This window comes from Parambassis ranga, chromosome 12, assembly GCF_900634625.1.
Source record: "Parambassis ranga chromosome 12, fParRan2.1, whole genome shotgun sequence".
NCBI lineage: Eukaryota > Metazoa > Chordata > Actinopteri > Ambassidae > Parambassis > Parambassis ranga.
The window spans coordinates 8,039,283-8,100,230 of NC_041032.1; the positions used below are offsets into that span (position 1 = coordinate 8,039,283).

Here is a 60,948-nt window from a genome sequence, read left to right on the forward strand (position 1 = left end):
AATAAGATTTCTTAAGCACATGTATACATTTAGTGAAACAGATCATCGCTATGGCACCCAACAATCAACCTGCATAATGGTCTGATGAATAAGCTGCATTCCCGTTGTGGAGACTGCAGACACTGACACACTGACAGTCTAACAGCAAATAGCATAGACCCTGATTTTAATTTTAACACAATGCATCATTGAATTTTAATGTGAGTTTTGTTTTTCCTTTTGTTGGAAAGCTCACTGTGTGTTGTTCTGGAGAGAAAGTCACTGAGGGTTATGGCAAACAAAGGAGAGTATCAACCCTTTTGATGAGAGTGTATGTCATGCTGTCACCACCGCTACAGAAACTCAGATCAAGTCTGACAGCCAGAGGCCTGCCTTGCACAACAGGCTTAACACTTGTGTCTGTGTGTGTGTGTCTTTGTCTTTATTGGTTATTAGTGTGAGGTTTTGGGTGGGGGCAACAGTATAGTCTCACCTTACTATCACCTGTCATTGACAACAGATGTTCACACGTTATTTACCCATCAACCACATTGTGGTGTTTGTGTGTGTCCTTGTTTGACTCCTTTTACATAATTTAAATTAAGGAAATGTGGGGACAGTGCAGCGAGAGTATCTAAGAGGGGAAATAATTGGTTTACTGATCAGTTACTTATCTGAGGCCGGATATAAAGCATACATGTTCTTTAAAGCAAATCCATCTCTTTCATATAATACTAGTATTGTGGAGGTGTCATGTCATCATCTGTTCATTGAGTGTGATCCTAATTTGACAGCTATTGTCCTCACCTTTCATGCAAAGGGAAAGGACATCCAGAAGGACGCCATTGTTCAAAAAACAGCTTCTTTTTTCTCCCATCGACTGCGGTAATGAAGGTACACAGCGTGGGCTGAGGAAATTTCTACCTTGTAGTTCACCACAGTGCTGCATTTAAAACACCCATCTCATCCATCACCCTCCAACAATAGAGATGTCCTCCACTCACAAGACAGCTGCTCAGCCACAGCTGCACAGAAAAGTGTGAGTGTGTGTGCATCTGTATGGTTTGGCCAAAGGTAAAAGAAGCAAGCACGCTTGTTTTAACCACAGCTCCTTACCAAATTTACCCACTTATAGATATAAGGGCATCCACGAAAATGGACCCGACCAATGACATCATCATCACTGTCAAAATAGCAGTCCATTTAAGGTTATGATTCCATGGATCCTGCCAATAGTCTCCTCTGTGGTGATGGTGACTGCAGCCATCTTTCAGGCTGTCATGTCCGAATTCAGCATGACTTTTTCACCAAGCCCTAAGAAGGAGCACCTTCCACTTGTCTCATCATGTCTCCTCATGGACCTCCTTGTGTGCCCCTGACACAAGGTTAGTCGTTGACTGCAGTCAGTTCAGGTCAATGTCCATTTTCTCAAACAAAAGTACCATAGAAGTTATTGTTTACAAACGTTGTGCTTAATCCCTCAAAGAGTTGAACTGAGTGACTGAATTTATTTGTGTGATAGACTTGAATCTTAAATTCTTATTCAGGTTGTTTTCCTCCTTCTATGTTTCACCAAATAATGCTAACGAAGACTTCAACAGTATTGCGCTCCATCGAATGGCAGCCATTTATAGATATTTAAACAGATTGATTACCTCTTTGTTGATGGTGACAAGTCATCTCCTCAATAATACACAGAGGAAACTTTTTAATTAGGAAAGAAATTAGAACCATGGTTTGCATAATCATCAGTGCTAACAAGCAGCGAGAAAATGAAAGAAGAGGGAAGCTACATGGATTAATCTCCTCATGTAGAAATTACAAAGGGTGGCTAGGAGTGTGATAGTCAGATTAGCATTTATTGAAATTCTTCCTGGCAACCCTGGTTGTCTGACCACAGGCAGGGCAGTCTGTGTTCATCCATGTGTGTGAGTCCACCTTGCTCTTATGTCCATCTCACGCTGGCACCACCATCTGCTGCCCATCGAAGTTCTCTGCTACCCAGCAAGTCTCCTCACACACACATGTACCAGCGCTCTCCCCACGTCCTAGCTTGTGGTCAGACAGCCAGGTGGCATCACACCAAATGACCAACGGTTGATACACACACGCTGTGACCTACACCCTGTGGTCCACCAACAGAAAGTCCCTCTCAATCCTTCTGCTTCTCCCTCTGAATCGATGGGCACGTAGGCCTGATTAACGCACAGAACTGGAGTCTGTCTGTCCTTCCGTCTGTTTCTCTCTATGCCATTTGGCCCACTTCTTTGTCTTGGATTGAGAACATAGGAGCTCATCCTCACGACTACCAACAATGCATGTGTGTGTGTTGTTGAAGACAACTCTAAAAAAGAACCCCTTCGAGGGGTGTCAGATGGCAGGCGTTTGTGTTGGTGTGTGGAGGGGGGGATGGAGAGATGAAGGGGGCGGATGAAGGAAGGGATAGAAGGAAACAGGAGGAGGGGAAGATTGCTCTGTTCTCTGCTCTTCAGCTTTTGTTCTCCTAGATAATAACTCTCCACCCCCTGACTCCAAAAAACCAAGGGAACCCCTCCAGTCTGGAAACATGAGTAGCATTCAGCAACTAGTTACACCAACCTACATAAAGGTGTTTTCTGTGGCTTTAGAGTTGTATGATTTACATACAACTTTGCAAGATTACTGGAGCTGCAAATGTGCTAGATTCTTCATAGTCAATTATAAATGCCCTTAGTTGCCCTAAAAAAAACCAACATGCTTTTAATTCAGGCCAAAACTGAGTAGGGGGAAAACATAGAGCCATATCACTGCCAACAGCCTGGAGGCCAGTCGAGTGTTTTGGTCTGATCTGCCAGGGTTGGTACGAAAAAATGAGAGAAGAGAAGAGAAGAGAAGAGAAGAGAAGAGAAGAGAAGAGAAGAGAAGAGAAGAGAAGAGAAGAGAAGAGAAGAGAAGAGAAGAGAAGAGATTGTGACAGGTGTACTGTTTCTTTAAAAATGACACTAAACACCAATGTAGAAGTGAAAAAGACATTAAACGTTACAGTGAAAACAGTTTTCTGTTTGCTGTGACCTGGTTGAGTATAGAGCAGCATCTGCAACCCACATGAAATCTAAAAATACTCCTGCACCATTGACTGCTACTATGCTGTGGCCTCAGTAGGTAGATGAATAACTGTGTGTGTGTGTGTTAAAACGGAGGATGAGGGGTTTGGGCTACATTCTGACGTTTGCCACTGCCTCGTTTACCAGCCTCAAGCTCAAATATGCTATTTAAAACATAATTTCAAATATGTGGTGTGTTGTGTACTTTGTGTGTGTGTGTGTGGGTGTGATAGAGAGACTTAAAGTGGAGAGGCACAAATTACTGGAAATCCAATACTATTAGGCTTCCTCCTGTATTATAAAATAAGTACATACTACTGCTTTACATTGTTCACTTCTAAGTACTTCTAAGTACTATACTTTTGAGGTACTTGAGTATTTCCATTTTCTCCTACTTTATCCTTCAACCAGTACATTTCAGCTGAAAATAAATTTATCTGACAGGCCTAGTACAAACTTTTAAAACACAATTTTGAAGATGTTTTTGTTTTTGTTTCTTTGTTGTCTTTTGACATTTTGATACTTTTATTTGAGTAATCTATCTGAATGGGCAGCTTCCACTATGTGATATATCATTCAGAGTAAGGAGCTCCTTCTGTCAGTGACAGATGCGTAACAGATGTTAATATTGTTTCAGACTGACATCCACAGCATCCACAGAGCCAGTTTTAAATGGCTGTTGGTCTTGTGGCTGAGATCTGGGTTATTCAGGACACTTAACCCCCCCCCCCCCCCCCCCAAAAAAAGAGGTTAATATTATAAGATAGCATTCTGACTCCCTCTGTCTCCTCTCCTGCACCTGCCTCTCTCTCTGCGCCGCTGTCAGGTTCACAGTACAGGTGCGAGCGAGCAGAAGCTCGAGTCGCTCCGCCAATTAGGAACACCGAGCGTGGCCACGTGAACAAATCCCGTTGTCTAAATTCCCGTTCGGCGGCGAGCAGCTCGGAGTGAGCGGCAGCCCTGAAAGCCAGGCACAGTCGGGAGTAATAACGGCAGGCTGGGCGGGAGCAGTGTGCAGGTAAATTGCTTTTTTCTCCTCCCCTGTTTCCACTTTTCCTGCTTCCACCCCCCCTCAGCAGCTCCGCTGCGCGCACGGCGCGTCGGATGCGGAGCTCCGGGACAGGACGTCTTGGATCGAATTAGTCGTCGCTTACAGGCGACTCTCTGCTCTCCTCGGACAGGACAAACAGCATCATCGGCCGGTTGCTCTGCACCGTCTGCGCATTGAAACTCAGACCCCCTCCCTCTCTCTCTCTCCAGCCTCCTCCTCCTTCTCGCAGGCACATGAGGCTATTGATAGTTGACAGAAGCCTCGTAATCCCCGGCTGATCTGGCTGACCTGCCACAGCCATTTTCGAAACAAGAATGTTGATTGAACTTTTATTTTGCTCGGAGATTTTATTTTAATTGGTCACGCCCGCATAGATTGACGCTGTGCACGAGGTGGGGGGGGGGGGGGGGGGGGGGGTGCGTGAAAGGCTTTTGGTGCTGCATGCAGCCAGGCAGGCAGAGGCAAGCTTTTATTGCTGAATTATTTATAAGACTGTCTGGGAGAGAGTAATGCTCCTCTTGGACGAAGAGAGGTGAAGATCTAAGCTGCTCATACGCTCTTTCTAGATGGGATTTTGCACTTTCTTCTTGTTAGAGTGCGGAGAAATCAGTTAATTAGCAGAGTATTTGCGACTAATAAACAGCCTGTACTCATGTTTGTAGTTCGGCTGTGTACTGGGCTGAGTCTTGTTTTTATTTCTGTACATTTAGATTAGAGAAATAAACAATCTGGGAACTTATTATGAAGATTCTTTTCGAACAGCCTGACTGCTGAATTTAATGATCGGACTAGCTGATTAATCTGACATATAGCCCACAGAATGTCAATCGATGCTGAATCCATGCATGTCAATTTAATTTGATTATCTGCACTGTACAGCCTCAGAAACAGGCAGGTGGCTTCTGTGTCTGGTCTGCAGTCCTAATGTTTATCGTCCACGGATCAGCAGTTGTTTATGCCACCTTATGTCTTCCTCTAAAATCCATTTCCAGTAAATTTATGCAGCACTTCTACCTTGTTTTTACAGCCCTACTCCACCGGAATGAGGCGACTCCATTTGCGCATGCGCACTCCCCCCATTCATCTCTAGGGATTTCTCTCTCTCTCTCTCTCTCTCTCCTGTCTCGTGTGAGACCAGCAGGCGGCTCTGGGCTCGCACTTCTCCGCCGCCCCGGTTGTATCTGACTTCTCCTCGTTGCGGCTGGACGCTGACAGCTCGGCTCCGTCTCCGTCTCTCTCATTTGTCGGATTGAGTTTTTTTTGTGGTCTCTTGTTTGGATTTCTATCTCTTGCTGGACTTCCAGCCGCTAATTACCAGCACCGTAAGTTGGTTTTAAGATTTGTTGTTTTTTTTCTTCCTGGCTGTGTTTTCCTGTGTTTTTTATGGAGGCTTTCGCACGCATGTGATCAGCGTCTCATCCGGACAGAGACACATCCAGAAGTACGGCAGTGTTAAGAGTATTTGTCAGTGATTGTTTAGTTTAGTAAATGTAGCCAACAAACTCTCTTTTTCTGTTGTGCTTTTGCTTCCGAGGCAACAATGCAAAGAGGAACTACACTTTCCTAATATGTTGTGACAGTGTTGTCAGTTAGTGTATTCAGACTATATTATGTTGTCAAACTATATTATGAACAGAAAATTACAGAGAAGAATGCAGAGGTGGCGGTTTGACTGTTGCTCATCTCTTATAGCAGGTGTCTGATAGCACACTTCCGCACTGTAGTGGGCCTGCTATGAGAAATATCTTATTTTTTTACCCCTAATATTTTAACTCTTTGCTTTTCCTGTTGTATATAGCCGATTGTTTATTTACTTTAAGCAACTTTCTTTTTTTAATTTTCTTTATACCTTCATGGATTCTGTTTTGAGGAAGTAAAACCTGAAAGTTGTTGAAGCGTGTTTCATCATCGAGGTTTGCAGTTTCCTCTGTTTCTCTTTCTTACACACACACACCCACACACACACACACACACATATAATGCACCTCTGTTTTTGATGTGTTGTTGCGTGTGTGTGCATACGCATGCGTGTCATGGAGAGAATGGCAGAGAGGAAGAAATGCTGAACTGTTCCCTCTTCTTGCTGAACCAGCTTGTTGGCATACCTAAACCTAGCAAACCAGCACCTTATTTCTTATGACAACTGGAGCAGATTAGGATCAGTGCGTCAGCGTACAAAGGTCCTCACACCTATACTGCCTGTACAGTGTCATGCAAAACTTTACAAACAGCTCCTCTTGCTGCACTAATCCCAAGTTTGTAGCAGTTCTTGTGTTACGTGCGTTGTTGGTTTTTGTCTTAAATTAACATGCTAATCATCCGTGCTTCAGTGGTTCCTCCTCTGTTTATCAGCTCTTTGTGCCTGGTGGTCTCCAGGCTTGACTAATGGTCTGTTGCCTTTAGGGCATTTGTGTTTGCTCCACCCTGCTCCACCCTGTCTCTAATACACTCAGCCACACCTGCCTTGGTGAGGTGGAAATGTGGGGTGTCTTTGTGTTTAATGTGCAGCTTTTGCTTTACTCAGCTGATTTATTGTGTGAAAACACTGACTTCTTCAGTCGTGTCTTGTTCCTGCTGCATAATGCTCGTCTTGTGGCGTGTATACAGTGGACTTTGTGAAGGCGTTGGAAAGAGTCAGCGAGAGATGGGGAGATGTGTGTGTGTTTTGTATTCTTACTTCTTCATGTAGTTATGTGTCTTTTCTGCAATGGAGTGTGATAGATAAATACCCAGTGGCAGCATCACAGAGTGAACCGACTACCAGGCATAGGTCAGGATGAGGTGGTCTGTGTTTGTGTGTGCATACTTTACCTGTGTACGTGTAAGTGTGTATGCTCAAGGCCCCATGAGCACTTTCAGCACAGACTCTTTCTCGTAAGCACTGACTTGGCAGTGAACTCTCTATCGGTATCGACGAGATAAAAGGATGAGGAGGCAGGGAGTGAGCTGCTGGTGCTCAGATCACAGTGTAAAATCTGCCTTCACATCCTTGTGTCTTGTCTCTTTCTCTTCTTTGTTCTGGGAAATCTTTAATATTTTAGCTCCTCATTGTTTAGTGTGTGTCTCAACTCATGATTGGTTCAATTTGTCAAAGGACATATTTAATTGCATATATCTAAAAAATGAATCAATCCCATCCTCTTTTTACTACATAAATGACAGAGCGGTCAGTGTTTTAACTTCTTTGAAATGTGCAGTGTGTGTGGTACTTGTCGCCATGGTAGCCAAAAAAAAAATGGCAGCGAACCTCCTTCCACCCACACAATCCTATATGTCATATTGGGAATCATTGGCTCATGTGTTGATATGTGTTAAGGGTGTCGATCTTTCTACCACCCCGTATTCCGCCTTTCCTTATATCAAACAGGTGATTGAAACACACACAGTGGATTTGGATTGCTTCATTGAAATTTTGAACTAGATTTGATTTTCACTAATGGAACTTTACGTGGGCCCAGATACCCAGATTAAGGACACATAGAGAACTGGCAATGCTGCAGTAGGTGCAGTAGGAGCTTGCACAGTGCAGACAAACACAGACACAGCAGAGTGACAGTTTAATATCAGCCACAAACCACAAAATTCTATCTTTGTCAGGTGCTAATGTTGTAAGAATTTGTTTGTCAAGTTTTACTTTACAGCCGCCCTCCCTGTAGCTCTCTGATTGCATGAAGAAAAAAATAACTTCTGAACATGAAAATGTTTTTCATGAATGGTTTTCAGACTTCTCTTCATCTGTGTGCAGGCTGTGTCTGTTTTATGTATGCCTGAGACTGGTGTCATGCTCTCTCAGCTGCTTTGAGCTCTGGTTTGTCTTATGTCAGGTTCACAGTTTATATTGTTGTGTCAAGAGCAGAAGAAACACAGTAATGTCACGGGACGTCTCCTTCTCCTGCCTCTGCAGCATCTGTGTTCTGCAGCTCAGTGCCTATCACTGAAGCAGGAGTCTGCCCACCAGTTTAAGATTCAAGCATACAACAGCACATTTAGAGTGTCATCTGGCAAGGAAATGAAGCACTAATCCAATTGGCTGGAGCTTTAGTAAAAGCTTGCCTAATTGGCTGATATGGAAACTGGCTGCCAAGGATCCAGTAAGCACAACAGGGAGTTGGGGAGAGTCCCAGTGGTGTCGTGGTGCAGGAGAGACTAAAGGGCAGATAGCAGTGTTCTACTGTTTTGAATATTCCTCCACATACAAAGGATCCGTCTGCACCCTGCTGACTCAGATCCAACCATATCTTATTTTCAGCTGTATTGTTTGACATGTGCACATGCAAATACACCCCCCCCTCGCAGTTCATCAGCAGGAACAAGAACGGCTTTTGTCATGTTTGCGGAAACATCTTACCAACTGGCAAAGGAACAGAGCCATCAGCACACGAATGTTGACTGTGTGTGTGTTGCAAGAAAAAAAAGACGCGTCTTTGTAAAGCTATTCCTGTTTCCTTTCACCTCAGTGTGGAATCCAGGAATAGGTCAGAGTGACAGGGATGAGAGAGAGAGAGAGAGAGAGGGAAAGAGACATACACAATGAGAGACAGTTACAGAGAGCACAGGAGATGGCCATGTAAGGTTTCCTGCACCACAGCTTGCACCACTCCAAACAAACACTAAACCTGAAATAAGCTATTCAGGGGAAGGTTTTTTAAGGTGCTTGAACTTTGGATTCTACATAGAGATGCCTGAGAAATTAAGTTTTGATTGCCTTAGCTGTAAACAGACATAAGTTCATTTCTACCATGGATCCTAATAGTACTCAGCCGGCCTTTCATCAGTGCCTGAGAACAGCTGAATTACAAAATGAATGCAGTGACAGTTAACAGAAAACTTTGTACATTTTATTTCTGAGATTTGGTTCAATATTCCTTTAATTAGAGAGGGCAGTGAAGTATAAATCATATGCAGCAGTGTGTGCTCATCTTTGCTCTGTACAGAGAATTGAAAATCAAATATTGACATTTTTTATTACAAGGGAAAAGGCTCCAGATGGCACTGATCACTTAGAGTTTCTCTGAATCCCTGTTCTACAAATTGAGACAAATGCCAAATAAATTTCTTTAAATTATTATTATATTGACAGTGCCGGCAAATCATTAATCCCAGTTTTATTTCAATCAATGCAAATTTAAAATGGGATAAATGACAGGCAATTTCCCACTGTGCAGAAAATTTGTTTATCCACGTAACATTTATGTTGCATTGTTTTTTAGTGAAGAGTAACCCCAGACTTTCCAACTTTCCAGCCTCCTTCATACTGTAACAGGCTGACAGGCCTACATGGTGTGAGACAAGAAACTCATTTGACTGAGGGTTCTCTTCGGCTCATCGACTTTCAGGGGTCAGCCATAGTTCAAATGCACTCTGCTGGTGCCCTCCTCCTTCTCACTTTTGCTATTTGAGACATCTTTTTACTCATTATATATCAAATAATCATCTATATTAACAAGACAAGACAGTAGGCAGGAGATAAAAAGGACAGATGTAACAGCATTATTATTATTTAGAATATCGCAGCCCATATTACAGAACGCGTGTATACATCTGTTTGTCTATTTAGGAGTGAAGAGATTGGGCAACGAGAAAGTCTTCAGTTTGACAGTTTGATGTATGGAGGCCCACCTGCTGTATCACTCACTGTCTGCTCACACACATGCACACACTGACAGCAACATGCAACACCTACACTGTACACATGTTGATAACCCACTTACACAGACAGAAAACCATCTCTCTCTCTCTGTCTTTTCTCACAGCTTTCCTCACTCTCAGATTTGTGCATGCACACACATACACACACATACATACACACAGCCCTCCCCTATCCCTCCCCTCTTCTCATGTCCCAGCTCCGCTTACTGTGTCAAAAAGAGCTTAGATCAGGGAAACCATAGCTTTAGACTTCCAGGAAGATCGAGCTATTTATTCAAACCATGCAGCACCATGTTTGGACTGTGACTGGAAAGTTGCCAGTTTAAATCCCAGTAGGGCCAACAAATTTGGTTTAGCCAGTGCAGTGTTAAATTGCCGCAGAGCAAGGCATTGTGCAGTGGAAGCTGTTTCCCAGTCAACTAATGTGTACATCTGAGTAGTGATCTTCAGTATCTAGAGTCTTATAATTTATTTGGTTTATGATATTTTAAAAACCTGCATGGCCCAACGATTTTCTCTTCTTTTGCTGAAGAAACTTTTTTGTCTGGCCCATTTATTTTCATGCACCTGTCTATTGACTATGACTTAAAAACAACAGCTAATTGTACAATCTTCAACATTTTTTCAAAAAGAAATAGTTCACTATTGACTGTTCTGCATGCAATGCATGGTGCGTTAGATCTCATAAGGAAACTTACGGCTCAATTTGAAAACAAACAGTGTGTGTGCATACGTATTTGTGCCTGCGAGCAATATACTCTCTCTACTACAGTGACCCACTGACCGGTGTTAGCAGATTAATTGCTGCTTTCATGTTAAGCTGTGGCGTATCACCCCATAATTGGTAATGGAGATTATCAGTGGGATGTGGTGTGGTGCATGTGAGAGTTCTATATCTGACTTGGATGTTTATCTAATAAAGCAGGATTTATGGGATTCTAGCCCCTCTCCTGCAGCTCACGCAGACACGCACACAAGGATCACTATTAAAATGCACATCTGCTTGTTATTGACAAACTAATATTACATATTTCATCAAGTAACACACTCTACCCTCAGAGTTATAAAAATGTGACTGTTCAATAGACCAGAATCAAACATATATTCTTAACTATAACATAGTTGTGTGTCGAGCCTCAAAACTACCAAGCTGTATCCAACCATGTTTGTTGTGCTTGCTGCAAAGATGAGGATAAAAAAGCAGAGGACACAACAGAGCAGCACACCCGTCCAGACACACACACACACACTCGTGAGCAGACACTTGCCGTGAAGTGAAGCTTCCCCCCCATATTTCTCCTGAGATCTTTTTCATCGTTTCACTCCAGCACACACATCACTGTCAGCCTGAGTTGCGTGTACACACAGCCACCATTCAGTCAGCTGCCTTCGTGCATGTGTGAAGGGGAAAAAAATAGAAACAGGGATGTGTATATGTGCACAAAAAATCTATATGCATTTGCTTGAATCAATAAGCCATCACGCTGCCTGTTTGTTGTATCTGTCTGAAGTGTGTTTGGTGCCAAATAATAATTTATCATCATTTTGGGGCCTATAGCAGACAGCTTGTTCTCATTTTGTGCAGGCAGAAGATGAAAAACAGAGTGCAGTCCCTCTGTTGGACGGCCATTGTCATCAGTTCATATCTATAGTCATATTACAAGCCGATGATACTTATAACTCACGAATGATGTTGCTGCAGTTCAGAAGAACTCATTCATTAGGCCTCTTGAATGTGAAATATAGTGTGTTGAAAAGCAGATAAGCATGTATGCATCATGCTGCAGTCACACCAACCGCTCACAGTACTTATAGCATGTGAGTGTGGGCATGACATCTTGGTTATCAGGTGGGCACCTTCCTTCACAAATGACTCACTGGGTTAGAGACATCTCAAGAAGGCTGCTGAACAGTGTTTGCCAGCTCCCCTGCACCACCCATTTCTGTTCCCAATCTCAGAAGACCCAGTCACACTGCATAGATATCATGCCACGATCTCAGTAAAATGAGCTTCTTTTGGCAGGAAAATGCAAACCCTGAGAGCCAAAGGCTCGCTCACCTCCTGTTACCTGCTCAGCCTGTGGAACAAGGGCCCAGGCTCCACTAAGAGGACCTAACTGTGCCTCAGCTCATAAGTGATAAAAAAAAACAAGTAAATGTAAAAATAAATCCAAAAACAGCAGCCGTCACTGGGCTTTTATAGCTGATATGATTTGGTGCTGAATGAGCTGTAAGTGGGAATGATAACAACCCAAAGACCATGATAGTTCTTTAATCAAAGAAAATTAGCATTTTATATTTTTTCAGACTTTCTGATGCTGACATTTGTGGAAAAATGTCATGCAATATACTGCACTGAGTAAACAACAACCTAGTATTTATATTTATAATATAATGTTTTTTTTAGAATTACTTACTAGATGTTTCTCTCCATGGTGCTGAAAATATTTAATTCAGAAGCATTGTTTTGCTTTTGGCTAGCTTCTCTTTCACAAGTTAATATGTACTTGAGAAACTTGGTCAGTCAGTTACAGTATGTAACTTCAAATGTGTCTGCTATGTATTTTCAATACAGCTGTTAGGTGTCCTTAACATCATTGAGCTATATCACTTAATTGGATTTAATCAAGCAATCCCACAGCACAACTTCCATTGAAATAAGGAAGGGCAGGAAATTAAGTTCTGGTTTACTATAAATAGGAGACAGTGTTAGGTGTTGCAGGTGGGGGCTGTAGTTAATTGGGACTCCACACTTGGTTTTATTTCCGCTAGAATGCACAGCTATCTGCTACAGGCTGTTTAATGACGACAAAAAGATGCAAATCAGAAAACAGAAGTGGCAAACACGTTTCAGGGCACATCAGGGGAAAAGCAAAGTGTGGAATTGGGTTGTCTGAACAACTTCCTTTCACCGGCATTCAGAGCTGTGTGCCTATCAGACTGCTGAAAACGTCTCCTTTGAGATCTGTCTGTTTGATGCCAGAAGGCAAGGCATGCTACTGCTAAATGTAACAGCACCAAACAACCAGCAAAACCTGAGAGCCAAGTGGTTTTCTAAATGAAATTAAATGTACATGAGAAAGAGATCAGCTCTGACACACTGACATAGGCGTCTATATTCAGCCTGTCTCAGTCGGAAAGGCTTGAGTTGGGGATTGCGTACGGTCTTAATTTGTGTTAGCAGATAAAAGTTGACCCAATATATTTACAGATTTACAGCCCAGCACAATGTGAGAACACAGAGAGCACAGGGGAACCAGCCTCTTCAGCTGTAGCAGGGAGGAGGGGTGGGGTGCGGGGGGTGCTGCTCTTTATGGAGAGGGTGGATAATTATTCTTATTCAAATGCATCCCTCTTTAAATCCTGATCTTTGGCAGAAAGTGATCAAGCAAGGGAGACAAATCATAGGTTTTCATTAACATTTGTATCCATTACGTTATTACTGCAGTAATGCTGTATTTTTACAGTAAAATACATTTTGGCACTCAGGCCCTTATTATTCGATTTGTATTCCTGCCTTCAGAAGATGTGTTGAAAGGTGTGATCCTTTTGCATCATTTGCTTTTGCTAGACATGGCACACAGAGAGGCAGCAAAGCATGTTGTTAGAAACACATTTTACAAGTATCAGTTTTCATCATCAATGCTAAGCAGGTTCCTCTTTCTGGTAAGGTTAACTACATTAGTTCCTCATTAATGGACCTTACAGTTGACTATATTTAAGGACTATCTCAGTGGCAGTTACATTTTTCACACCTGTGTAGCTCTAGTCTGAATCTATTTGTGAATATTGTATAGATCTTTATTTACATATACAGAGTTGGGGTTTTCCAGTAAGTCGTGTTACATTCACTGAACAAGGTAGGGCACTTTTATTTGTTAACTTCGTTAGACTTTGTCAGTCATCAACTCTTCTTTATTGTTTTAATGCATATGAACTTTAAACAATGCACTCCACACACACCATCTCTTCAAGCAGCAAAATCAATACATGGATGTAGTCATGTCAGTACGTATGGTCCTGTTGTTGCTATAGAGCAGAGCTGGGCAAAAGTTTCCATAAGGGCCACATTGACTTACATAAAAAAGGCAAAGGGCTGTCTTTTTTTAAGTAGCCCTCAGTAGTTCTTGATGTCAGAGATTGAATGTAGCTACACTGTAGTCCAGTGTTTCTCCAGCTAAAAGCTTCCACATGACGAGGAGCTTTGCTGTTCCCTTGTTCATTTTATTTTAAAGCCTGCAGTGTATCTCTGCACCATTATAAGGCATATAAACTGCTGCTCCTCTCTGTAACATGCCAGCACCCTGCACCGCCCATGTCAGCATCCCATTTGCAGACCAGCGCACAAACACATGAGATTGGTCCACATACAGCAGTTGGTTTAGATGTAAAGACGTAGGAGGACTGTTGCAGCATATTACATATACCGTAGTCAGCTTAAGCTATTTCTGTTGGCCTAGTCAGCCAGCCAACATTTGGCCCTGCCCATTTTGTACCAGCGCTGCAGGTTAATCCATTCAGGTCTTAAGTTGTTAATGACTTTAAACTCTGGACAGGCCCATTTAAAAATGTTCATATAAAATGTATAGATTTACAGTGAAGAACAGCTAAGAAGGAAAGCAGAAACACTGCATAAAGACTGAAAGAGGTAATAAAGGTTAGAGGAGTCATTGTGTAATAAGTTGACCTTCACCAAGAACATATCTGCATACTCATTTGTCACACTACTGCCCAAAAAAGAGCATCCATATATTATTTTGTCTTGTAGATATATCACTCGGGCTAACACACATACTACTAGGGCAGCATGTACAGTTTTCTAATAAATAATCTGCAAAATAGTAATTATCCTGACAGCATTCTTTATCAATAAAGGTTTAATTACTGTGCAGAATTGCTGACCATGGTTTTATGGGATACTTATACAGTGGCAGTGTTGGTTGGGGCAAACCCAGAACCACAGCAGACCATGAAATATTTGGGGCAGATTACATGTCATAGATTAAAAACTACAAAGGGGGAATCTATGAAAAGCATCATGTTGATGTAGAGTCTGTCTGCAATAGCTTAAATATTGAAAATCACATGAAATAGTTGGTTTTTATCCAGTTATGTAAACAAATAATCTTTAATCCTCCGATCTTTAACCCACTCTGGATGGATAAACGTTTAGAAGCAGTAAAATGTGGGATGCTTGGCTGCAGTTAGAGAGAAAAGAACAGCTTTGGGAAAAGACAGGTATACAGATTGATCCATTTCCAGCACCATTAGGAGGCAGCAAAGCCTTAAAGTGGTTAAATTAAATACAGTAATATACAGTTACTAACAATTAAGGATAGAAATTTCATAATTGTGATATATAATCCAGAAATGTGTCCTCTCTGTAAGTTATTTACACTCCAATACCATGAATACATATTAGTAAATTAACCCCTAACTAACTAACATGGTGGAGCAATCAAGTGAGACTGTGCCACTGATAATGATACACTTAAATTAATGCATTCCTCTTAATCCTACAAAGGGAATCGGTCAGTTTTACCATTATTATCAGGTACATTGCTTAACTTCTGGTAATTAGATGGTGTACTGTTAATAGATGAACTTTAGTTTTATTACAGTTTTTGCCATGTAGTAGGTGGCAATGAAAACAACAATGATGGCTCGAGAGATAGTTCATGAAGGCAGAATATGAAAGAAAAGTTACTGCTGTGTTTATTAGCAGAGGAAGGAAGGAATGAGGGTGTAAACAAAGGAAGCAGATGATAGGGGGGGTTGAGGGAGATGAAAAGATGTTGAAGGGGTGAGGTAGGGAGGACAGTCTATTCGAAAGATGGATGGATGGACAGATGGATGTGCATGAAGACGGCCCTCATCTCATGCACAGCCTAAGGTGAAGAGAGGGTGACTTCTGCTTCAGACTGATACCACAGGCTGAATCGATGTGATACCTCTTCCTCTCTCTCTCTCTCTCTCTCTCTCTCCTGTCTTTGTCTCTCTGTGGGAATTCTCTGACCCAGTTAGCTTCTCCACCAAGCAGCAGCAGAGTTATTTTTACATATTACCAGGAGACAATACTTTGTCCTCTGATCGTCCTCCCCTCATCCGTATGCTTCCCTCCGCTCACCCATCTTAGCTGTTGCCATCCCTTCCTCTCCTCTCATCCTCTTCCTCTGCTCCTCTTTTCTATATTTGGCTCTGTTGGCTTTGATCATTCGTCCTCCTTTAGGGATCAATCAACTACACACTGTGTAGGATTCTGCCTTGATTGTTCAATATTGTCACAATAGGTTGACAATTAAGCACACACAAAAGCAAATCATAAATCGAGGCTGGGTTCTGGAATATATTTAACCATGGGACTCATTTGATTTGTCCAAATATAGTGTTAATATAAAAACTGTTGTATGTGACAGCCTCTCTCTTTCCCTTGACCTATAGTTACTTTGTCAGCTGGCTAACTCCATTATTTCAACAATCAGAAATGGATAAAAATAATTAGCAATCAGTCCTGTCCTCTAAAGAAAGTGGTTAATCAGATAGATGCCTGAAATAAGAACAAAATGTGCTGTAAAGAGGGCACATTTGCACATTGCTATAGCGATAATTATCACTTGCCGGAAGAAGACAAATGCATAATGATCACATACTGTAAATAGTACCGCGTGAGTTAGATGAGTTAAATTAAATGACTACAGAGTTTCATTCATAGTCGCTGAATCCTTTCCATATTTAATTATGCTTTTCTGACCCCAAACATCACCCGTTCCTCTCCCTGTTCCTCTCCTCTCCTCCATCCTCTGAGAGTAAAGGGACAGAAAGTGTGTAGACAGGTCATCTGTTCGCTTCCTAATGATGATGGATGGCAGGACTGCAGAGAGCTAGAACAGAGAGAGAGAGAGAGAGAGAAAAGTGGAGCGATGCAGGGAGATAAAGAAATAGCAGAGTAAGAGAGGACTGTGTTTATATTTGTGTGCTGGCGGGCAGATGGTGGGAGTTTTACTGATATGTTGATCCTCAAGTGTTTATATCATTCTTGTCATCTTACCTGATAGCAAACAAACATACACATACACACACACACACACCTGCAAGGTGACATCTGGTGTAGTTCACACATCTGAAGACACACACACTCACACATACACAGTTCCATCTCTGTCAGTTGTGACTTTTATGGCCTGTTTAGAAGCAGTAGAAGGTGCATGCAGTCTCTGGGGTGCTCTCTCTCTCTATCTGTCTCTCTCTTACATACACACAGTGATTTTCTCACAGCTTCCTCTGAATCCCGATATCTTCATAGTGAAGTCGCTTTGCAAAAATGTTTGCATCATCTCAACTCTACTGTCTGCATTTTTGTCATAAACAATATCTCTGGGTAGATTATCAGCAAACAAACACCCTCTAACTTAACCAATACAGATGACAATGACAACATTTCACACAAATTTCAGCGGAATAAAACAATTAGATTTCATATCCAAGAGGTCAAAGGTCAGCTTCTCTGTGGCTTTATAACATTCTTCAAAACGTATTGCATATAAATAAAGTTTATGTCATATCATCACATATTATTTTATCCACTTTTGATAACATCTGAATGTCATTTATATACCTAATAGCCCGTTGGATTAAAACAGCATCTGTTGGGCAAGTTTCCTGGCTGACTACATGAGGGCTAAATGCTGCCTATTTGACGATTTGAACCTAATGTGCATGAAACAAAAGCTGTATGTTCCTCTCAGTCGGCTCTAAGACTGTGTGTCACATTGTCTTATGAAGTCTGACAACAATCTTACATGTACAAATAAAGTTGCAAACTTTGCCCCTACATAAGGCCTCATTTTGCTGCTCTTTCAGTACTGAATGAGAAAACACAGCACCGTTATTTTCTCATAGACCTGGTTCTCCCAGCATAGCTCACCTCTCAGCTATCTCGCACCTTCTCATCTCAGACGTCCAATAGGAGTGTGAATGTCAGATAGAATGTCGAATAGGAAGTGTTAAGACCTCATCTGGTGGGGTTACCACACAGTGCGCACACACACGCACACACTGACACAGTGGTAAAGTCTCACCCTTTCCAAAGTACAGACAAGGAGGCAGACTGTAGCTATGGCAACCCAGAGAGAAGGGAAATGATTGGATAAGGCTTGGATTTGTTAGGAGCTACTGTATGAAGCCTAGGGCGAGTGTTAGTCACTCTTTCACATTTAGTGTTTGTGTGGTTGTGTGTATTGATGCAAGGACTCAGGGCTCTGCCTGTTGTCAGATTGATATGATGTGCACATCATTTTCTCATGGTGGTCCATAAACCTGGAAAAAGACTGAATCACATCCATTGGTTGCAAAACGCTTGCGTGGCAAAGAGAATGAAGTGAAACACGTCGCAGGGGAGATGCAGCTGCAGAGTGGCTGTGACATCAAATAGACCATATAATAGCCCAATGTCTCACTGAAGAGTAGGCGTATGTTCATTTATTTAGGTTTTTAGAGCACTGCTCTCAGTTTTGATCGTCAATATCCTGTCATTTCTTTGATGCTACCTTTAATTGCAGTTTCCGTATAGCTATACCTCCTACACTGCATTAGTGTAAAAGGCACTTTGTACCACCTGTAGGGTCAGATGCGTTTGTGTGTTGTGCTCGGTAATGATTAGACTTTGGCTAATATGTGAGAAGTTTTCATTTTCAATGAGGAAGAGGAACTTTTTTCTGTTCCTCATGCTGCATGTCCACCAGAAAAACCAAAGTCCAACCCTCGCCCTGGAACTTGTGGGCTGTGTTGTGTTCTAGCTGGTACTTATATAGGGTTGTCACTTCTGAGTAAGTGGCTGAAACTGTCACCTAAAGCACAGTATTGATTGGGTCCTTTTATGAAAAAGCTCAAAAGGTAACAAAGACATCAAGTCTCACAAGGACCCAGGGAGGTTCAGAAGCTTTTGGCATTCGACACCACCAGTACTACACCTTTATTATCTCATCTTGGGATTGTAGTTGAACAGCAAGTGGCTAAAATGGCGGAGTAGCATGGTAGTTGAAACAAGCAAACAAAAAGAAAACACTTTTAAAATGCCTGCTGATGGGGTGTGGTAAAGGTTCAGGAATGTTCAGCATGCAGTTTTCAGCATTGATTGTTGGACCTGCAAGTGTAAAACATTTTATTTTGTATTCAGAGCTGCAGAGTAAAAACTGATCAAAGGACAATATATTTAAGCATCTGGAGGTCTGCAGTATCTGCGAGTGCTATCTGCATTGCTTCGCTTGACAATTGCTGCATAGCTGTAACAGGATTTAGAACACTGTCTGTTAACCTAAGGATATTTTAGTAAAGCGAAAAAGTTGCTGCGCCTGAATTTTGCTCAGTGCAGATCCCTTTATCTATTTTTTACTTCTTTTTGCAGAACAATAGAAAGAGAAACCCTTTGATCAATAGTGGAAAGATACAATGCTGAAAAAGCATTACATTGTCTTTCTTTCTAAATAGAAGTCATTCCTTTTCTAATTGGGCTCTGGGCCTATAGAGAATTTGGGGGTTTTAGTCCAAACCCAACATAAATGCTGAGTGTGCACTTTTGTTTGTGTGTGTCTAACAGCGGTAGCTCTAATACAAATGTGTACAGTGTAATCATTTAAGCTCTGCGTTTTTGTACAGGAAGCAGAATAAGGAAGAGATTTAGTTTTAAATTGAAATTTTCAGATTCAGTTGAACTGGTCATAAGATCACTTTATAATGGCTGCATCTGTATGAGCTTAAATTGATTTTATTGTTGAGTGAAGGAGGAAGCGATTTGACCCACAAGAAGGAAGAACAGGGAAACTCCCTGGCACCTTTCACTCAGTCTCCACATCCCATTTTGAAAGTCCTTTCCACTTCACTCCCCCTCATGCTGTTCTTTCACTGTACGTCCAGCTGGTAGCAGCATCTTCATTTCTCACCCTGCATCATGCACATTGCTGGATTCTGCTCCCTGCTGTGGCTCCAGAAGGGATGCAACCGCTCTGCCCTTCTCATAATCCTTCTCTCCCCTTCTCGTCCACGTACTCATCACATTGTCTTTGGAATGGCTTCACCCTCTAGTTGTTTCCTGATTAGAGCCAAGGCTGAAACAGTGGAGATCCATCGTCCAGTCGGTCTCATACTGAGGAAATATAGAATCGGAGAACCAATTCCAGGGCCTCCCTCTGTGTGTGTCTAACTGTGATGTTTTGAATTGTCTGGTTATTTTCACCTTCTGCTGACAATTACACTGACAACAACACACATACACACACAGTGATCTCTGAGGAACTTCATTAATTCAGAAAATTGCTGTTGAGGGTTTTTTGAATGCATGCAAATTGGATGCGTGTATGCGAGAGCATCTAATGTAATGAAAATGATTTATAACGGAGATTATCTGGATTAGGATTACATGTAATATTTTTAAATTGTGAAAGAGGTTAGGAATACTCTATCACATCATAATTACTACTAAAGTGTATGAATATTTAAAAAAGGATTGTCATTTTCATTTTATTCCACAAATTAAGTAGCGAAACCCATTCAGTATAAAATGGAATGGTCTATTGTGTATTGTGTTTTTATAAAAGCACACAGTGTTTCACAGTGGGATCAAATAATGTGCTTCCAGTGACATGTCCTCACATCTCAGTGATTACAATGTCACTTATTAATATTTTAATCTGTGATGCCAAAGCTAAATAAGTTAAATAATGTATAAGGATTAGACAGGTGTTTTACTTAACCTTAAATATTCTGCTGGGATTTGTCACCATGGTAGCTGAGGAAATAAATGGTCTAGCAGCTTAAAGCAGACTGTTAGGTTTGACTTCAAGTGACCTCTACCTGTAGCTACCTGAAGTCCTGTAGACCTCCATGTTAAAATGCCCAATTTTACTGCAAAATCAAGCAGCCTAATACAATAAACTGGCTTTTATGGGTGAGCTCACAGATCGGTAACTGCCTGCAACCGCTCCACTTGTGCTTCACCTCTTTGACCAATTATGGATTAGCTGGCAGTTAGACAGGCTCAGGCGCAGTAGTTGTCTGACACAGGGCAAGAACAATATTGTGCATAAATGACGATACAGTACATGTTTTAGGAATCATTTTCAATCACCTGCCATGTGTGTGTGAAGGCATGTTTCACAGGACAGCTGGGAAGTCATAAACAGTAGTACAGCTTTTAACGATGTTTAAACAAGTGATTTGTGCAGCAGTGCAGTAAAACTGCCTATCTAATTACTGTCTATCTGATGGCTACATCGCTACAGGCACACTGTGCAAACTGATCAAACAGACCCTTTGAGGTGGGGGCATGGTGGAGGCACCTAACCTCACCAGCAGCTGGAGAGGTCCTTCTGTATCTGTGTTCATGATACTCAGCCCTGTTTACATGAGCGAGGGAGGGCATTGCACACGCTGACCTTGGTCGATACACAGATGGTATATACGTGTGTGTATCCATGACATTCTGTAATGAATGTGTTTTTAGTTGCACGTGACCACACAGTGACAGTCTCTAGCTATGACAGTCTGCTACTAACAAGCCAAATGTACTCCTGCTTGACATTTATGTACTGGATCACGTTCCTGTAGCACCTACTGTAGCATTAAATGATGTCTTTGCTTATGCTTCATTGCTCCGTTGCTTCTCAGCTTGACACCTTCAGTACATTCTCATTCTCACTATCACTAATGGTTGACAAATGAGATATGAAGGATTGGCAAATTGAATAATGCTGTCAACGGAAGGTTTGCTTTGCCTTCTCATGAGCACTATATTGAGGACAAGTGTCAGTTATCTGAGATTATTATCTGACAGTACAGTGTCTTCATTAACCCCTGCAGAAGGGAGAGAAAGGTAAAACTACCCTGTGTTGTTTTTTTCCATTTCAACACTGCTGTGCCTGTTAGAGGTGTGACAAAGGATTTATAAGCTTTCTTCAAAAACTAAAGCTCTGTCTAAGGCTGTTTGTGTGTCCGCCCAAGCCAAAAGTCAAAAGTGACTGAATGTCGCCTGAACCAGTTTGTCTTGCAGGACCATGTCATCTACCAGACCAACCAACACCCTCTTCAGTTATGCTCGATTATCCAAGGTGTGACTGTTTCTCCAATCAACACACAGCAAACAGTGTGTTTTTTTTCTGCTCTGTGATTGTGTGTGTGATTTGTGGGAAGGTGTTCCATCGTTGGTTTGTTCTATCTGGTTTGACAGGATCATCATTGCCAGATTTGAGGGTTTTTTTTCTCCACACAGGGAGGAACGTGATTGCATGGAGTCTCAGAGGGTTATGATTTATTGATTGTAATACACTCTATATGGTCTGTTGCCGTTTCACTGAGTTTCACAGACATTAACTCCAGACACAGAGGATAGTTTGATGTTTCCCAGTAGCCAAGCTATCAGGTTGGCCATATTGATTTGCAATAGTAAAGAATTAAACACCAGCATGATGCATCTTTGTGTTACATTGTGTGACAGACATAGAGCAAGCCTCTGTGTTTATCTCCACAACTGTAATTTTACCATCTGCTTTAGCACAGTTAATTATCTAATTCCAAATGTTTGATATGATTATAATAAGCTAAAATCAGTGTCACTGAAACTAAGAGTTCTCTGTTTTCACAGAAATCATCTAAAACGTACAGAAACAAAAGAGAACAGAAACCCAGAAGCAAACACATTGTAAACTCCACATCTCACTATAGTTTTTGTGTCACCCTGCAAATAGAGCAGGACTTTTATTGTGAAATTCTACAGTTTACAGAGTTGTTTTATGTAGATCAATTAGTTTAGCAGTTTATTGCCATACAGGATTAATGGAAGTTTTTAAAAAATGGTTAATGGTTTACTAAAATAACAGATTTAGAAGAATAGTTAACAAATTATTATCAATATGCTCATTTAGAGTAAGCTGTTTGCATGCAAAGCAATGGAGCTGTTGTTGTAATGACAAACATGCAAATGTAACATGGGAGCCAGCTTCCTCCTCTGCATTTTCACAATTCCTGTTTACTTCATTTTCTATACTGTCTTTCAGCTCCTTTTTTCTGTACTCTATTCTTTCATTTGAATTTTTTTCTTTTTCATTTACCTAGCTGTCCCTTCACCCTCCTCTGTCCTCACCATCTGTTAGGTGCCCCCCCCCCCCTTAAATATCTGCAGGAAGAAGGAAATAGTAAAATGACAGTGAGCGTCAGCGTCATTATCTTGTACTTTTCTCTCTTTGCCACTGTGTGCAAAGAGATATATTTAACATTGCAAACACATATTTATTTCCACCATTTTGCTCCTCTTCTTTTTGAGTGACTAAAGTCAAGCCGAACATAATCTCTTAAGTGCTCTCTATTGATCTTAACTATCTTTTGAACTTGTGTCTTCTCAGGTACTGAACCCTGCCTGCTCTGACACCGTGACGACAGACAGACAGACAGACTGGCTGATAGACGCTGAGGAAAAGTGGGCAGATAAACTGATAGTAGGACAGAGGAAGGTGAGTGAACTGAACAAAAAATCGTTCTTATCAATCTATATGTCTTCTGTATCTCGATCTCTGTTTGGCTGCATACTGAGTGTTTACAGAGCAGCCTAATAAGCCAGAAAAAAGAGCTGCCCTGTAGCTGAGAGGTTACTTCACACCCCTGCTGAGTCCAAGACTGAGTGTGTTTCCACTGTGCATGCATGTGTTTAGTCAGTTTGTGTGTTCAGCCTGAGGTAATGTGGCATCAGTCAGGATTATTACTTTTTAGAGGTCAAATATTGAAAAGAAGTCAGTGGTTAACTTGGATAACTAAGAGACCCATGGAAGTGTGTTGAAAATGTGCTGTACAACTTTTCTATCATTTTAAATGATCAGAATAGGACGGAAAAAACAGACATATTAAAAATGCAACATGTGCAGTCCCAGTGCAAAATGGCTTCCAATGAACTTGTGGGCCTGTTATTATTATTATTATTGCTGCACACCCCCATGATGCTTTTAGGTCAGACTCATGTTTTGATCACAGGCGGTCAGAAGCCGTGGTCCTAGTGGTTACCGTGTTTACTCTGTGCTTTGGTGAACTGCCTACTTATGTATGTAAAGTAGCTTTTATGCAATTCACCCAGCAGCCTTCCCCACTATCATCTCAGTGGGAGTATTTTGGGGTCTGCGTGTGTGTGTTTATGTGTAAATAATTGATTGCTGTAGAGATTTTAGTGGATCGCTAGTGAGGCTGAGCTGGCCAGAAAAAAAAATCTGCAGCACTGCGCTGCTTCACATAACAGAACCACAATGTGTCTGCATTAGCTCGATGGGATGTTGTGTTGCGTGGCTTGTCAGTGTTAATGAAGTCAATTTAGTTCATATTAGTGCTGCTGAGAGATTAGTGCCTGAATCACAGAAAATACATGCAGACATTAATTGACAAATTTGAGAGATGGATCATTAAAATCATTTGTAGAGCCATGATAATGAACAGGATCCAACCTTACCTGATGCAATGATATGCTGATTTTGTCTTTGATATTTAATCTGATCAATAGTTTTTTAGACATTTTCATTGATTTCTTGCCTTTTTAGGTTCTTTAAATGATATCAATCAAATCCATTAATAATGATGATATCTGTGCCCTTTCTGTGAATTGCAGTGGCTCACATTCTACATTATGTTAGTGTGCATCAATCAAAACAATCCTTGGGTAGTTAGAAATGTGTGTGCATTCGAAAAAAAGCTAAAATTAGCCGATGTTGCGCACACAGGCAAGGAGCAAGCCTAAAACAGCTGTAAAATGTATTGTCAGCTCAGGTGCTCTGTGTTGTGCTTGATGTGTGATATCTGCACACACAAACAAAGAGGGGGGGGGGGTGACAACTTTATGTGCTGGCGAACTTTTGTGGAACACCCTAACACTTATATATCTATATATATATTATCATTGTGAGGCACTCTTCTCTTCTGGTTACTTTACACTCTGTACACCTTGCTATGGCTTTTCAGCGAGAAAACTTTTCACTTCCACTTTCACAGAAACTTACACCCTCCTCCACAGTAAATGCCCTCCACTCACTCACACACACACAAACTGTGGAGAGACACTACTGTGTTCCCATGTTCATCCTTCTGCTCAGAGCACCCCCCCCCCCCCTTCTGTCTTTTACACGTTTTCCTCTCTACTACCTCCACCACTCACTTTTTCTCACAGCTTTCTCTACTTGTTCTTGTATCTTACTAAGCCTTCTGTCACCAAGTGTCTTGGTTTCGTCCTGTCTTACAGTGCTGCTTTTTCTCCCCGTGTCATTCCTTCTCTCTTTCTTGCCCCTTAGCCGCAGTGTCCTTGAGAAAGCAGTGACTTTGCCGGTGAGCGCAGCAGAGCGCATCTCTCTCTCTCTTCCTCACTCTGTTGCTCACATGCACGCTCATTCATTGACACTCACTTACACACACACACATACACACATTTCGTAGGCCATGGCAACACTGTCACACAGAACCACCCTTACAAGTCTCCTTCCTTTATTTCCCATAAATAATTCATCTTCGGTAACATTGGCGATACTTTATGCAAATATTGACAAACCTTTTTGCAGAGAAAAACCGAGGCAGTCGTTTCCCATGTTGAGCATAATTTTTGCCCACCTATACTGTTTTGGGAAACAGATAGTAAATCATCAACATACTGCTGATGCAAGCAAAAGTCCTGCTGTGGTGCAGCCATCAGATCAGCTCAGAGGAAGGTAAAGGCAGTAATGTCATGCTGATTGGATTTATCAATACTTTTGCTTCATTAATCAGTACAGAGTCCATAATGATGTGCTATGTCATGAGATTCAGGATTTAATGGACAAGTTCAATTACTTTTCCTCAAGTGTTTGTTACCGAAGTTGGACAAATTGCCCTCAGGTGATACCGTGGTTTGTCCACCAGTGAGGAAACGTGATCCCTGTGTGCCCTCCTCCTCATTAAAGGCGCCCTCCACTAATCTTGGATCATGACAGCCCATTGTTACAGTTTTCCGTAGCCCTTGAAATATAGATGGAGTCTGATTGTCTGGTAGTAAGATGAGATGTTATAGTCTCTTGATGCTGTTTGTTCTCATTGGTCTCTGATTTCCTCTAGTGTGTGTATTGGGTCACTGCTTTTTCCTGCCGCCTTACGTGTTTTTCTGTTGGAGATCAAGTGTCCTGTGGTTAGCTAGCTGCAGCGCTATAAATGGCAGATGTATTTGTAATAGCATCTAGAATGTTATGCCCTGATGGGGGTATATGCTGATACAATGTTATCTATACCACAGATGGAGCTGTGTTTTATCTGCTATCATTACATGTAGATCTACTGTCACATTCTCTTCATGATAGCACTCTCTCTCTCTCTCTCTTTTGCTTTGTGTTTGTGTGTGTCTTTTCTTTATGTTTGTCCCACGTTCAGATGAAAATGCTTCCGTAGTCATGGTGACCAATCCCAAAGGGAAAAGTTAAGGCTGAATCTATTTTCTTACTCTCTTTCCCTCCTTTGTCTCATGCCTTGTTGCAATCTAATGCTTTCTCCACACACAGACATGAGCGTCAGACTCTAAATGCAGTAAAGAGACAGTTTGTGAGTCACATGTTGTTTTGGTTCTTTTGGCATGAAGAGCAATTAAGACTCATGTAAACAAAGTTACATGAACTGCATAAGGAGAAAAACAGCTCTGGGCTGAGGATGACACTTTCATACTTGTTAGTGACGATTGTCCATTCATGGCCATTAAATGTCTAGAAAATGTCTAAAGAAAATCCAATCACTATTGGTTTTATTAGCAGGCATGTCCACATGTTATAAGACAAAGACAAATTGTCATGGTTGGATTAGATTTAAAGTCGCTGAAATTTTCCTTTAATTTTAAAATCTTAATCTGTGGTTTTAATGGGAATGTCCTCAGGGAAGACAGCCTAGAAGACAAACTCTAAATTTAAAAATGCAGGAAATAAAATTTGGCTAATTCATAATAATTTGTTTTGAATTATTAATGATCTTGTTCCTGTGGCTAAGTTTGTTTTAGTCTTAATTTTTTAAATAAAATATTTCTATAAATGTCTTTTTTTTTATTCCTTCTTCCTTCCACCTCGCCACCTACATGTTTTACCTTATGACTCCATTATTCTATGCTGCATCACTCCCACTCTTTTGTATCTTCCTGATTATCTTCCTGATCGCCCCTTCCTCATGCATCACATTGCACTTAAATTCCTCTAACCTCCCTTTTCTCACATCCTACCCCCATCAAATCCCACCCTTCCTCTGCTCTCTCCTCCTCTTCCTCCTCCTGCTACTTCCTTTCTCCGTCTCAGTCCCTCCATCTTCTCCCCTGAGTCGGAGAGACAGACAGGAAGGAAGTGTGTAATGAGACGGCCATATCGAGCACACTGCCCAAATTGACCTGGAATGAATGGAGGCACTGATCTGCTCCTGCTAAAGCAGTGTAGATTAAGAAGTAAAGGGGGTAGGGAGAGAAAATGAAGCAGCCTAATGTGTACCACACATTTTATGGGCACTACTATCAGATAGATCTCATACACAAGCATGTTTATTTTCTCAATCTGAACTAAGCACACAACAGATGGCACTATATGTGTGTTTACACTGAGATACCTGTAACGGTTTCTGTTGCCTGCAAGCGTCATTTGAAACCTTGCATGAGCACAGAAAATACATTTTCTTGCACTGTACTTTCCCTGAAATCAATAGTTTCAATAGTAGGCAATAAATTCAGTCATTTCAGCAGAAGGGGAAAGCAATCTGCATTCAAGAGATTTCTCTGCCACAGAGAATGGAGAGAGAGAGAAACAACTGACAAATGGAAAGAGGCAGAATGTTAGAAAACACTCTCCCAATACCCCTGAAGTTTTTTATTTATTTATTTATTTTAGATTAGATTATAAAATTCAGTGAAATTCATTTCTCAAAAATACTTGACGTAATTTGTTTTTTCCCTTTAATCTACTCATCTGCTGCCACCACCGCTGCTTTTATTAATGAAAATAGACAGTGGACACATCACAGACTGCAGCTGTGTGTGTGTGCACACATTTGCTTGCCTGTCTGTGTATTGTGAAAGCCCATTAGAGAATTAGTCCACATCTGGATGACCCTAGCTGTCCTCACGAGTTTATTGCATACAGTATATATTTCATAATTGGGAGGGTTGTAACAACACTGCACAGGGACCAACTTCTAACCTCAATTCTCTACAAATAATTAGATTTTTCTATGACCCATTTTTGGGGCTTTGACCTCCTTCCAGCTGTAAAATTTATTGTCAGCTTAGGTGCTCTGTGCTCCGTATACTCTATTTTATTAACAATGTATGCTTGATGTATTGTATGTTGTATGATACCCACACACTCAAACACAAACAAAGGGATGGGGAGGTGTGACAACTTTATGTGTTGGCAAACATGAGCTTAAGACTGAAGAGAGCTTTCAAGCGGGATTAAGCCGCTAAGTGTCAACGGAACTGACAAGTAGACCAAAGACCACTAACATATTACTTACACTGAAACAATCAGTGTCTGTGTGTGTGTGTGTGTGTGTGTGTGCTGCGGTATGTAAAAGAGGTATGAAGGTGAAGTGTGTGTGTGTGTGTGTGTGTATTTGTGGCAAAGCATAGGAGAAAATCAGCAGCACACACACACAAGGCACATTCACAGTCCTCTCACAGACTACGGACTGTGGAGCCACGGTAGAGCCCTGGCAGGACCATCTGTTACTGCTGAAATCAGCACAGCAGGAGCCTACCAGTGCACACACACACACACACACAGTTACAGCGTGCTTCAGTTCTGGCATAGTGATAGTCTATTTATTCCACACACTGACGTAGGACACTACTCATACGCAGTTGAGTAAGATGATGTGAAAGCATGGCATTCTACTGTACATACTGGATAGATGGATGGATAGATAGATGGTCTGATACACCCTTAGCAGGAAGTGCACACACACACACAGCTTTCTCCATTTTAATAATCGACCGAGGGGAGTTACACTCCCTTGTCAATGTTATCTATTTCCCTCCCAGAAGCAACTTCAGCATTTTCTGTGCATTCTGCCCTCTCATCAATACTCTCTGCTCCGACCTCTCCTGGCCTGCACCTCGGCCCAGTCAAGGCAGAGCTACAGTAACGTCCTACATACGCAGGGCATCTGAACACTATCATTTTTCAAGGGGAACGGTGAGTGCACTTTTTCTGTAGTGTACAATTAGAGGTCACAGGAAAGCTCACAAACCAGGAGTCAACAGAGAATGATCAATACACAGAAATCAATTACTGGGTTTAAAAAAAATGTCCTGCTGGTAATATAGATTAAAATATCGATTTCAATCAATAAACTAAAGTGTAATAATTTAGAGTAACTTTTCCCACATCTTTCTGCAAGGCACCTGCATCAGTCTCTGCATCAGTGCTATAATGTAGATGTAGTGTGTTTGGCTGATGTGTTGATTGCAGGCTCTGTAAAGATATTATTAAAGGTAATAGTCATTGAACTGTCGGACCCTATTATTTAGCATTTGTGGACCTGCGAGAGTGTAGTGATTACATTCTGTGTAGAGTGTAGTGGGCACATAATTATGATTAAAAAAAACCATTACATGTTGTGCATTAAAATATAAGACAAGTATAGCTTAAGAATGGTTTTCTGTTTTAATTATAAAATTGTATTGTATTGTAATTATAGGAGAGACTTTAAAGTAACAATAATCAAACAACAAAACCTGAAGAAACTTTGAATTCACTGACTATTATTTCATTTAAGAATAGTGATCAGATGGATGAATATGAAAACATTTTAAAATTGCCAGTAAGTTGAAAAGTTTGACTTTGGAAACGTTGGAAGTTTGAGATGGAAAATAATTAAGTGAAATACCAACAAGACCTATAACGGTAAGAAAACATAAGCACAGTAAATTGGACCAGAGAGTTGAGATCAGTGGGGAAATCAGCGAGGTAGTCAGTAGGAGAGGTAATTGCTTCTGTGTGTCTGTCCACTCTGATCATATCGATCCTATGGAGGATTGTGTTCACTTACGATCCACTTGTACATTTTTGTTGTGGCTCTAAAACTGTTACAATTATAACGCAATAAACATCGTTTTAGAGTAATAGGTTTCACAAGTTATCTTTAGCATTAACATAGAACATGTGGAACCTCTATGCAATGCTTATCAATTCATCTAAAAACATCAATACATTGCTAAAAATGATTTCTGTAACAATTAAAATTAAAATCTAATTTACATATGTGAAACAAAACCTGCCAGCTTAAAAAACAACTCCGGAAAAGAGAAGATGCAGCTGCTTAAAACCATCCACAGAATAACCAGAGTCCAATCAAAGTGTCAGCAGTGTAAGTTTTCCATTCTGCTGGGCTCTAAATTTCATTTACAGTTGCTCTCAGGTGTGAAGCCATTTCTGATAACATTGCTGGATTAAAAATCAGCAGGGCTTCTCATTTACAGAAATGGATTGAGGGTCATAGTTTTAATTTACTATGTAATGTTTCAATGGGGCCAATACTTGACAGTGTCTCCATGCTGCAGGCAGTAGTTGTGCCTGTTAATTACACTCAGTGTCAAGTGTTCAACATTAGCAGATTTGCTAAGGCATAGACAGAGAAAAACAAAAACAGAAATCTGTCAGCAAGGTGAAAAAAAGACAAGGACAGAGCTCTTGAGAGACGTGGCTTGAAAATAGGTGTAAAGTCTGTGCTCTAGCATCCCTTTCGGCTTCGGAAATGAGGATGACCACGTCCGTTAGGGACATACCTGACACAGTTCCAGGTGTCCTTTGTTCTAAATCCTCTCAGCGTGCGCTGAGCCTGCTGCATCGTCCTGCATTAATGAGACATAATGCAGATAATATCTACGACATGCTATTTCCTTAAGACCATGTCTGCAGAGTAGAGAATACAGTGATACTAAATCTGGACATAAGCATTCACATGATGGCTGCCTCCTCCAGCCCTTTGAAGCCGACTGTGTGCTTCCTCATAAATCAATGCTATGGCAGTATATTACTTTGAACTGTGTCATACTAAATTATAATGATTTTTGTTTAATTATTAGAAGTCAACATGAAAACACACTTATATTTTAGATTTGTCCATGTGGTCATTAGATTCCTTAGCTGGCTTAGCATCACCATGAAACCCAAATCAGAACAGCGAGTCTAATTAAAAGGGTTTCCTTTCAAGTGTCTGTCTCTCTGTGCTTCTTCCCAGCTAACCCAATCCTGCTGCTCCTGGAATTGAGGCTTTCTTCACACCCAAGTTTATTTTTTTTGTCTTCTTCTGTCTTTATTCTAGTGCTGAAAAGCTCCCACATGATGTGGACATTCAGTGTTTGTCTCCATTGTTGGCATACAATAGTGCTTAACATCTGTTTGTCTTGAAATTGTCAGAAATTCCTACAGCTGGCAGGTGGTGTTTACTGAGTGTAAAACTTTGTAAACTTGCTCTAAAAGTCAGAGTGAAACCTTTTCTTTCCTTCTTTCTTTTTACCACACACTTCAACCTTGCTTTATCCACCCCAGATTTCACGCAAATTACTACTTCTATTTTAGTCAGCCTATTTGCACTCTAATCTGTCTCCGATACTCCGGTCTCCTTTGCTGGATATGGGGGCATTAAGGATGTTCCCTTGGCAGCAGAAAACATGAAGGAAAAAAACATCAAGAAATAAGGAAATAGAAAATGAGATGGGGAAATATGGATGGAGATGAGATGTTGGAGATGGAGCAGTAATGTGGGACAGGGACACAATATGCATTATAGAGGGTTTGTAGAGAATCCTTATTTCCATCAAAATTGAGATTTATTTTCAAGATTCATTATTGTCTTGCTGAGCAGCAGGAGCTTCTCTCTGCTGTCTCCACTGCAAACACAATGAAGCTGCTTCTCTATCATGCTGTGTTTTCAGCCCTCCCCTGATGATTCTCCTTCTCCTTTCCCTATAAGACTGCCTGTCTCTGACCTCCTGTTTCCCCATTTGTCTCTGTCTCTTTCTGCTATACTGTCTGTCTCACTCTCAGTTGAGAGACAGTCCGAGCAAACAGGGTAGCACCTGTTTACACAATGCGCGCTTCAGCACAGCCAGGGTGGTTAGAGGGATGAGTGTAGGAGAGTGATTCTGCATCCATTCTGATTATCGTGCACCACCTGGACCTAAGAGTTTCATTTCGCCTGTGTGTGTGTGTTGGTGTCTTGGGCAGCTTGTTTGTCCAACTAATTAACACGCACTTTTTGCAGATGTTTTCCCAGATGCAAACATTATGGCACCAATAACCCTAGAGCCAGCCACACGTGACAGTGATAATATAACACACACTGGCTGCTCACACACTCAAACAGGCGTTCAGCTGTGTAATGAATGTTTAAACATGATGTGTCAGAAACAGCGCTGCTGAGGAGAGCATTCATAAGACCTAAAATAATTCACCTAGGAATAGTTATGGGAGAGAAAAATCAACAGTTCGGCTTTAAAATAACTTAAAAAAAACACAGCTAGAAATATCCTCTCCCCTTATTTATACCTGCAAATATTTAGTTTAGACCTGCTTCTCTGGGTCACATAGACACCTGTACAGATTTAGCGGGAGTCGTTGATTATAGAAAAAAAAAAAACAGACATGCTTTCCATTTAATTTAATTGTATGATGACAAATCAAAAGTAGATTCACTGTTGAAAAAGAATTAAAGTGTGTCATTTTGGCATCCTGCTGGCAATGTGACTCGAGGAGGAAACTTAGAAAGAGAACCAAAGTGTGCTAATTTGATAACACTGTTAAGCAGAAATGGGGAATATGCTGTGAAAATAAGCTTCTCCGCCACTAATTAGCACACTCTCTCTGCCTTTTGTCAATCCGTCGTGTCCCTTCACTCTGTCTCCTCCGCTGCTCATCTTATTTGATGGTTATCAGATGAGAAAGGTGTAAATTGCTGCTCGGAGCGATCTCAGCAAATTCCCCAACCGCGCTATCTCTCCCCTCATCTTTCAGTTCCTTTCTATCCTCCTGTTTCTCATCCTCTGCCTGAATCTTTTCTCAGTATAGAAAACTGCCAGCGCTTGGCGAAGGAAGGATGCAGCACAGGTGTGTGTTTTCCCTTGTGCCTGAACTTGTCTGAGGAATATATTCTATAACTATAGAAGCAGATTGAGGTGATGGTGTCTGTGTGTGTGTGTAATGTGCACATGCTAATGTCCACACTACCAGCGCTAATGAGGCAGGGCTTCTGCCAGTTCCCTCTTTTCCCCTCCCCTTCTCGGGAGAATAACACACAATCACACATTAATGACCCAGCAGCATGGTGTGAATAAGAGAGAAGAAGAAGAAAAATGGGAAATGAATGTTAGTAAGAGGTGTGCAAAATGATATTGAAAGTGGATGCAGACAGGAAGGTAATTATTGGTCAGTGTTAGGAGAACAAAATCGCATGAGGATTTATGAACAGGCAGATACAGTTTGTACAAGAACCATGCAGCCTTGCATGTTAAAACATGGTCTACTTATCCGCCCTCTGTCCCAGTGGGAGATGGAGGGCGTGCATACTGCAAAGGCCACGTTATTCTGAATTTCCAGGGGTTAATTTATGTGTTGATTCTTGTAGCATATTATTTAGCTTCATATTATTTCCAGGCTATAATGTTTACGGCCTTTTTCATTCATGTTCGCTTGATTTTAATTAAAAAAAATGATAGAGAACGTACCATGAGAGAGAAACAAAGGAAGAGGATTGGTGTTGTTGTTCATCACTGAATTGTTCTGATAATGAGGATCGAATGGGGGGCCGGCACAGTGTTATTATGCTGCTTGGCAGGATGTTTGTATCTGTGTCTGTGTTTGTGTGTGCATGCACTATAATCATGTGCATACACAGTCCTAAGTGGCCAAGCCATGCTGGAAGAGAGCTTACACCCCCCTCCAGCAAGCAGCATTGGCTGTAAGGTAACTGGCAAAACACAAGTGCACAGACACAGACGCAGCTGCTGCCAGGTGTGTTGAGAAGGTAATTGTCAGTGTGGCAGGCCATCGTCCAGAGGCTCAGGGACAGGGCAGGAGAGGGAATGAGGAGCAGCCTCTGGTGGAGTTTGTTTGCCTGAGGGGCTCGCTCAATATCTGGTGCTGTTGTTTATCCGATTCCCGCTCGTGCCACTTTGTACTTGTGTGATAGTTCTGCCTCTTTCTGCCCTGCTTGCCCCTGTTCATGGTCATTTCCAGTTCCATCATTTCCCTATTCACTGCCTTCCTCCCACTCTCGCTCCTTCTCTTGTTCTTCCTGGATCCCACTGAGATGCTGCAGCATCACTGCAATTTAATCCCCCAGCAGGTCCAAGAGAAACCAACAATTACATGTGTTCATCACACATACAGCTCTGATACAAACTTACATGTTGTTCTGCAAGGTTGCTGATTGCTAAGGCAAAGACTCTGATGTCAGAAATGGACTTCAAATCAAACCCAAATCCAGTAACAAGGCTCAGGCTCAAGGAAAAACACATTAGTGTTTGGGGTTCAAAGGTCACTGTTGATGTGACAGTGTAGTTCTTGTAAGCTTTATATTATATTTGCTATGGCTGTGGGTCAGAGGTCAGTTCACTTTTTCACTTTTTATTCAGCTGTAATGTGATGCTCAATTATGTGCAATCCAACCTCTTTACTTTTTCATTTTTAATTAAAAAATCTGGTGCCTATATCGATGTTATGTTATATTGAACTTATTGCACTGTACTTTCAGTCAGTATTTGAGTCAGACATGCACAGCTCTGTAAATGTAATTGCTTTTCTTGTTTGAGCGTGGTCAGACATGCCTGTGTAAGTCAGCGGCGATACTGTTGACATTTCATGTTGTGTTCAGGAACAGTATGCGTCTGTCTCTCGGCTTTCTCCGTGCTGATTAAACTGGTTCATGTTTTTTTTTTTACAGCAAAACTACATGTTTAGTTCAAAGCCTGATGAGCTGAGGTTAGAAGCCACAAATAACTCTTTATAAAAGGCATAGTCGTTTATGCCTGGTTGTGTGACTTTCTGTAGAGCCTGTTCATCATTTTTTCAGCATAACTTTATTGTTGTGTTAGTTTTTTGTTCACAGAATGGAAGCCTGGAAAATATAAAGTCAGAAGAACCATTACTGTCAAACACTTTGCTCAAAGGAGCACTCAGCAACACAATGGATTTTCACCAAGCAATAAACAGCTCTGCGTTTTATCCATGAAAATTTGCCACCGTTTCTTCTATAGTGGCTGAAAATGACTCACATTGCATTCACATTTCACATGATGTTGCTTTAAAGGCTCACTGTGATGGCATTAACCTTTAAATTGATTATGCGTATTGTGAGCCCCTTCCATACATGCAGCCCTGAAATTTCACTCAGAGGTGGCACATATAAGGAGTGTGTGCGTCAGTCAGATCAGACTGACAGATTACTTAGACAGATCAGACATTATTCCAATAAAAGTCTATGTAAAGAGCAGATCGTTTGTCAGTATGGTGCAGCTGCTTTGTACTGTTTTCCCACTGATAACAGTACTGCCGATACATCTACATACATGTTGTATTGGTCTCAGTGTAATCTCCTGTTGTGTGCTGGATCCCTGGTCTTTGTCCTTACTTCCCAGTATACTGCACGTCTTTGCAGAAAATGATAACAAAGAGCAGTTAGCATGTCAATCAGCTTGCATGTGTGCGTGAATCCAAGTGGCTGTGTTGGGCCTTAAGTGTGAAAGCCAGTGTATGAAAACAAGTACATGTTTGTATTACATCCCCCTTCCTTAGACCCCTGCCAGCTCATGAAAAATGAATGAAGCCCTCTGTGTGTGTATGCGTCCACATGTCTATCGCCACATGGGCTGATCAGGGAGTCTGTCAGATCTGTTACTCCAGGGCAGGCCTTGCACCCCTGCTGACTTACTCATGCCCTGTGTGCATGAGTGTGTATGTGTGAAGTCGAGGTACAGATGCATGGATTAAAGTTTTCCATCGCCACCACAGATTTCCTCAGCTTAGTACAAATACGAATAAATATACGCTAAAGTCTTGTTATTCTCTTGTTACATGGCCATAGGTGACATTAAATTGTTATATGCATTAACAAACATGGTGAAGTCTTGCAAAAAAATATTGGTTTAAAACAATAAAACCTTTCTGTAAAAGTATTAATCAAAACTTTATCTCTCTTCCCCCTCTCTGTTTCCCCAGAAGTACAACCTCTTGTAGACTAGTGGCTGGAGTGACAGAGGGGCACATGAAGAGCAGAAACAACAACACATCAACATCCTGACCACCGCTGACTTCTGCACCCCACCACAAGCCCAGCAACTCCAGAAGTTGGGCGTCAGCAGGAAGGAAACGTGTGACCACTCCTCCTGCAGGCATGGTAATGCACTCCCTGTGTTTGTGTTTGTGTGCGGTTGTGCGCAAAGTGGATTAGCCACTGTAGAGCTGTAGAGTTAGGAGGCAGCGTCCAGACTCCGGGGGTGTAGGAATTCAATCTGATAACTTACTCTAGACATGCGTGTGTGTGTGCATGTGAGATAGATGCTTGATAAAGGCCTGTGCAGACAGGATTGTATAGATTAGCATTTTTGGTAGAGTAGATGATAGAGAGATAGGTGATACATTATCACTGGGGAGAGAGAAGACAAGAATGGAAGAGACAGGAAGTTAAGAAGATGGAGAACAATGAAAGGAAACAGAAGAAGACGGACAGTGAAAAGCATGGACAGTGGTGATTAACAGAAAAAGGGAAAAGAGATCTGTTACTAATTACTGTTGAGTCTTTTACACTTTTTCTTTGGGGCTTGTGCAGTGCATCCTGAATGCGTGTAGAAAGGTTTGTTGTTTATGTAAGCTCATGCACAAATGGCCTGTTACAGGAAGATGCAGGTGCTGTAAAAAGAGCTGCAGTATTGTTGGGGGGGGGGGACTGGTGAAAGGAAAGACTGACAAGTGGGAGCATTAAAGACCATAAAAATCAAAGGTGATGGACAGAAACATGCAAGATGAAAAGCAGAGGGTGTCGAAAGCTAGTGGGAAATGGAGAAATGGGTTAGAGAAGGGAGGTTAGGAGCTAAGAGAGAGGTAGCGGTAGAGCAAGAGCGAGACGAGGGATTGATTAATGGTCTTGGCCTGTGACAGTGGGGGCTGGTTCCCGGGGGGGGGGGGGGGGGGGGGGGGGGGGAGCAAAGCACAAGATGAATTATTAAAAAGTAGAACAAGAGGTGGAAGGAGGGAGAAGCAGTGCAAAGAGGAAGTAAGTGGAAGAGTAGTTTGTAAAGGGAGGATGGAGGAATGCAGGGAGGAGGAGGAGGAGGAGGAAGAAAAAACTGATTGAAAGAGATGGAAAGAAAACAAGACGTTACTGAAGGCGCTGAGTTTGGATGATGCAGGAGAGGGTACATGGCTGAGCTCATAAATAACACAGGGTGTAATAAGACCAGTGTATGTCTGTGCCGCAAACACACTGCTGTGATTAATCTAAGGTCGTGGTGATGCAGCAAATACTGACCTTGCCAAAAGGTGTCACCCACAAACCACAACGATACACCAAACACTTACTGTATATTGACTTTCAAGCTTTCTGCATTTAAGTAATACACAAGCACACATTTTTGTCTGCGTTGTCATTTGTTTTTTTGCACACACACTAGAACATGCGCATACTTCGACTTGACTTTTTTTGTCTACAGTTGTTTGTTGTGTATTGTGTCCTTGCACATCATCATTTGTCCTTACTGTGCAGAAATGTTTTAGATTTATGTGGTTTTGCTTTCACTTTGCTGTGTTTGCTTTATTTTAAAAGACCCCTACTTGTTTTGAACTCAGGAAAAATAGGCAAGCAAGAGAGAGAGTCTATTATGACCAAAACTAGCCGTGACGCTATGGAGGAACCCATCTATCAGTTTCCTGAAGCTCCATCTAGGTAGTGCCTGAATCTGTCTTACACTTGACTACTTCAAATACAGGCAAAGAGGTCAAATGTGAGAAGACATAAGCTGGGCAGGCAGCATCTGTCCATCAGATTGCCCACACACTATCAATAGAGTACCATTCTGTAAACATGTTTTCTGGCAGCTTGAAGCTTGTAGAGTACAGAGGGTCAGAGCATCTCCGAAGGTCTTCTGGGATGTTTTTTTTTACTATGCAATGTTTGCAACTAAAAACATTCCAAGTAGGAACTGGTAAAGCAGTGACTGGATCATGGCTGTCCAGGGGTAAATGATGCACATGGGGAGCAAAGATTGGACTAAAATTGGTCTAATCCGACAGAAAAGCTGCTGTACCTACAGATTGTGGTGATGATGTTGGCTACCAGGAAGTAGGAAGGCTAACCGGCAGCAGATTTGCTGTGTCTTATCAGTTTATTTAAAAAAATGCAGTCTGGTACTTTATGACTTTAGACATACCCGAGTATGCCCAAAAACAGTGCAATGTCAGCTCATATGCTTTTAGCAGTCAGGTTGTAATATTTTATAGGCAGGAACTAAACCTTTTAAACCATGCAGGCACATTACTAGGAGCAAAGGACACATAACAAAAAGGAATTCTGCTCTAGTATAAGGTAGGAGGGTACTGCAGTTAGGGGAGGCTGGTTTACAAGCTTGAATGATTGCAGCTGGCTTTAGATGAATGTCATCCCAGCTAAAACAAGGCGGTATTGATGGCATGCTCTATATATTTCCTTGTATAAGGTTTGGTATCCCATTCATGTTTATCAGGACAGCCTATTTTGTATTGCAGCAGCCTTGAGAGTGGGCTTTGTTTATATATTTTGTGTAGCCTGCCATCGTGTGCATGTGTGTGTGACGGCTTGCATGTGGTAATTTGAAAGACAGAGAGAGAGAGAGAGAGAGAGAGAGAGAGAGAAGGGGAGGGAGGGAGGGAGTGCACAATAAAACAGGATAGCGGAGTGTGGCGGCCGGCCTGCCAAGCAGAGTGCAGATAAATCACAGGATGAATTTTTAATGCAATCTCCCCCAGGCTGCTGGATGTTGCAGAGAAGGCACCGAGTTGTTTTGTTCAGTGTTGCTTGTCCCATCACTCCTGGCCTATTTTGTGATGGGCGTTTGAAGTTTTTGAAGTCGTCATAGTTACATTTAAAGACATGTGACAGCACTTATGTGAAATGCTTGTGGCTGATATTTTTAGGTGCTGATTTATTTTTGTGGGTTTTTAAGTGTAGTTTTGCCATGAGTGGGTTTTGGCTCGTGCCTGTCAGCTTTCCAGGACAAACAAACCATTATTTTCACTGCAGCTAGATAAAAATATTAAAGCCATTTTTTTTCTTCATCTCCTTCTGTGGATTTCTCACCTTTGTTTCCCTTGTTTGTTCACTTTCAGAGGCTTTCTCTGCATCCTTTATCCCCTCCTCCTATCATATTCACTCTTCACAGTGTATTCTATTATGTGCTGTCATCTGAGCACTCAGCAAGCACTTTAAGCACATGACTTATTAAAAGTAAGAGCACACCAACACCTTATCATGTCCACTGACTAAGCACACGCACGCACATACAGTACAATGCTCCTAAATGGGGCTCTAAAAATAATAGGCAATAGATGCGTCTCTCTGGCAAAGACTCCGGTGTAAAGTATCCTTCCAATCACAAATGATATTGCTCCAGCGTGTCTTGTCCTTGGCATCAGGTCACGTAATTTATAGCAGATGGCCAAAGAGAGACAGGATGAGACAGGAAGAGCTAGAGAGAGACAGGCAGCGATGGAGAGGAAATTCATCGGATTCCAATGCTTGAAGTGAAGTAGCTGAAGTGAAGCTGAGTGCCTGTTCGGCCACAACACCTTCTAAACCGAAATGTTTTTGTCAGAACATAGGTGTGATGGATGGAAGATACTGATGTTTCATCTATAGTTTTTTTTTTTTTAACACTGATGTGTTGTGCACGCTACTTCAATACACAGTGAGTTGTAAATGCTGTGTAATGTGGTTATGTAACATGGGCCTGCCAGCTGGTTGGCTTCGCTGGAGCGTGAAATGGAGTGTAATTGGTAAAAGTGTGTGGTCTAAAGGCACTGTGCAACAATGGCATATGAAGGTATACTGTATGTACACACACACACATACACAGTGTCAGGTGCATGTGGTGACTTTCAGGCATTTGGGATTTAATAATTAAATATATCTATCTATGTGCTTCTTTGCCTGATTATTTCCACCTGTCACTGAATCAATTTTATTTTTCTACTTCCCTCAAACATTTGGATTTTCACAAAGTACTACTTTTTTTTGCATGTCAGTGTCTCACCTAGCTTGTGCTCTACAAGGCCAAAACACTGTTGCATATTGAGTCAATAGCCGCGGTTCAAAATACAAATACGGTTACAAAATAAGGTTTAAGATGGTCAATACAAATGAATGATCTTTATTGTCATTATACACCAGGTACAATATACGTTGTACCATAGTCTCGCCTAGGGCACCACAAAGGCTAGGCTAGAGCTGTGTGCATTAACAATCTACAATAATATTGATCTTGACACACATGTTGATTTTACTGCTATTTTATCAGCTGTGAAATCTGTGTAACAGTAGCTCACTCATCACGTCACTCATCATGTGTATATATCTGCAACATTATGTCAGCACTTGCCGGCCCAGGGGGTCCATTCTTGTTGGTGAGTCCTCTTTAACTGGCCTGATTTAAATGGTGATCAAAGCAGCTGGGCTGCAACTCCCCCCCACAGTTGAGTACTACCAAATCACATGCATAGATACATAGGCAGCCTCCTCGCACGGTGGTTTATGGCTGCAGAGGCTCCCATTAGCAACAGCTCATAAAATCTGCAGCTATTGGTCTGTTAAACACTCCTCACACATACACACACACAGTGCACTGTACGGTGTACTCCAAGTTACAGTTTTGTGAGTTTCACTTAAGCCACATGAAGCGACAAGCTACATTGATTTTTCATTTAAAAGCAGACTAAAATTAGTTTACTGTTACAAATGAGTTCCGTTTAATAAGCAGTCAATAATATAATTAGTGAAATTAGTTGACTTGTTTTAGGTTAATCAACCACAGTAGGACTTTGGTAACACTTACCACTTTGTTCTGCTAAAGAAAGGCAGTAGAATATTTTGTGACATATGTCTCATAAGATATGTTGAAAACAGCATCTTAGGGCATACCAAATGATTGATGGCCTGAAAATGTCAAACATGGCCACGCTCGCTGTGGTGATTCAAAGCAAGACTTGGGAGAAATAAATGGCTGTCACAGTATTTAATATTCACATATGGCCTGAATTCGCTACTATTGCAATATCAATCCACTAAGAGTTTTTTTTACATACATAATTTTAGAAAGATCTCAATACTTCATCTTTAATGATAGTTTTTCCTTCTCTGATTCTCTTTTAAAGTATCTACATCCGCTCTATGTCAGCCCAGATTGCCTCACCAAAGTGTTGGAAAGTCGCAGTGCAGCCTCAGTGGGGATGGACTGTGTAACTCTGCCAAATGTGCTTGCAACACTCTACATACTGAGCTACACAGGCTGCGAGGCTGCCGTCATTGTGCAGTGCTCACTCGCCTCTCTGTTTAATGGCTTTATCTCGCTCACTCTAGTGAAAGAGAATGTCACCAGTTCAATTAGGATTGGGATGAAGTGTATATTACGTATCAGTGTGTGTGTGTGTGCTGTAGGTTGTAGGGCTGCAGATTTGTTTAGAGACACTTTGTGTCGACCTAATTCCCATTTGGGGTCCTAATAACATAAAACTGTAAATTTTGTTTGGTTTCAGGCTGAAGGTCTTTTCTCTAAGTGTGTGTGTGTGTGTGTTTATGCGTGTCAGTGTGCATGTGCGCAGGTGGTCCTTCGATTTCAAGTAGATTGATAGTAGCGCTCAAGCTACACTCGCTGCAGTACTCAGAAAAGGTCATCTCTGCCCTGTGTGTGTGCATGTGTGTGTGATGGTTATTAAGTGTGGTGTGTGGTTTGGGTAGCTGGTGTGTGTGTGTGTGTGTGTAGTGAATAAAGGGAAATGTGGGTCTTGGAGATAAGCAGGTTCACTTTGTGGCTTGGTGAGAGCGCCCTCCTCACATTGAACTCGGGCTCCCCCAGCGTGGCGTGATAACCTCCGCTGTTTAAAAATGAACCCCATCCTTCAGATTCAGGTTACAGTAACAGTGTAAACTGTGTAATCATAATTGTTTTTTTTGTGATTGATAAAAAGATAGAAAAGCAATATAAAAACAGATGGAGGCACAAAATTAAGGCTAATAGTGAAATTCAGTAGAACAGAAATGACTTAGCTGCTAGAATTAATATGAAATAATGCATTAAGGGAGAATGTATGGCATTTCTGTTACTGATTTATACTGTAGCCCCACACAGAAAAATGTTTAATATCTAACAGTCCGCTGTCTAAGTCAGTCTTTTCCATTTAACATTTAGTCTAACACTGCACTGTGACACACAAAGGGATGTTAACCTGCAATACAATTTACAAAGTGTTCTCTCGTGAATGCCCATAAGCATGGGGACTCATCTGCATGAGGTATTAACCGCCAGCGCCACAAAAGGCTCAGCCACACCTGCTCCCCTCCTTCATCCTTTTACGCCTCCATTAATCTTTGAATCCACCTCCCACGACCATGTTTTTTCCTTCTTTAAAGATTCTGTACTATACGGCCTTCTTCGTCTCTTATCCTGTCATTCACCCCCCCCACCCTGCCTCCCTGATGCCTCGCACCTGATGTCCTTCTTTTTATGGTTTTCCTTCTACAGAAAAAGGATGGACAAATGAGAAAGACTGAAGAGCTGACATGAATTCCCAAGGCCAAAATGGTCTGATTGAATTAGGACAGGTGAAGTGGATATGGAGGATGGCGGCAAGATTAATTTCTGAAAGCTGTGTGTGTGTGTGTGTCAGGGTCACTGACATTAAGTGGAAGCTGTCACTGAGTTAGGAATTGATTTCTTTACCATAAAAGAGATGCATGTGCTGTCTGCACTAAACACACACACACAGCTCACGGAAAAAGCATCAGCATGCACGCTGGTGGGGGTGACATCTTTTTACCAATGGTAGATACCAGCTAGTATAACCTTCGTTTTTAAACAGAATGTGCTAAATTTGGATCTTATTTCTTGCCCTCTTTTTCAGAGGTCCTTCCGTTCCTTTAGTAACGATGACCGTCACGTCATGGCGAAGCACTCCACCATCTACCCCTCCTCTCAAGAACTGGAAGCCGTTCAGACGCTGGTATCCACCGTCGAGTGCGCCCTCAAACATGTCTCCGATTGGCTGGATAAGAGCAGCGGTGACGTACACAACCAGTTCAACAGCCAACCAGCAGACAGCACAGAGGAGGACGACCCCGGCGACGAGCCCAGAGATGAAACTGAGGATTCCGCTGATAGCTACAGGTAATCAGAGCTGATGCATAGTAAAGTTACACCTACAGTACCGAGTATTGCTGATTTTAAGCCATTAATATTTATAGTTTCTATATAGTTCATGCATTCTGACAGTAAGGTGAAGAAAGGTGCAGATGAGAAACATCTGCAAAGACTTGTTCAATTCCACAACCTGAGACTCTCTGGACAGTGTCCATGGTGGGCTGTCTTTCCCATGAATCTTTTTATTAATGGTTCAGTACTTTTCATTAAGGTCTTGAATTGCCCTGTCTGTTCTTATTTGTAGTGTTACCGGATAACCTGTATTTTAATCTTTTAACTGAGCCAACCCCTAATGTTTGAAATTCAGGTATTAGGCTGACCAAATAAGCCGACAGCTTCTTTTGATTGGACTCCTTTCATAGCACTGGACTTTAATTTATTAGATGTTAAAAAATGATTGCATGCTATAATAATGCAAACAGTAATTTTCTTAAAAAGGAAGTTACCATTGAAGTTTGCTGTTTGTTTGCAGTTAAAAACCACAGAAGAAAAGTTTCATGACTTTTTTTTTTAAACAGGGAGTCCAGCAGCGTTGGCGTGCTGTGTGGAGTGATGAGGATCGGCCTGGTGGCCAAAGGACTCCTGATCAAAGGTGACATGGACCTGGAGTTGGTGCTGATGTGCAGAGACAAACCCACACAGACACTGCTGGACACTGTCTGTCACAATTTACCTACACAGATCGAGGTAGGAACACAAACACGCACACACACAAATTGTCATCCGGTGGGTTAAAGCCTCAGTGACGACCAGGTTTAATCTAAGAGAGTATTGTTTTTATTGCTCAGTTGTCTCTTACGTCAGGCATTAATCTATTTGAAAAAAAAGTCTCCAGTGTTTATGAGTGTTTTAGCCTTAAATTAACCAGCTCTCACTGAGTGTGTGTGCGAGTGAAAGGCGCTGTGGGTGTCAGTGCGAGCATAAGAGATGCCAATATCGTCAAGCGAGAACTTGAGAGGTGTTTTAGTATGTATGAGTCATGTGTGATTAATACTCTCGTCTTTATGTCAGTGTCACGTTTCCTTATTGGCATTGAGGCAAGGCACCTCACATGTATACACACACAAGATGCAGTACTCTAAAACACACACACTCAAAGGCCCAAATGTGCAGGACATATTTCCGGGTGATTTCTGAGCCTCCTCTCGGCACAGTTACATTTTGTGACAGCTAGAAGGTGTGTGTGTGTGGATATGGAGGTAATCTAATGTCTCAGCCCAGTGACTGGAGATTTTGATTTTCTCAGCAGAGCCAAATGGGATGTAGATGGGCCCTGTGTGACTAACCGCTCACTTAAACAGCATCTGACACACAAACACAGACGGTGTTGTTTCGGTCATTTAGGTCATACTCATGGGGGGGCGGGGGCTTTCATCCAAAGCCTGTTCTTGACACAAACCCTCTATTCCAGGCTAGTTTCATATTCACATCAAAAATAAGCTCATCATTTTGACAGCAGTCGAGATAATACACACACTACAGTGCACGCTCTGCTGCTTAGTTTGTATTCGCTTATCTAATAGTTATGATGACTTTGTGTGCATTTGTTTGTTGCTTAATGGGTAATGAGCATTTAAGTGTCTTCATCTATTGTGTGTTAGAGTGTGTTTTATTCATGTGCACATCAAGCAAGGCATACATTCATTACCATTAGCATATCTTAGTCCTGAGTACAGATGTCAGCAGTAATGGATTTCCTTATAATGAAAACTGAATACAGATAAACAGACACATAAACACAGTGTCTGAAAACTCATAGACGACTGGAGCTTGTACAAGCTCTGATGATCTTGGATTACATTGTCTTCAGATACATTTCATAGGTCCTCATAAGGAATTAACTTAATTGTTATTTAATGATTTGTTACTCCATATCTGTGTTACACAATTGAACCTATTTTAATTAAGTGAAAAACTACCAGTAAGAAATGGCTCCTACTCTAATATGTGTTGAAGGGTTCAGGCTTTCTTTCCTATAAATACCTCTCTTAGATCCGTATTCATCCTGTCATACTGCAGTAATAATGTTGTTACAGCACCTGGAAGCTTCATATATATTTTTCTTCTTCATCTGTGTTGCATCATGTCGTGTGTGACCTGTCTGTTGACTCATGGCAGAAGCTGACAGAGGAGAAATATGAGGTCACAAGCTCCTTGCCTGAGGCGGCCATCTTGGTACAAACTACATCAGAGCCTAAGCTCACACTGAAGATTACCCTCACCTCTCCAGCAATGAGGGAAGGTGAGGATGAAGATGAAGAAGAAGAAGAGGAGGAGGAGGAGGAGGAGGAGGAAGAAGTGGAGGGGGAGGAGCTGGAGAATGGGGAAGAAGGAAACGAGGTGGAGGAGGAAGTGGAGGAGGAAGAGGAGGAGCAGGAAAAGAAAACTGATCGAGGTAGGAAATAAGAAAGTTGTAGTTGTTTCTCTGTTTATCGGGTGATTTCCAACCACATGCACAATCACAAGTATTACAAGTGTATAAATAAAAGTGTTTTCTCAAACAAGAGGTTTGACCTCATAAATGATGCTGACACAAGACAAGACAGGTACAGGCAGAGGTGGGAAGAATAGACACAACATGTACTCAAGCAGGACATCAATAAAACAATCCTTTCCACATCTTAATGTTAGGTGGTCATAAGTGACACTTTAAAGCATATGCTACAAAGACACACAGAAAAACATCTGTGCTAACAGTCCGTCCGTATTCCCCTGTTTTTCATGGGTAGCAGCAGTAACTGGTTATAATTAGTTGTGGGAGGAAGTGATGGGGAAGCAAGGCCAGCAGGCCGGCGAAATCAATAACCGAGCAGTAGCAAGCTGCCCATCCATCCTGTGGCTCCCATCCAACTAGACACTCAGGTCCCCGAGAGAGACGAGAGGCAGCACGAAGGTTAGCTGTACATCATTCCACATGCCTCAGCAAGACGCTCATATTTTCTCTCTAACACACCAAGCAGAGCACGCAGGCAGGCGCACACACACACACACACACACACACACACACACACACACACACACACACACACAGTCACTCGAGCACAAAACAGAAATACACAGACACACACAGTCGTATTTTGTACCTGACAGATAGAAGCACGTGTCACACTGGATCACTGGATATCTAATTGCTCAGATTCATGGGGGTCATATTTTAAAAGGCAGGGTCTAATACTTTTTCACATTAACACATGCACTGGTACTAGCTCTGTTAATTCTGACGTGTCAGAGCACTAGCAACATGTTAGAGAGAGTAAAAATACACAAATACACACAACAACATGGAATGTCTTCTGATTGTATGCCAGATAATCCATATATTGATTATAAACTGTAATTTTTTTATACTGGTTTAATCAGTCATCTGGCGAATTGGTGTGTTTGATGTTACATGTAAACATCATTGATTATAAGTCGTCTCTACACGCCTTGGTTTGTGTGGCTGCAGAGGTAAAGCAGGGCCCCATGACATCACTGTAAATTAGAGGAGACGCGAGATAGCAAAGGGAATTCTTTAAACAGCACAGAAGGAGATAACGATAAAAGACGGGTGCTGAGCGAGGGAGAGGCCAGCGGATCGTTTGAGAGAACAGTGGGAGGACAAGGGAGAGGAGAAACACTGTAATGATCCACTGGCAGTCAAAAGCGGTCTCACATGCAGCTGGGTCCACTCTGACAGACCTAAAGATACACCAGAGCCACACACACACGGATGTATGTTGTAGGAAGAGGAAGATGGTTAGATGCATTTCTTGACGAAAGGATTTGATGGGAGAGAGATGAGGAAAATATTTACCTAGCTGTGTTTTCATAGAGACCCGAGGGGCTCTTTAGCGTGTTTTGTTTCATCTTCAGTAGGTCTTGCACATAATACACCCTCCTTGGAAACCCCATGTAACTGCACTCATTCATACACAGCTGCGTTTGATTCAGCTTGCCTTGCACATCATAGATTTCATATGCTAATCAAGTACGTAGCAGAACGGGTGAGAGGGTAGTAACTCAGCCCACCTGCTGTGCTGGGCAGCATGAATCAAACGCTCACATATAAGGATATAAGAATGCTCCTCTTTTACCAACCACGACGCTCTGACTAAACCCTGCCTCGTATCCCTCCTGTGTTGTGTTTGTTTCAGACTGGGTCAAACGATCTTAGATTTTTTTTTTTCTTTTCACTCCTACTTTAGGAGCGCTTGATTCTTTGTTTGATCAGACAGGTTGTTGAATTGCTACCTCTGCACCATTTCCCTACAAGCCTGTGAAATCAAGTGCACCTTAAGTATTTTAGAAAAAAAAAAGAAGCAAACTCCTATTTTGACTCCCGCCTGGATCAAAATAAATATAAATCCTCCTCAAATACACAAAGGAGAGATTGATTTACATCACTGGGTACGATGAAATGAGTGGGCGAGCCCCATGCAGTGCCCATGCACAGTAAATCAAACACTCCTTTGGTATTTGTTTGGTGTATGTCTGTGAGGGGTGGGGGGGGGGGGGGGGTGATAGGGGCTCTCCATCCCACAAAGTTGCCCTCGTCACTCCAGTTGCTCTCCCTTTCATCAATTTATCAGTAACTGGATGGATGTAAACTACAAAAATCCCAAGTGTAATTTTCAACACATTGTGTGTGGGGAAGAAAACTGAATGCAATCAACAGTGTTGAAAATGACACACAGAGTGAGGAAGCCTCTGATCATTCATCACAGATCTGTGAGCACTTTGTACAAGGAGAGAACAACTTTCTGGCATGAAAAGCACCTTGTATGTACCAAATTATCCATGCATATATATATATATATGTGTGTGTGTGTGTGCGTGTGTGTGTCTGTGTATGCTTTCACATGCAACTTCTAGCGTGTCTGCATACATTTCACACGCACACACACCCACACAATATTCAAACACACACACTCAGACATGACGTGTGTGTGTTTTTTACGTTCTCTATATTGGGTTGTTATTGTTTTGTGGCAGTGTTGGGTGCTGCTGCGCAGAGAGTGGAGGCTGAGGAGGAGGAGGAGGAGGAGGGGGAGGTGCTGGATAGACACAGATGTCTGTTGGCCCTGGCAGCGCTGCGACACGCCAAGTGGTTCCAGGTCGGCACCCACTCACTTCCTGTCTTTGTGCCCGATGCTTATTGTAGCCTGACGATCCGCTCAGAGGGGATCACTCACTGTCAGCTGACACTGTGCCACTTGTTATTGTTCCCACTGTTTAGGCTAATCAGGAGAAAGTACAAGTTTAACATGCAGCATTTTTATTCTCATAAACTTAAATGAAAGCAATGCTGCTTTATTCTTTTTGCTACTTCATCCCCCATGTAAAGAGATAAATGTAAGAGGGATCATAAGGCTACAGAAGCAATGGTTGATACCTGTTTTTCTTTTTGCTATTATGTGAACCTGCCTGCTCTGTACAGTATGTCAGTGCTTCCCTTTGATTCTCCCCCCATACCCCTTCCCATCTATCTCCCAACTCACTCACCTTTCTGACCAAAAAAAAAAGAGACAAAATTAAACATGTTTAGCATTGTAAACATATCTCAGACTTTCCCCCGTCTGTGGGGAGTGTTAGACAAACACTTGATTATGACTGTGGCTGTGTGGTGTAGAGCAGGCTGTTATCTGTATGTGTTCCCACACTCCTATACTCAAATTGCTTCCATGCCTTTTCTGTTTCTTATTCTTTCTCCTACATCCTTCCCTCTTTGTCTCAGGCTCGAGTGAATGGACTCAAGTCCTGCGTTATCGTTCTCAGGATACTCAGAGACATGTGCAATAGACACCCAGTCTGGGAACCGCTTAAGGGATGGGTGAGTGTTTCACAATATATTAGTGTATGTATATATATTATGGCCAGAGGCATGATTTTCTTTTTGTCACTTTGAGGACACACTGTATGTCTCAGGAGCTCTTTTAGTATTGAATCGTGTGGTATAAAAGGGGCCTCATCCCTCTTAGTCCTACTACAGTTGCCAGCTCATCTGTGTTCACTTACTATTTTTTTTCTTCGCAGCCCTTAGAGCTTATCTGTGAGAAGGCCATCGCCACCTGCAACAGACCTCTTGGTGCAGGGGAAGCGCTGCGTCGAGTCATGGAGTGTCTGGCTTCAGGCATATTGCTCCCAGGTAGTGTGTCATGGTTCTACTATGTGCACACATGTGCATTTTCATGCACATTCCAGGAAATGCTGTTGACCAGAGCCTACTTGAGTGTGCTCAATTTGGGTAAATAGGCAGATGCATAGCAGCTCTGCTTGGCATATTTCTGTAAGAGAGGTCGGGACATTATTGATGACCCAGCAGAGCGCAGCTGTCAGAGGCAGGTCATCATTAGGAGAGCCTCTTAATTAGGAGCAGCTGAATGGCTTCTTTTAAAAATGTTGTGCATCCTAGGGGGAAAATGTCTTTGCATAAAGCTGTATTTCATTTGATTAATTGTTTGCAAATTTAACCAAAATGCATTGATTTCCCTCCAGACTGATGCTTTTATTTAGATTAAAACAGAAAAGGGTTTAGCAGAATGCAAATAAAAGCAGCTCAAGGATGTTTCATTCACAGTGAAGATGTATGCCACACTGGCAGAAGAATATTTAATCACATACTCCATTCAGATTTAAGTCAAATATGGCACAATTACAGGTTCAAGATTCTATTTTTCATCATTTTAATCCTCAGGTTTCCTGCTGTCAGTTCTGCCGTGACATTGACGCCTAATTAAATGTTGCTGAGGTGCAGCTTCAGTGCAACAACTGACTGTGTGTGTGTCATCTTCTGTCGCTTTCCCCAGGTGGTCCAGGTTTACACGACCCGTGTGAGAAAGAGCCAATAAACACACTAGCCAACATGACAGACCAGCAGGCTGAGGCCATTACCTACAGCGCACAGGTACACACACACACAGCAGCCTAAACACAGTGTTGTTATCACCCACAACTATTTACCCTGAACTGTCAGTGAGTAGTAAGCAACACACCCATTACCAGACAGGAAGACCTCATCACTACCCTGACCACAAAATCTGCCCACACACACACACACACACACACTTAAGATAGCATGCATATGTGTCTTCAGAAAGAAACGTGTGGAGCTGCATTTTAATGATTGGTGTGGGAAACTATTGCCACTGCAAGCCATAAATCCATCCCTGATGCCCTGAGGACAGTATTTCTGCTTGTGTGTGTGTGCGCGTGTAGCGTCATGTCCTTTTTCACACACACACACACACACTTGACTGAGCAGGGCAGCCTCTGAGCCGCATGGCTTAGTGAATCCTGCCGACCATTTCCTTTGAAGGCAGCCTGAACGAGGCTGGAATGTCAATGGGGATAATTGTATTGGAGCAGATACAAGAGGAGATAGGAGAGAGGGAGCTGTTCTGTCAATGAGCTACACCGGGCGTCATGAATATCTGAGACACTCTACCTCCCTAATGGATTTATATTAGCAGAGCCACTCTGTGCTGTTTGGTTATCTCTCTCTTTGGGCAGAATGAGGATGGAGGGCAGATGCTGAGGCTGATAAGTTAAGGACCGACCATAATGTCTGCTGATGTCACTCAAGTTAAGTCATTAGAGTGTCTTGTTTTGATTTAAGGTAGTGTTTTTTTAGAAGATTAATGACATCAGTTTGAATTTTTTGAGTAAAGCAGCATCTCTCTCTCACTCCGTGCTGCTCAAGCTGCAGCTTTACAAATTTAATCAAAGTACTACAACAAAACATACATTACTGATGAGCTTCTCTTGAAAGAAGACACATCACAGTAAGAATATGCAACAGCATGTCTGTGCAAATCACAGTACACAGGAAGAATTCATATTACGGCTGTCATTTCCAAACGTCTCAGGATCACATTTAGGCTGCAGGTGTGCGCATGAATCTCGCCTCCTTGTAATGATACAGAGAACACACATCGACTCAGGTAATGTCACGCCTCTTCATACAAATGTAATTTATATTCTTTGTGTGTATTTTGCATCAAACAGCACGCCCTCAGACTCATGGCATTCGGACAGATCTACAAGGTTCTAGAGATGGAGCCTCTCCCGTCAAATAAACCATCACAGAAATATCCTTGGTCCGATAAAGACGGTGCGTACCTGCCTGTCTGCTCAGCTCTTTTATGTTTCATCCACACCGTCTTTCATTTCAGTCTGCATGTACCTGATTATCTGTCTTCTTAGGCTTTTTCAGGTATCTGTTTTTCAGTCTTTTTCTCTGAGAATATGTTTTCTGTGTTTTTGCCCCTTTCCTTTTTTTTTCAATGTTATACGTCTGGGTTCAGTTACAGCATCTGGGTTAGACAGCGGCATGTCAAATCTTTTCATACTTGACATGACCTTTCTGGGTTAAACAGGTGTTTTTTCTACACATTCCTATTGGCAGCACAGTCAATTAAAGGTTGACATAGGTGCATGTAGAAAAGGGGCTTGCATGTCTTCATTGTTTGGTCGCCTGCTGGTCTCCCTGTCAGCTCTGTTTATCTTATCTGTTAGTCCATCCAATTTGTGATCGATCTTGTGTATCATTTGTTTTCTGCCTCCCTGTGTTTGTGTTACACAGAAGTTCATTTTTATGTAAACATACCTTGTAGCTGGGGATTGAGTTTTTCTCTGTCTCTCCTCCTTTAGGCCTAGGCTTAAAGAGGCCATATGAGGATGGGACAATGGATGACAAAGACCTCATCAAGAAGATGAAGAGGAATCTGCGAAAAGGTAAGAACATTTCTGTATAAAATGTTATTGGTCAAGTTAAAATTAAAGATAAAAGGAATGATTAAATTCATCCTCCAGCAGTATGTTCTGATCCGGTTGCCTACAGACAAGCCTCGCTTCTCTCCTCCCATTGTCTCTGTATTTTCTGTCCATTTCTTTGTCTTCCTCTCTCCTTTCATCCCTTGGAGGCAGATCAGTACTATTGATTTCTAACACTTTAGTAGGCCACCCAACCATCCCTCAGCTCTCTCTTTATACAAGGAGAAGACGACTAATAGCAGCGAAGAGGCATTTCTGGATATTGGCAAACAGAGGGAAAGTGATTTAATAGAAAGAAAATAGAAAGATGGTTTTATTCATCATGACCAGAGCGCTGATAACCATTAAAAATGTGATTTATGTTCTCCATTATCTCTGAAAATAGCTACAGCCTATGTAGCATTATTAAATCTATTCTAAATTGCCCCACTTTTTCCTCTGTTTATTCTCTTTAGTCCTAGACAGTAAAGCCATAGACTCCAACCAGCCAATGAACGCCCTGATGCGGCTGAACCAGATCCGGCCGGGGCTGCAGTATCGCCTGCTGTCCCAGTCGGGGCCGGTTCACGCTCCGGTCTTCACCATGTCCGTAGACCTTGATGGAACCATTTATGAAGCATCTGGCTCCTCCAAGAAGACCGCCAAGCTCCATGTCGCTGTCAAGGTGAAACTAATGGAAAAGTATTTGCATGTGTTTCTACACACATGTTTTTGTGTCTGTCTGCTTGTTGGTGTGTGTGTGTTTGTGTATGTATGCATCTGAAAGGTAAGATGGAGGTGGGCAAATCCATGTAATCCCAAAGTGGTTGTGAACAAAGAGGCTCTCCAGAGCACAGAGCTGGGATAATCCGCTATCCGTTCCTTTCCCATAAAAGGCCCTTTCTCCCCATCTCTCCCTCTTTTCTATTCTCCTGCTCTCTCTCACTCTCTCTCTCTCATATGCTCACCTTTTGATCTGTCTCTTTTTCTCCAACTGTTTCTTTCTATCGCTGTCTCTCTCACACACACACAGTCCCTGACTGCTTCAGCAGCTGTGACACAATCACCTATTTGGGTCAAAAACTTGTCATTCTCCTCCACTCTGCTGCTCTGTGTGCTATCAAGGATGTAATAGTGGAGTCTTCCATACAGCGTCTGCATTGTAATACCCCTACTGTAACCACTCTATGATTTGCATTACACTTTGCCACATCAGTGCATGCAGAACGTTTTGCTGCACTATCGCTGGTTTAACGAGAGACTTCAGAAGCCACACACATTAATGTAAGATTTAACTTTTAGGTTCTCCAAGCAATGGGCTACCCGACAGGTTTCGACTCCGACCTGGACCCCATGAGTTCAGACGAGAAGTCGGATGGCGAGGGGAAGAGCGACACATCCTCACACACTAGCAATAACCCAACACACTCCTCGGACAGTAACACACTGGAGGTGAGACACAAATGCTTATGGTCAGATCAAACGCTTTTCATTCTGAGACAGACTGTGAACCATAACAGAAAGCCACTTTGGTTTAAGAACATGAAAGCTTGGTTAAGATCTGCTAATCCTCCTTCAAGTCTGTGACATTTTTTGTGCATATCATGCCCCATCTGCCAGATTTACTCTCAACTGTGTGTTTTCTAATAAAACACTGACTGAGCTTGAAATGTAATTACTTTTTACTCCCCAGGTGCGAACTCAGGGTCCCATACTGACGGCGAGTGGGAAGAATCCGGTCATGGAGCTTAACGAAAAGAGACGAGGCCTCAAATATGAGCTCATCTCTGAAAGCGGGGGCAGCCACGACAAACGCTTTGTCATGGAGGTGAGAGCTTCTCTAAGACACGCGCACATGTACAGGACTGTTAAGCGATGGCATATAAACAATGCACTTTAGCCAGTTGGAGACATAGTGTTTAAAACAGACTCAGAAACAGGCGAATCACCTGGTAGAGTCAATCAGTCAAATGTGTTCCTGAGGCAGGCCTGGTCTCTGCAGGGTGTGCTGTTTTCCGACATGCCTGGCCGCTCCATCACTCTGCTGATTGATTAGCAGGCCTGCCTGACAGCAGGGCATCACTAAACAAGCTGTCCTGTTCATCGTGGCTCGCTGGCTGAGGCACTGATGACTGATAAACACATAGACTTCTGGCAGCGTTACTGTGTGATTGTTAGCTTTGACAGAGCTGTAACAAACAAGTTCCACCACTAATAGGGAGAACCAGAACAGAAAAATATAGAATTTTTCATCATAAAATACATTTTGTCAACATTTAACATTGTGTGTGTGCAGGTGGAGGTGGATGGGCAAAAGTTTCGTGGGGCAGGCCCCAATAAAAAGGTAGCAAAGGCCAGCGCAGCTCTGGCAGCGCTGGAAAAACTCTTCTCTGGTCCCAATGCTGCTGCAAACAAGAAAAAGAAGATATTGCCTCAGGTGAGAAAACACACAGAGTACCAAACAAACAGCACTGCATCTACAGCTACACTAAAAACCTCCATGCTTTAAATGTTTTCTTTGAAAGTTCAAAATGATTCCGTTTTAACCTCTGTAAGGGAGAGGGGGTAATTCGTCCAATCTGTTCACCCATCAGTAATCAATAACACTCTGTTTAACATGATTTAACAAGTTTTCACAGATCAATACTTTGTAGTTGTTACCACCACTCTTCCACTTATTTCGTCAATAAGCTTGTATGCTAACATATTTTGAAAACACAAGGCCCATAATGCATCAGAACATGGTTTCAGGTATATATTTGATTTCACATCTTCCACACAGACACACAGCTTTTGTCCAGCAGCTCTATCTCAGAGTTATGACTGCGTTAAATATATAATACACACTGTGTGTCTGTGTGTTCAGACTAAAGGAGCCCTGGCCGCGGCAGCAGCAGCCTCAGCAGTAGCAGCTCAGGTAGCCAGAGGAAGAGGAAGAGCAGCCCTCGCAAGAGGAGCCTTCGTCAGTGCAGCCGCACCTGGATACGTCACACCAGGTACTGAGAGGATAGCTGTGTGTGTTATGAACAATAATGAACAATATAGTGTAGCATTAGTTTTTTTATGAGTTTTTTTCTGTCTGACACAATGGTTTGTACATAAGTGGCATTTTATAATATTGCTTGACATTTTTCTCTGCTTTAGGCTCATATTTCTGTGGTAAATAAACATCTATTTTGTCCCTCTAGTTGTGTTGAAAATATCGCATACCCTACAGTAACCTGCCAGACAAGGGGCAGTAGAGATGCTACCACTTATCTCTGCCTCCACTAATATATGACCCCACAGTGTGGTTCAAATTCACATTCATCTTGCTTATGAAGGAGTGCAGAAGGTCTCTTCCTCTGTCTGTGAGAATTCAGACTGGTCATTTAAAGTTGCTGAAGATGTCGAGTGGTGTAGTTTGGAATTAAACAAGCACAGAATTAAATTAGACCCTGTAACCTCTATCCTGACAGGTTTCGGGACGCCGTATGGCTACAGCCCAGCGGCGGCAGCTGCTCCTGCGTACGGTACGTGCTTTCTCTTCTCTGCTTTTCAGCCTGCTTTTCCCATCTGTAACCATCGTCCCTCTCTAACCATTAGTGGGCAGATTAATGAGGTTTCTTCTTTGCTGCTTTTTCTCAAAAATACTTTAAGAGTTAACCTTTGTAAAGTTTTAGCTCTGTGTTGGTGTGCTAAGGTCTTTGTGCAATCAACCCTTATTTCTTATAAATCTGCTTGTTGCCTTTGACTTCCTCATCTCTTGTTGTTGAAGTTGCATTTCTTTGCCTTCATCATTCTCTGTAAACATTAACATTAACACTTGGCTGCCATCTTTCTCATTTTACTCACCAATTTAAGGACAAACTAGCAACTTTGCTCCTTTCATGTTACTGCTGCTCCCATGTCCTCATTGCTGGTCACTGGACTCTTATACACACACTTAAGAGAAAAACAAATTCTGTACTTGTCTTGGACCTTTAACAGCACAAGTATTGGACAAGAAACTTCACTCTATACATCTCACTGTCACACGTATATTCCTCAACAGACTCGGCCTTGTGTAGTGTGTGTACACGTGCAGCATTAGGAGGCCTCTCCGCCCATCCTGCAGTGTGGACTTTGAATGGGTCTTATGTGCTGGATGAAAGTGGTGTGAGGCCCCAGGCAGACATTTAGTTCCCCCCTGAGAACCCAGCAGTCCTGAATATGAAGTGTGCCTCAGTTTATGTGTTTACGAGAGCTGGAACTCAGCGGTAGTTTGGGGGCGTTTCGTTTCCCTGCCATCCGCATGGTTTTCACATGTTATTGTTACAGCTACGCTGCACTCGCTGACATATTCAAGTGCAACAACTTACTTTCAGTACATTTCGTTGTTTTGCTTTATAACGGACCACTGAGAGACATAAGCGATTACATGTCTATCTGCATATGTACACTGTGTGCACCTCTGTCCTGTTACTCATCACTTTATACGAGCTTCTCTTTTATTAACTGTCCCTGAGCTGTAACTTCCCACAACCAGGTTGGAAGTACAATTCATACTATTTGAAATATAGGAGCATGAAAGGAGTTAGCTTCTGACATGAAAGGTTTCAGCCTCGAATCTGCAGTGACTCGGGTTGTGTTTGATACACATTAAGATCTTACTGTGGAGATTTGTGTCTGTCAGTGATAATTCAAACATTCAGGGCAGATCTCATGAATTTGGAGGATATGGACTATGTTTATGGGTGAAAATGAGGAAGAAGGTCTTTCACATCCAATCCTTTTCACTGTGGTTTGCTGCTTTGGGACGTCTTAATGGTAAACTCCCATGTTACATGGGGTACTTTGACTGACTTTTTTCTAAGAAGCTGGGGTTTGGGGCCCGTGCCATTTTTCCTTTCACTTTTGTTTTCAAAGCTGCAGTTTTGCTCCTGAACCACTCAAACCTTCACCTGAAAAATTAACCCTAAATCTGCACCTCCGGGGTCAGTCCTTACAGACCCTCGTGGTCCATAGCTTGCTAGCTTTCTGCCCAGGTCCTGCGTCAGCTTCACTCACCTTCTAACTCTTGACTAATTTTTTGGGGTAAACCAGGGTGGACCAGGGGTCAAGCAATGACAGGGGCCTCTTTGCAAACAGCAGCATCACTTTTATAACTTGCTTCCTTTATTTTTAGCTACATTGTTGTTAATGATCAAACTGTACTCCCCGGGCTTTTTTGCTGACATCTGGGTATACGGAACAAATCCCCAGATTAGTCATGCTGATGTAAAAGAAAACCACAAGGGCTTAGACGGACTGCAATTTCAGTTACATGCACAAAATACTTTGTGACTTTTATCGCCTAAAAAGTAATCTGAGTAAACTTGCATTTTTTTTGCCCTGCTGGTCACCATATTCCAGATCTCAGCAATGAATCTAACATTTGCATAATTATTTGAATCCATAGAGTATTATTGTAATTTTGTTTCTTTTACGTCTGTCCCTCTCTCTTCTAACCACTAATGAAGGCTGTCACCTCTCTTTGACATAAATTCCTGCCTGTTCTCACACACTAACACTCCCCCTGTCCAAACTTTCCTCCCTCTGGGAGCGCTGCTTGTCAGATGTGAGGGGGTGTTTGTTTGTTGGACATGCTCTCAGCATAGCCTGTAGTGTAGTGGGAATAGAAACTCTTGGTCATATGGACTCATGCAGAGCTATGCTCTTCTTATGTCTTCCCTCTAGGTTTGCCCAAGAGAATGCTTCTGTTGCCTGTCATGAAAGTGCCCGCCTACCCCGTCCCCCACTACCACTTCTTTTAGCACAGGAGACATACATACCAAATGCATCTAGCCTTTTTTTCTAGAAGGGAAACTGTTTTTTTCTACACTATCATTGATGGGGAAAGGATTAAGGACTCGAGCTGAAGATTTGTAAAAGCGCTATTTTTTGCTTGTTTTTGCTTGTTTTCTTACTGTTTCGACAAACTTTTATGAATACATATATATATAAAACAACTGCAGGTTTAAGTTCTTAAAAAAAACTTGAAGGATTTGTACTGTGAATTGTTACCTCGTTCTTGGAGTCTAAATTATATACAGAATATCAGTCTTTTGTTATTTTTTTGTTCATTCTTTGCTAAAAATATGACACACACGCACATATTCTGTGTAAAGAGGAAATAATGTGAGATGTGTGAAGGATGTATAGGAATAAATCAGCTATGCTAAAAAAAAAATGAATAAAGTTTATCTCCAATAAAAGCTTGACAGTGGTGTATCTGATTTAAAGGCCTTCGGATAATAAGGCACTTGATGCAGTATGCTGTTGCACATTAAATTTAAATACATTTCAGCAGTAGCATTCACATGTCTAGACATTTACTCTGTCTTTAAACCCGCATAAAGCGTTGTCACCATCAGGCCGTACAATTCCACCCTCATACCTTCTCACAGATTGAATTTCATCCTTTTCCACGTACCTCAGCATCTCTCCATGTTACCCTTTTGACCTTCAGCTTATAGACATTTAGAGAAAAAGGCAGGAAAACCAAGGATGTATTTAGATCCTCCATCCTGCATTCAGCCACATGATCTCATTACTGTTATGTGGATTAATATTTATAAGCACAATCTCCTCCAGCACATGGGGAGGACCTTTATTTGTCAGCTTATAGTTAACTACAGCTTTTTCTTGGATAAAGAAATTTTATCCAATCAAGTTTTAAATCTTCACGCCAGTGCCTTTAAAACTCGTGTTAATTCCTCACATACATAACAAAGCATAAACCTCACTGTCAGTGTTTTAATGTTGTTTTGTTTGATCATTGCTGTCATTGCTGTTTGCTCATGTTTTTTTTCCAATGGTTTTAAATTTCATGAGATCCCAGCGATTTAAAAAAAAAAAAAAAAAGATTCACTGTAACATAAATACTACCAAAAAAAAAGGAGAAACTCCATCAACATACCAGTCAGAGGTCAGTGCCAGTCACACCACACTTACGCTGGCCCTTCACCCACGTCAACCAACCACCGATAGACGACGTCTCCATGGTTACGGCTATGAGGCGCAGCCATTGGATGAGAGGACCCAATGTCTTGTCCAATGGTTGGTTGAGCTCCTCTGAGTTGTTATAGAGTTGTTTAAATTTTGCTTCAATCTCACATGATTGAAGATTGTTTCCATCTGTTGTGTATGTGTGTGTGTTTTCTGTTGTAGATTTATGCCAAAAATGTTTTTTCTTTTCTGTCTTTACATATGTGTGACTACACTACTACAGAACAAAATGGAATATAAGGATATATATACAATATAGATATAGATACAATAAGGAATATTTTAACAATAAGTGAAACGCTTAGCTTAGCATAAAGACTGTAACTATGGGCTAACACGTCGCCTAGTTAGCTGTCCTAACTCTTTGCTCCATATGTAGATTTGACTCCAAAAGCATTTGACAAGCATTCAATAAAACAATCCTGCAAATGCCTTACAATTAAACTACAACCAGAAATAATTGTGCAGATTAAAGGACCACTGTGTACCATACAGTGACATCTAGTAATCAGGTAACAGACCTGAAAATCAATTTCATTCCTAACATGTAGGAGAAAGTACAGTGACCAACATCTCAGGATTAAAGGCCTTCTCTAGACCAGAGTTTAGTGTGTGCATTCTGTTCTGCCATAGAAACCTGACCTGGTTTCTTAACTAAAAAGAATTTACCTGTAAATCAGTGAGCTTTTCAGGTTTAGCTAACCTGGATCATCTTATTTCATCTTCATAATGACTACTACTGAAAAAAGCAGGTCGCAAAATGTAAAACTATTGCTTCAATTGAATCTACAGGCCATCCTGAACAGGAACTTTGATGTAATGTAGATTATGTTAACAAAGGTTTTAGATTTGTACTAATTCTGTCTTTCTCTCTGTGCTTCATTGCTGCAGGTGGGCTTTTCATTGACAATCCTTTCTACCAGCCGCGCACTATCGCTCCTTTTATCATCCATCTGGGTCCACAGGATCTTTTCTCTGACTTTTAGAGGCGGCAGGTTGTCGGATACACTGCTCACACCTACCTGTCTGCACACATGCCCACCTGTTCCTCTGTCTGTCTAAGTGGGCTGCCTTTCTATCCCGGCCGATGGATCTACAAATTCAGAACAGTCTTGGTGTCTGCAGAAGAAACTTTTTGTCAAACAACAAAAGAGGCAGAAAATGTCTGACCTTCTGAATGACAGACACAGAGCTCCTCTTTTCCTCGTTTCCTCTTCTCTCAGCTCGGATTATCTGTTCAAGAGGAGAGCAGCAACTTTACACAAAGCAATACTGGGAGAAATGTTCAGCTGTGACTGTGCAAAGCTGGGCTGGTCTTTCTTATAGCAATACACATGAACTCCTCTCTTTGAGAAGATGTGAATGTCTGATGGAGTTTTACCCTACGCAGCATTGCAATAGCTCATTTTGATTGTATATTCATGTGTATGTGTGTGTACGTGTGGCTATAACATATACACATATATGTATGGTGTATTTCTATAACGACGTGTTGACAATAATCTTAATATATGACGATGTATGTATGTAAATACTCTATAAAATATAACTATTGTTGTTATAAATTATTTTAGAATTATAAAGTGAAATGTAACTGTAATATCACAGTATAGCTTTCTTCCAATTTTATATACACTGAGCAATTGAAGCTAGTTCTAGGAGATGCAATATTATCTTTGGTATTCCTATTAACCTGTGCTGTTAGAATAATAATGCTTCCTTCTTTCCTTCCAACTTTTCCTCTATCTTTGATGTCTCTGAGCCTTTCTGAGCACGCTCTCTGCAGCCCCAGGTTTGTTTACATGGCCTGGGCTAGAGGTGCTCACTGCTGAACACACTCATAAACCTACACACACACTTTTCCTGTCAGAAAGCACATTTTCTATAGTCTCACTGCTGGCAGGGAATACTGTTGTGTGTGCATAATATAGTCTGATGTACATGCACTCCTCCCTCTATTGGATACACCAATCGTCAACACACACACAGAGCTATCATCC

The 60,948-nt window shown here is 41.8% G+C and overlaps 1 protein-coding gene across 1 annotated transcript; it reads left to right on the forward strand.

Annotated features, from left to right (window-relative positions):
• The first annotated feature begins 5,246 nt into the window (after nt 1–5,246).
• Nucleotides 5,247–60,504, forward strand: strbp (spermatid perinuclear RNA binding protein). The gene is made up of 19 exons (XM_028417220.1): nt 5,247–5,435; nt 23,154–23,261; nt 35,985–36,162; nt 42,912–43,174; nt 43,726–43,894; nt 45,326–45,602; nt 48,182–48,303; nt 48,924–49,019; nt 49,223–49,334; nt 49,996–50,093; nt 51,194–51,299; nt 51,839–51,922; nt 52,417–52,625; nt 53,243–53,392; nt 53,634–53,768; nt 54,237–54,377; nt 54,807–54,936; nt 55,399–55,452; nt 59,840–60,504. Exons 3-19 carry the CDS (start codon nt 36,160–36,162, stop codon nt 59,932–59,934), a joined length of 2,244 nt encoding a protein of 747 aa, XP_028273021.1. The 5' UTR covers nt 5,247–5,435; nt 23,154–23,261; nt 35,985–36,159; the 3' UTR covers nt 59,935–60,504.
• Nucleotides 60,505–60,948: the final 444 nt, after the last annotated feature.

What these genes read in the sequence shown, in the direction of transcription:
- strbp (XM_028417220.1), top strand. An exon ending in GATTCCGCTGATAGCTACAG is followed by an intron (nt 43,175 to 43,725) that starts GTAATCAGAGCT and finishes TTTTTTAAACAG; the next exon opens with GGAGTCCAGCAGCGTTGGCG. An exon ending in GACACGCCAAGTGGTTCCAG is followed by an intron (nt 48,304 to 48,923) that starts GTCGGCACCCAC and finishes TCTTTGTCTCAG; the next exon opens with GCTCGAGTGAATGGACTCAA.